Genomic DNA, 70,086 nt, shown 5'->3' on the forward strand with positions numbered 1-70,086 from the left:
CTTCTAAATGTTGCTGAACCCCTTTACACATGCTATCTTGATTGTATACAAAGGAATTAACTGGCTTCCAGTTCATGAATGACTGTCAGGGGTCGGCAACCTTTTTGCCTCTGTGGGCCTGATCGCGTATTAATGAGCGGACGGTGGGCCAGATAAATGCCATAAAGAACTTGAAATATGGGAATTATCCATTTAAATACAAGTAGTTATTTTTGGTCTCAATTAATGAATAACGCATGCTAGAAAATCATTTGTGCTTAAGGTTGCCCACCACCTGTAGATGGTTAATATACTCAGCAGTTCCTTCAGGAAAGTACCTTCCTCTCATCAGACCAATAACAATGGTGCAACTATCTATAAGTGTTTAGTAATTCATAAAGCGAAAGAGAAGAATTAAGTGATTCAGCCCATCAAGTTTGTTCTGCCTTTCCATCACAGCTGATTTACCTTCCCTCTCAGCCTCATTCTCCTGCCTTCTCCCCATAAACTTTGCCACCCCCCACTAATCAAGAACCCATCAACCTCCAATTTAAATATATCCAATAGCCTGGCCTCCACTTCCATTTGTGGCAATGAATTCCACAGATTCTTCACCCACCAGCTACAGAAATTCTTCCTCATCTCTTCAAAAGGGATGTCCTTCAATTCTGACTCTGTGCCCTCTGGTCCTAGACTGCCCTACTGTAGGAAACCTCCTCTCCACATTCACTCTATCTAGGCCTTTTGATCGTTTGATTGTTGATAGGTTTCGATGAAATCGCCCCTCATTCTTCTAAACTCCAGTGAGTACAGGCCAAGAGCTATCAAGCGGTTCTCATTCCTGCGATCATTCTTGTGAATCTCCTCTGGACCCTTTCCAATGCCAGCAGACCCTTTCTTAAATAAGGGCCCAGAACTGGTCATGATACTCCAAGTGCTCTCTGCCCAGTGCCTTATTATGTCTTAGCATTATGTCTTTGAATTACGCTCTGAATACACATTCAACAGACCATTTACAAAAGGAATGGTGAAGGCTTCTTCTTCCTCTATACAGTATATATCCTGTGGTAAGGCAATAATTCTAGCCAAAGTATCCCTGAAATTACCCAGCAACATCTGTGAAATTTGGAATTGAAATTTCCAATCACCTACTTTGTATTGTGCTGTAGGTTTTCTATGTTTCTATGTTTTAACGGATCAGAAATACCTTGTCTGCGTTTAAGGGATACTCGATAGCCTCTTCCTGGCCATTACAACATGCTATTACAAAGGGAGAATATAACTACAGCTGTGAAGATCCCTGCTGCACCCAGTGACCCTGTGATCCCTGTCTCAGAGGCCGATGTTAGACTGCCTTTAAAGAGGGTGAACCCTCATAAGGCGGAAGGTCCCGATGGAGTACCTGGTAAGGCTCTGACAATTTGTGCCAACCAACTGGCGGGAGTATTCAAGGACATTTTCAACCTCTCACTGCCACAGGCAGAAGTTCCCACTTGCTTCAAAAAGCCAACAATTATACCAGTGTCTAGGAAGAATAACGTGAGCTGCCTTAATGGCTGTCGCCCTGTGGAATTCACACTACAGTGATGAAATGCTTTGAGAGGTTGGTTATAACTAGACCGAACTCCTGCCTTAGCAAGGACCTGAACCCATTGCAATTTGCCTATCACCACAATAGGTCAATGGCAGATACAACCTCAATGGCTCTTCACACGGCTTTAGACCACCTGGACAATACAAACACCTATGTCAGGATGCTGTTCATCGACTATAGCCCAGCATTTAATACCATCATTCCCACGATCCTGATTGAGAAGTTACAAAACTTGGGCCTCTGCACCTCCCTCTGCAATTGGATCCTTGACTTCCTAACTGGAAGACAATCTGTGCGGATCGGTGATAACATCTCCTCCTCACTGACGATCAACACTGGTGCACCTCAGGGGTGTGTGCTTAGCCCACTGCTCTACTCTCTATATCACATGACTGTGTGGCTAGGCATAGCTCAAATAACATCTATAAATTTGCTCAAGATACAACCATTGTTGGTAGAATCTCAAGTGGAGATGAGAGGGTTTACAGGAGCAAGATATGTTAACTAGTGGAGTGGTGTCACAGCAACAACCTTGTACTCAATGTCAGTAAGGCAAAAGAGCTGATTGTGGACTTCAGGAAGGGTAAGATGAAGGAAAATATCCCAATCCTCATAGAGGGATCAGAATTGGAGAAAGTGAGCTGTTTCAAGTTCCTTGGTGTTAAGATCTCTGAGGACCTAACCTGGACCCAACATATCGATGCAGTTATAAGGGAGGCAAGACAGCGATTCTACATGAAACACTGTCGTAGGAAAGCAGCATCCATCATCAGAGATCCCCACCACCATGCTCTCTTCTCACTGCTACCATCAGGTAGAAGGTACAAGAGCTTCAGGACTCGCACCACCAGGTTCAGGACAGTTACTACCCCTCAACCATCAGGCTCTTGAACCAAAGGGGATAACTTCACTCAACTTCACTTGTCCAATCTTTGTAATGTTCCCACAACGAATGGACTCACTTTCAAGGACTCTTCATCTAATATTCTCGTTATTTATTGCTATTTATTTATAATTGCATTTGCATAGTTGGTTGTTTTCTGCAATCTGGTTGAACACCCTAGTTGGGTGGTTTTTTATTGATCCTGTTATGGTTACTATTCTATAGATTTGTTGAGTATGCCCACAAGAAAGGGAATCTCAGGTTTGTATATGGAATGTGTATGTACTTTGGTAATAAACTTCACTTTGAACTTTGTATCTGATCCAGAGGAACTGTGCCGGATTTATGGCTGGATAATGAAACTGCTGGGCCAAGATTAGTTAAAACGGTGAAAAAGCATAGCATTTCTACATTTATTGGGTTTAACTGACCAGGAGAAGATAATCGGTTAAGTATGACTTCAGTCCAAGCCTGGGATCACGCTGTTTGCACCTGAGATCATTCTGAAGATCACGCTCCAGTACCATGCGTTGCCACACTGCACCCCACACAAGACAATCTCTATGCACCCTAACCTCCATCTGCCTACCCCTTGCCACCTACACATCTACCACCCCCCCCCCCCCCCCAAATCACCTGTGCATCTCTGAAAAAATGATTATCACTATGCTTTGGTCACCAGACTTCCATTGCTCCAACACACATAAAATCCCTTCTTGTTCATCCAAGACTCTCTTGTTTCTGTTTCCAACTAGTGAGAGTGAGATACTAGATTGCCTATTAGGGAATGAGGCAGGGCAGGTGACAGAAGTTTGTGTAGAGGAACACTTTGTATCTAGTGATCACAATGCCATCAGTTTCAAGGTAATGATGGAAAAGGAGAGGTCCGGTCCTTGGTTGGAGATTCAGAATTGGAGAAAGGGCAATTTTGATAGTACCAGAAACAATCTGGTAAGTGTAGATTGGGACAGGTAAGTGGGAGGCCTTGAAGAGTGACATTTTGAGAGTACAGAGTTTGTACGTTCCTGACAGAATTAAAGGAAAGGACGACAGCTTTAGGGAACCTTGGCTTACAACAGATACGAAGGCCCTGATTAAGAAAGTGAAGGAGCTGCAGAGCTGGGACAGGCAGGAAGCCTTCGTAAGTCAATGTGCTGAGTACAGGAGTTGGGATGTTATGTCAAAATTGTATAAGGCATTGGTGAGGCCTAATTTGGAGTATTGTGTGCATTTTTGGTCACCTACTGGCAGGAAGGATATCAATAAGGTGGAAGAGAGCAGAGAAAATTTACAAGGATGTTGCCGGGACTGAAGGACCATTTCTAATCATTGTAAATTGGACAGCTTGATAATATACTTTGTACACTGTACAACAAAAAACTCTCTCCCCAGCTCATCCATGCTGCTTATTTTTGTCCAATTGCACAGCATATCCCACCTCTACCTTACAGTGGAACAGAGTTGTGTTGAATCAACTCCACATGGCCTCACTGATGATATGAAGAATCTAACACATGTTGCAACATAGAAACATAGAAACATAGAAAATAGGTGCAGGAGTAGGCCATTTGACCCTTCAAGCCTGCACCTCCATTCAGTATGATCATGGCTGATCATCCAACTCAGAACCCTGTATCAGCCTTCCCTCCATACCCCCTGATCCCTTTAGCCACAAGGACCATATCTAACTCCCTCTTAAATATAGCCAATGAACTGGCCTCAATTGTTTTCTGTGGCAGAGAATTCCACAGATTCACCACTCTCTGTGTGAAGAAGTTTTTCCTAATCTCGCTCCTAAAAGGCTTCCCCTTTATCCTTAGACTGCGACCCCTCGTTCTGGACTTCCCCAACATTGGGAACAATCTTCCTGCATCTAGCCTGTCCAATCCCTTTAGGATTTTATACGTTTCAATAAGATCCCCCCCTCAATCTTCTAAATTCCAACGAGTATAAGCCTAGTCGATCCAGTCATTCATCACATGAAAGTCCTGCCATCCCAGGAATCAATCTGGTGAACCTTCTTTGTACTCTCTCTATGGCAAGGATGTCTTTCCTCAGATTAGGGGACCAAAACTGCACACAATACTCCAGGTGTGGTCTCACCAAGGCCTCGTACAACTGCAGTAGTGCCTCCCTGCTCCTGTACTCAAATCCTCTTGCTATGAATGCCAGCATACCATTTGCCTTTTTCACCACCTGCTGTACCTGCATGCCCACTTTCAATGACTGGTGTATAATGACACCCAGGTCTTGTTGCACCTCCCCATTTCCTAATCAACCACCATTCAAATAATAATCTGATTTCCTGTTTTTGCCACCAAAGTGGATACCCTCACATTTATCCACATTAAATTGCATCTGCCATGAATTTGCCCACTCACCTAACCTATCCAACTCACCCTGCATTCTTTTAGCATCCTCCTCACAGCTAACACTGCCGCCCAGCTTCGTGTCATCCGCAAACTTGGAGATGCTGCATTTAATTCCCTCATCTAAGTCATTAATATATATTGTAAACAACTGGGGTCCCAGCACTGAGCCTTGCGGTACCCCACTAGTCACTGCCTCTGTTCTGAAACGGTCTTTACTTCCTTAAGCACTCTGGGATGCAGACCATCTGGCCCTGGGGATTTATCTGCATTTAATCCCTTCAATTTACCTAACACCACTTCCCTACTAATACGTATTTCCCTCGGTTCTTCCATCTCACTGGACCCTCTGTCCCCTACTATTTCCGGAAGATTATTTATGTCCTCCTTAGTGAAGACAGAACCAAAGTAGTTATTCAATTGGTCTGCCATGTCCTTGCTCCCCATAATGTATTCACCTGTTTCTGTCTGTAGAGGACCTACATTTGTCTTAACCAATCTTTTTCTTTTCACATATCTATAAAAGCTTTTACAGTCAGTTTTTATGTTCCCTGACAGTTTTCTCTCATAATCTTTTTTCCCTTTCCTAATTAAGCCCTTTGTCCTCCTCTGCTGGACTCTGAATTTCTCCCAGTCCTCAGGTGAGCCACTTTTTCTGGCTAATTTGTATGCTTCTTCTTTGGAATTGATACTATCCCTAATTTCCCTTGTCAGCCACGGGTGCACTACCTTCCCTGATTTATTCTTTTGCCAAACTGGGATGAACAATTATTGTAGTTCATCCATGCGATCTTTAAATGCTTGCCATTGCATATCCACTGTCAACCCTTTAAGTGTCATTTGCCAGTCTATCTTAGCTAATTCACGTCTCATACCTTCAAAGTTACCCTTCTTTAAGTTCAGAACTTTGTTTCTGAATTAACTATGTCACTCTCCATCTTAATGAAGAATTCCACCATATTATGGTCACTCTCACTCAAGAGGCCTCTCACAACAGGATTGCTAATTAACCCTTCCTCATTGCTCAATACCCAGTCTAGAATAGCCTGCTCTTTAGTTGGTTCCTTGACGTGTTGGTTCAAAAAACCATCCCACATACATTCCAAGAAATCCTCTTCCTCAGCACCCTTATCAATTTGGTTCACCCAGCCTATATGTAGATTGAAGTCACCCATTATAACTGCTGTTCCTTTATTGCATATATTCCTTTATTCCTTTATATGATATAATTCATAATTTACAATGGGCTACAATTTCACAAATGGTATCTATATCAAAATTCATAGCTGGAAGCAACATAATAAACAAGGTATTACCATATTAATTCCAGGAACTCCTTGGCAGAGTGAAATTGATTAATGCCAGGTGTGAGCTCCCACTCAAAATAGACCATGTAGTTATGTCCAGCTACAGACACAAAGTGCTGGAGGAACTCAACAGGTCAGGCAGCATCTGTGGAAATGAATCAATAGTCAACGTTTCAAGCCTGGACCATTCTTCAGGACTGAGAAGAAAGGGGGAAGATGCCAGAATAAAAAGGTGGGGGAAGGTGGCTGGCTGAAAGGTGATAGGTGAAGCCAGCTGGGTGGGAGAGGTCAAGGGCTGGAGAAGAAGGAATCTGATTGGAGAGGAGAGAAGACCATTGGAGAAAGGGAAGGAGGAGGAGATCCAGGGTGAAATAATAGGCAAGTTAGATGAGGTAAAAGGTCAGAGAGGGGAATGGGAGGGCACATTTATTTATCAGAAGGAGAAATCGATGTTCATGCCAGCAGGCTGGAGGCTACCCAGATGGAGTATGATGTGTTGCTCCTCCACCGGGAGGGTGGCCTCATCTTGGCACAAGAGGAGGCCATGGACGTTGGATTTCCAGCATCTGCAGACTACCTCGTGTTTATGATTCACATATTTGTCTCCATTTGTTTAATCAACTATTCTCAACACAAGTGAAAATGCATTGTGAAGAACACACTTGGTCAATGAAGGCATGAGTAGGTCTTCTCTCTGGATATGGAAGAAGATGGTGCCTGCAAACATCATGACCAAAGGCGACTCCCTTCAGACTGTTTGCAAAACTACTTTGACACATCTTCTTTCAAATATGATTCTGCTACTAAGCTGCGTGCAGTTGGAACCTGTGATTTACATTTTTTGATAGTGTGTTTTCTGGTCGATTGAGCAATCTGGCGGTTTGCTATCTCCGAGGGAGTTTGGCGAGATTTCGAACAAAGTGAATGGGCTGGAGGCCAAAAAGCCTAGAGATGAGGTGTCAGCCCATGATCAACTCCATTTCTTGCCAATTAGAGCGTTGAGCAAGATTGAAATCGACAAGGACAAAAATGGAAGGCAGGTGGGTGTTCAGTGGCAGCTGCCTGCGTTTGACAGGTCCCTCTCTCTCCCTCTCACTCTCAGCTCCCGGAGTCCTAGGTCTGGGGCAAGGTTTAATTGAGATGGTTTGTGGTTTGGACTCTGCAGTTCATGTTCTATGTGTTTCTGATTACCCCCTTTTTATGGCTATTTGTCCTATTTTAATGTGGGTGGGGTGGTTCTGTGACCTGTAGTCAACAAACAACACAGCATGAAATTAAACTGAACATCCCTAGACTGTTTAAATGACTCTGAGGCTTAATGGTTTTTATTCTGTGTTTCTCGCTCGATTTTTGCCGTTTGCACACGTTAGGGAAATTAATTTACTAAGGAAATTTGACTGAAGTTGATCACAAGTAAATTAGACATGGACTATGATGTAAAGAGAGATTTACTCACAATATCATGGGGAGTGGAACCACTAACAGTGGGTTTGAACTCCAAATAATACAGAGAGCACAGCTCCTGTTATGCGCATACATATCGATTGCCAAAGCAAAGGCTGTTTGATTAACCTTGTGAATTAGAAAAGCTCGGGTCACATGCAGTTCTCTTGTGATAAACTATACCCATAACAACAGTCCTGTGAGCAACTATATATCAACAAACAATTTGTCTCATATCCCAGAGTCTAATTCTTACAAGATGGGCAACTGCAACTATTTATTCTAAAAGAATCATCTCTGCTGAAAGCTCGGCCATATCTGTAAGAAAGTAAACTGCAAATGGGTTTCCAGACTCAAAAAACCAATATTAACCCTTTGTCCATCAAAATCTTTAACATATCTTCCTCCACAGCACGATTTGTTCTTTTGCACGTTGGGTGTTTGATGTTTTTCTTTGAACGGGTTCCATGGTGTTTCTTTGTTTTGTGGTTGCTTGTGGGAAGACAAATATCAGGGTTGTATACTGCATATATACTTTGATAATAAATCTATTTTGAACTTTGAACACAGGGTTGGTCCCTGCCTAATCAGGCTTATCATGGTACATTGTTTATATTGTATTTCAAAATGGATGAGTACTCCTAGTTTGGAAATTGAATGTAAGGTCTACAGCCGGTTGCCAAGGAATAAGCAGTGATGGTGAGATGCCACCAGTAAAAATTGCTGCCAAATGTAATGTAAGATTTCTGTGATCATCAACCAAAAGGAAAAAACTGCAACTGATGAGTGTTAATGTAAAACTTGTAGGAAAGCCTGTCACCTAGAACACTCGAAAACTTCTACAAGAGCATTGTGACAGGCTGCAACACCGCCTGGTATCGGGGTGGGCTATTACACAGGGCTGAAAGAAGCTACAGAAAGTTGTAAACTAGTCAGTTCCATGTTGGGAGTAGCCTCCATAGTATCCAGAACATCTTCAAGGAGCGTTGCCTCAGAAACGTGGTGACTGTCATTAGGGACTTCCAGCACCCAGGACATGCCCTCTTCTCATTGCTACCATCAGGGAGGAGGTACAGAAGCCTGAAGGCACACACTCAGCGATTCAGGAGCAGATTCTTCCCCTCTGCCATCCGATTCCTAAATGGACATTGAACCCATGAACACCAGCTCACTTTTAAAAAATATATATTATTTCTGTTTTGCACTATTTTTAATCTAAATATTTAATACACAATACATGCTTAGTGTAATTGATTTACTTATTTCTTTTCTTTCTATATTATCATGTATTGCATTGAACTGCTGCCGCTAATTGAACAAATTTCACGACATATGCCGGTGATAATGAAACTGATTCTGATTCTGACCAACACACACAAAGTGCTGGAGGAACCCAGCAGGCCAGGCAACACCTATGGAGAAAAGTACAGTCAACGTTTCAGGCCGAGACCCTTCGGCAGGACTGGAGACAGAAAGAGATGATTCTTTAGATAAGCTCAGGTTTTGGATTTTTTTCAATGCGAGCATGAGTGGCTTGCAGTACTGCTGCTTCACTGTCCCAGTGATCTACAATCAGTCCTGACCTCCGCTGTGGTCCGTTGTCTGCATCATCTCCCGTGCTCTCTCCCACGTCCCAACGACGGCTCATTGGGAGGTTAAGTGGCCCCGTAAATCACACCTACAATGTTGAAATCTGTGGGGAACGGACGGGAAAGTGGGGAGGATAGGTTAGAGGAGGAAATCAGTGGAGGAAAGGGTTTGCTCTATCGGCCAATAGAAAGTCAGAGGGATGAATGCTCTCTGTCTGTGCCATTATAAAATATGGGAGTAAAAAATTTATCTTTTTTGATTCCTTTCTGGCAATTCGACTAAAATGTTGCAGGCTGTCATAGCTATTATCATGACCAATTGCAAAGAAAAAGCATTTCAGGATGTGCATTGTATACATTTCTCTGACATTAAACTTAACCTTTGAACCTTTGAATTTCAATGCAAGCTGACTGAAAAATGATTACACTATTGATAGATTAATCACACGTGAAGCAATTTTTCCTAAATGTAATTGATTTACTCCATTTCAGTGCTTTTTTTGTATGCAGGATCAAGTCCTGAATAATCTTGAGTGTATGTATCTGGAGGATATAAAATTATGAGGCATAGATAGGGTAGATATTCAGAATCTTTTTCCCATCGACAGGGCATCAAAAACAAGAAGGCATAGGTTTAAGGTGAGAGGAAGGCATGTTAAAGGGGATCTTAGGAGAAAGTTTTTGATATATATAGTAATGATTGATATCAGGAACACACTGTCACAGGAAGCAGTGTATCTGATTGCAATAATCCTGTTTCAGAGGGACCTGGACAGGGCAGGGCACAGAGAGACTTGGACCTACAGTACAGCAAATGAAGATTAGTGCAGATGGAAAAAGTGGTCATCTTACAAATGGTTTACTGAATTGAATTGACTTTATTACTAACTTCCTTCAAATACATGAGGAGTGAAAATAAGGATATTCAATATAGCATAGAAATACAATTGTGTCAGCATGAGTTAATCAGTCTGATGGCCTGGTGGAAGAAGCTGTCCCGGACCCTGTTGGTCCTGGCGTTTATACTGCAGTACCGTTTCCCGGATGGTAGCAGCTGGAGCAGTTTGTCATTGGGGTGACTTGGGTCCCCAATGATCCTTTGGGCCCTTTTTACACACCTGTCTTTGTAAATGTCCTGAATAGTGGGAAGTTCACATCTACAGATGAGCTGGGCTGTCAGCACCACTCTCTACAGAGTCCTGTGATTGAGGGAAGTACAGTTCCCATACCAGGCAGTGATGCAGCCAGTCAGGATGCTCTCAATTATGCCCCTGTAGAAAGTTCTTAGGATTTGGGGGCCCATACCAACCTTCCTCAACCGTCTGAGATGAAAGAGCTGCTGTGGTGCCTTTTTCAAAACACAGCCGTTATGTACAGACCACGTGAGATCCTCGGTGACGTTTATGCTGAGGAACATAAAGCTGTTCACCCTCTGAACCCCAGATCCATTGATGTCAATAGGGAGTTAGCCTGTCTCCATTCCTCCTTTAGTTCACAACCAGCTCGTTTGTTTTTGCGACATTGAGGGAGAGATTGTTTTCTTGACACCACTGTGTCAGGGTGATAACTACCTCTCTGTAGGCTGCCTTGTTATTGTTTGAGATTAGGCCAATCAGTGTCGTGTTGTCAGCAAATTTAATTAGCAGATTGGAGCTGTGGGTGGTGAGACAGTCATGGGTATACAGAGAGATGACTCTATGACAATGAAGTTGATTTCTTTATTATCTAGATGGGTTTGGAGCTCATTAGCTTCCTAGCTTCCTTTCTGCACTCTCTACTAAGAAAACAGGGTGCATCTTTTTTTCAGAAACCAAATAAGTGCATAAACCCTCAATCTGATTTACAATAACCTCTCTGGGCAGTGAAGTAAGGAGGTTGAACATTGAAGAGATTACTAGCAATACTGGGCCAATTGAGGGTTAATGGGTGACCTTTGACTTTATCACCATTATCATTATTAAATATTATACAATCTGGAAAATTATTTGGCAAAAATCAAATCATAATATTTATAAAAAATATCCTTCCACCAATCAGCTCTCAGGATTCAGATGATAATAATGGGCATTGTTGACTTATTGCACAGCTTTGATGTTGCCATGGCTGCAGAAGCAAGGAAGGTCAATGCTGCCCTTAAAAGTTCAAACAAGAGGAATGATCCTTCTGTAGATGCTTTAGGATATTATGTGAGCCATTTCAGGGGTATAAAATATAGTTCAAGTTTATTGGTTTTGAAATTAAAGAGTTAAGTTATACTGTAGTTCTTCTTTGGCTTGGCTGAATCTGAGAATTCTTCAAACACTGCTGAATAGCAAAGGAATGCAGGAAAGCTCCTCACTGATGTACTTGCTCATTCGAACAGGTCTGACCAGTTAGCACAGAACACGAAATACTGAACACTACAGTACAGAAACAGGCCATTTGCCCACAATATCTGTGCCAACCATGATGCTCATTTAAACAGCACATTCATTTGTATATTAGATTAGATTCAACTTTACTGCCATTGTGCCAAGTACAGATACAAAGCCAATGAAATGCATTTAGCATCTGATCAGAAATGCAAAGAATAGTGTTATTTACAAAATAATTGCGAATAAAAAAGTGCTACAGCACATAAATATAAAAGTACTGAGACAGTACAATACGGATGCAATACTGCTTAGCGCTGTGATGTGAGGTTCAGCAGTGTCACAGCCTCAGGGAAGAAGCTCTTCCTGTGTCTGCTGGTGCGGGAGCAGAGGCCCCTGTAGCACCTACTGGATGGGAGGAGAGTAAAAAGTCCATGGTTTGGGTGAGATGCATCCCTGATAATGCTTTTCGCCCTGCCCAGGCAGCGTTTATGGTAGATGTTCTCAATGGTGGGCATATATGACCTATATCCCTCCAATTAACATACATCTATTCACTAGTTTTAAATGCCATTCTAATGTCACGTCTTACCCTTCAAGGAATACCTGATCATGTGTCTGTTTAAATGCCTTTTAAACTTTGCTAATGTTTAATCAGCCATTTTGGCGGAGGGACAGTATTTCCCATTCATCAGCACTCCCTACTCAGTAAAGCAACTTCAGTGTAAAGATTGGAAATATTTCCATCTCTTCAGTTGTAGAATACAATTTCTTTTCCAATAGTTTTAGATAATTTCCTTTCAAATCCCTCTTTTTATTTTACACAGGACAACTGAGTAAACCACAGAAACTGAAGAATGGCAGGAACATCAACAAATACGCAAGCTCTGCATGAGTCTTTCAAAAAGTTTGCAATGCATGGGGATACTAAGTCAACTGGGAATGAAATGAATGGGAAAAACTGGTGCAAACTGTGCAAAGACTGCAACATAATCAATCGATGGTAAAACAGTCACCTCAACCGATGTGGATATTCTATTTTCCAAAGTAAAGTAGGTAGCAGCCACTTCCAGAGTCAGAATCAGAATCAGGTTTTTTCTCACCGGCACGTGACGTGAAATTTGTTCACTTAGCAGCAGCATTTCAATGCAATACATAATGCAGTAGAGAGAGAATAATAATAATAATAAATAAAATAAAAATAATAATAAATAAACAAGTAAATCAATTACATATATTGAATAGATTTTTTTTAAAAGTGCAAGAACTGAAATACTGTATATTAAAAAAAAGTAAGGTACTGTTCACGGGTTCAATGTCCACTTAGGAATCGGATGGCAGAGGGGAAGAAGCTGTTCCTGAATCGCTGAGTGTGTGTCTTCAGGCTTCTGTACCTCCTACCTGATGGTAACAGAGAGAAAAGGGCATGCCCTGGGTAAAGCTCAATAAAACTGCTCGTACTCATTTTATTGCATAAATTTGCTGAAATTTTCCTCACAATAGAAAGTACATCAAGCCAATTTGACAATGCAAATCTTGGACCGAGCGATGTGATGACTAGTCTGCTATTGTTTTCCTTATACTCGCTCAGTGCACTGCTGTAATGAAATGATCTGTATGGATGGTATGCCAAACAAGATTTTCACTGTACCTCGGTACATGTGACAATAATAAATACTAATTAAATGTTATTACATAATTCTCTATCATCCAGTTTATCCTCGAGGATAGCACTTACAATTCCATTCCCATCAGATTGGACTAAATGTTGTAGTCACAGTAGTCTGCAACTCCCAGGAGCCCTGAGACAATCATAAAGTCCTGAGCAATTGAAGGCCACCAACAGAACGGAATACGTGAGGACAGTAAATAATAAAATTATTTCACTTCTCAAAGTTTAACCCATCCATCATTTTAATCCACCCACTCCAGCAAAGCAATCAACCGAGCATCGAGGTCAATGATGACAACATAGGGTTGAGAGAGCAAACTGTCAGTCACCTTGTCTTGGATGGTGCCAACCTTCATGCTTCATTTATCATCTGATTGTGCCTTGTGGACTATAGAAACGCTTTAGCGATTTGGACGTTTGGTCTCATAGAGTATTCAGTGTTTGAACTATAGGGACAGTGAGCGAAGATGCAGACTATGAAATATCAGAAAAACTCCCTGTAATGTGCGCTGTAGTGTGTTTACTTGTCTGCATATATACCTGTACTATGCAACATCATTTATTTTAGTGCTGTGTCTGGGGAGAAATGATAGACTGCAGGGATAAATCCAGCCAGGTTTCAAAGGGATATGCAGGTACCAAAGGACCTGGGTGTTGATGGCTGCCTATCCTTGAGAGTGGTAAACCTCTGTGATTCAGAATTCATAAAGCAATACAAAGCAATGTTGAACAGTACAAAACACCAGTTAGGTCACAACTATAATCATGCATCCAATTCTGATAACCACACAGATGGAGATTTTGGAGAAAATACAGCGGAGATTTACTGGAATGGTTTTAGGGAGGAGGGACTTTTGGCCTCAAGATTTGACTGAAGAAATTGGTGGTTCTACACTCAGTGGAGAGGACTTTTGTTAAAGGTGTACAAGGTTTCATCTGGTTTAGGTAAGGTAAATATGGGGAAGCTATTTCCATTAGCAGATGGTTCAATATTTAAGGCATTGGCAAAAAATTACCAGGGCAGCTTGAGAAAAATTTTGATGTGCCAGGATATCTCTGCAGGAGAGTATCCTCAGCCCAACCATCTTCAACAGCTTCCTTGAAGGCATTCTTTGCATCATAAAGTCTAGAGGTCTATTTTTGAACGGCTTGTCAAGCCTCATATCACAGCCAGCCTCCCCTCATCACTGGATCCTCTACAGTTTGCTTATCGTCCAAATCGCTCTACGGAGGATGCAATATCCACCACACTGCACACAGTTCTCTCTCACTTGGACAACAAAGACACTTATGCCAGAATCCCATACATTGATTTCAGTTCAGCGTTCAATACCATCATCCCGCAGAGACTAGTGGAGAAACTGTCGCTGCCTGGCCTTAACATTGCCATGTGTCGCTGGATTCTGGATTTCTTAACAGAGAGACCACAGTCAGTCCGTGTTGGCAGGAACATCTCTGACTCCATCACACTGAGCACTGGATCCCCACAAGGCTGTGTGCTTAGCCCATTGCTGTTTACACTGCTAACACATGACTCTGCAGCCAGATTCAAGGGGAACCTGATCATTAAATTTGCTGATGATACCACAGTGGTGGGGCTCATCAGCAAAAATGATGAAATGATGTACAGGGAGGAGGTCAAACACCTAGAGAGCTGGTGGAGTGATAACAACTTGATGCTTAATGTCACCAAAACCAAGGAGATGATCGCTGATTTCAGACAGTCTCAGCCTGAGCACACACCCCTCAGCATCAGTGGCCCCACAGTGGAGAGAGTGGAAAACATCAAGTTCCTTGGGGTGAAGATCTCGGACAATCTCACCTGGTCCAGGAACACCACTGGGATTGTGAAACAGGCCCAGCAGAGATTGCACTTTCTGAGGAAGCTTAAACAAGCATCACTCCCCACTAACATCTTAACTACATTCTACAGAGGCGTGGTTGAGAGTGTGCTGACCTTTAGCATCACAACCTGGTACTCCAGCTGCAGTGCTGTTGACAAAAAAGCCTTGCAGAGGGTGGTTAAGGGAGCAGAGAAGGTTATTGGGGTCTCCCTACCTTCAGTCCAAGACCTCTTTCAGAGTCGATGTCTCCAGAAGACACGGTACATCATTAAAGACACCTCACACCCTCTCCATGAACTGTTTGCTCTTCTGCCATCAGACAAACGTTACAGGAGCATCAAACCTAAAACCACAAGGCTACTAAACAGCTTCCTCCCACAGGCAGTCAGACTGCTAAATAGCTGCTCTACCCGACTCTGCTTTGGACCCTTTTAACTTGCACTGGACACTTATAACTGATTTTAACTGACATGTGGCTGTTGTGTTTTACGATTTATTGTTATGTTTATTATTTAGTGTTGCGTTTGTTATGTTATGATTGCACTGCTCCTGGGAAACGCTGTCTCATTCTGCCCTGCAGAGCTGATGTACGGTTAGAATGACAATAAAGTTTTGAATCTTTACTTGACCAGACAATCTTCGGTTCCATTCACAACTCCTCAGCATACAAAACAATCCCTGTCTGTACGCAGCAAGATCTAGACAAACGTCAGGCACAGGTAGCAGGAGACACTTATGCTTCTGAAGCACCTGGCAATGAATATCTTCCATATACAGAGCCGAATCATCTACCTTTGATATCGAAAGGCATTATCTTCAGCAACCCATTTCCCATCAATATCCTGGAGGTCATCATCGATTCGAGGCTCAATTTGACCAGCCACATAAATACTACAGCTGTGAGAACAGGCTAAAAAGTGAATAAACACAAGAGATTTTGCAGTTGCTAGAAAGCCAGAGCAACACGCACCATAAAATGCTGGAGGAACTCAGCAGTTCAGGCACATCAGTGGAGAGGAATACACAGTCAGTGTTTTGAGCTGAGACACTTCAAGAAGTCCGTTCATCAGAAGCCAAGTATCCCGCAACAAACAAAACACATTCCGATACCCCAAGGTCCTTCCATCACCTACCAGAATTTAGCAAGGTTCATGCAAATCCAACAACACTCAAGAATTTCAACAACATTCAGGACTATGCAGCTCACTGGATTAGTTCTGTATCCAGCACCTTAAATATTTATTCCCTCTGCCACAGGACCATGTGCTGGCCGGTGGTGTAGTGGCATCAGCACCAGGTTTTGAGGTGAGTGGTCCCCGGTTTGAATCCGGCCGGCTCCTTGCACGCTTTCCATCCGTGCTGGGTTGAGCGTCAAGCTAGCAACTCGGCCACGTAAACAACAGACAAAATGGTCAAAGAACACTGAGGTTGTCTACAAGAAGGGTCAGAGCCGTCTCTATTTCCTGAGGAGACTGAGGTCCTTTAACATCTGTGGGACGATGCTGAGGATGTTCTACGAGTCTGTGGTGGCCAGTGCGATCATGTTTGCTGTTGTGTGCTGGGGCAGCAGGCTGAGGGTGGCAGACACCAACAGGATCAACAAACTCATTCGTAAGGCCAGTGACGTTGTAGGGATGGAACTGGACTCTCTCACGGTGGTGTCTGAAAAGAGGATGCTGTCTAACCTGCATGCCATCTTGGTCAATGTCTCCCATCCACTACATAATGTACTGGGTGGGCACAGGAGTACATTCAGCCAGAGACTCATTCCACCGAGGTGCAACACAGAGCGTCATAGTAAGTCACTCCTGTCTGTGGCTATCAAACTTTCCAACTCCTCCCTTGGAGGGTCAGACACCCTGAGCCAGTAGGCTGGTCCTGGACTTATTTCCTGGCATAATTTACATATTATTATTTAATTATTTATGGTTTTATATTGCTATATTTATACTCTATTCTTGGTCGGTGCAATTGTAACGGAACCCAATTTCCCTTGGGATCAATAAAGTATGTCTATCTATCAATCTATCTATCTATCTAAATGCCAAAAAAAGGGCAAGGTTGCCACAAGACGCGTAGGGGAATAACAACAGTCTCATAGAGGACACAGTCTGTCCATCTACAGAAAGTACAGCCGTTACTGCTCTAATCTACTCTGACTGCACCTCCCAGACAGGCTACCTCGGTCTCCATGGCCACATGGGAACATCTCAAACTCCAGGTTCCTTGGCAAATTGCACACCATCTGCTTTGGAAACGTATTCCTTTTTGCAGCTGGATCTTGTTTCTCTCTATCCAGCAGCACAGCTGGAATCTCATCACCTGAAGAACGGCAACATTTCAACAAGGTGACTTCTGAATGGCCAACAGGGATTTCCAATAAATATTGGCCTTGCTGGTTTGTCCAGTTGTTATTGCTGAACAATAATTATATTGTAGATGTTAGAAAAATGAGTCTAGAACTACTGGTTACATTCAATATATCAGGTTGCATCAAATGAAAGAGAAACAGATTTTACATTATAGATTCTTGAGCAATGATCATATTTCCATTTTTTTTCTCCATAAACGCTGTTTGACTTGCTCAGTATTTACAACATCTCCTGCTTTGTATTTACAATTTTTAATGCCAGTCCAATCCGGAAACAATAAGAGAAAGTTAATCTACAATTATGTTTTAATTCCAGGGCCAAATCAGCTCGGGTGATCAACTTTGAAGAGTTTAAAGCGGCTCTGAGAGAACTCGCTCCAAAGAGGTTCAAAGGACAAAGTCAAGAAGATGCACTTCAGTCAATTTATGGTTTAATAGCTGGAAAAGACCCAGCTAACCTCGGAGTAACAGTAAGTGTGTTGACCCAACCTAATTACAAACTCAGATCTGAAGCTGAATCATGCAGTTTCAAATGTCTCCATAAGATTCCATTAACTTCCCTCCAGTTTCTGGCTTTTATATTGAGATATTGAACACTTAAAATTCCTGAACTCATTCTCTTCTTCTGACTGGAACCAATAGAATGAAGCAGACTTTGGTTCATTTCATCAGATCCTTCAGAAGATATACAGCCATGTCATCGACTTCCTGAGCATATTATCTACTGTATGTATACTCAGAATACAGAAATAATATAGATCACATCACACACACTTGTACATCTGTATGTGCTCACAGAAACATATATCTGTCACAGACACATTTGCATATGGTGTCAATTCAAAACAACCATGTGTGTGTTTGCAGCAAATACTGGCCAGACGAATTAATTTCTAATGGATGAAATGTTCAACTGGAGAGCACTCTCCAACAGACAGCTTGAAATGAGACTTGGAACTTATTTTTTATGAAATGCTTAAATCAATCCCTCTGTAAAGAGAGTTCTGGGGCCATTATTTTCCATTCAGGTCAAACCATCAAACTATGCATGGCAGGCTTTACATGGTGGGCAGATGAAGTCCCTCCAAGCAGATTGGTAATTTAGCCAGCTTACACCCAGGACACTCTACAATCAAGCATGTTACAAAGTGGTTCAGAGCTTGGTTACAGGCTTTTCAGCCCATCAGGTGAGCTTCAATCATAAACTACCCATTTATTCCAATCCTAATAAATCCTGTTATCCCTGCATTGATTGGATTCATTCACTCTTTCCCGATCACTAGGGGCAATTAGTGATGGCCGCTTAATCTTCTTTGGTGTGTGGGAGGAAAGCAGAGCACCTGGACTGTAAACAAATTCCCCAAGACTAGGATTGGACCGGGGTCTCTGGCTCTACCCACTGCATCAGTGTACTGCTCTTTGAGCTGTAGGGAAGTTCCTACAGTGTTGAGCTTCTGTACGACTGATGTGCTCACCCACCCTCAATGGAGGCAGAGCATTGAACAGTAGTTACTCAAAATATGTTGTGTACTCCTTCTTGAAAAGTCTGCCCAGTACAATATGCGATGAAATGCTCCAAGATTTTTTGAGTGTATTTGTTGCCATCCTTTGACTTCACTTTGAGGGAATTCTTAAAGCTCAAATCACTTGGGAGTACTTGCCAGCAATTGCAATTAGTCAAAAAAACACAAGAGATCCTACAGATGCTGGAAATCCGGAGTAATACACAAAAATGTGGGAGGACTCAGCATATCAGGCAGCATCTATTGAAAGAGATGAAGTATTGACATTTCAGGCTGAGATCTTCATCAGGACTCATGAACTGATGAGGGGGTCTCGGTCCGAAATGTCAGTTTATTATTCCCTTCTGTGGATGCTGTCTGACCTGCTGAGTTCCTCCAACACTTTGGGTGCAATTGGTCAAAGATTCAATGGTAATCTCGGGTGTTTCAGCCAACAGAACATAAGATGTTGTGGATGAACATCAAAACAGGCATTCAATGAATAAATTTTAAATGAAATCACCTTGAATTCTTGAGAACACAGTCCAAGCTGACAGCGGGCTCTGCAACAACACATCGGATGGGATTTAAAACCAGCACACCCCACTCCCCCCCCCCCCGCAACATCCAGATTCTGAATCTAATTTGAGTACAAGGATATTTCAGTTCAGTGATTTTTTTCTCTGTTGCATTTTCTATCCATGGAAAGGTTAGGAATTATCTGTAAAATCTCATTGTAAGAAGTCGACAGCTGTAACACACAAGATGCCAGATTAGTCAGGCCAAGAATGTTGGCCATTTTCCATGGAAACCGGCCATCTACACCACTTTTACAATGCTGGTGGCTCTTCCCAAACCAAATGATTTTATTGGCTGTGTGTACGTGTTGAAGGAATCAGCAGCGTTCAAGGGTGTGGGCCTGGGAGTGGAAATGTGGAGATCCACCTAAATGATACCCTGCTCGGGAACAACAATATTTCCCATGCCAGAGAAACTCAGCTGCCACATGACCATAGTGTATCATATCCCACAAACAAGTGCTAGTTACTCCGGTAACTGCATGATTCCACCAGGCTACAATTCTGTGGTTTCACAAAGCAAGACGTGTGGTAGGTGGTTGCTTGAAGATCGAGTCTCATTGGAACGCTTGCTCACGAGTACCTGTAATATATCCTCCAGAAAATAGGTTACAGCTTTCCTTTCCACCTCCATGTGTCCGTCCATATTCCTGTGCTGCTGAATTCATCCCACCCCTGAATCCCCTGGACTGTGCTCTTGCCATTGTGTGCGTGACCATGAAATGTTTCATACAGGACAAACCATCTTCGGCACCAAGATGGACAAAAGCATATTTCTGGAAGCAGCCAAAAAAAACGTGCACTGTAACGAAGCTTTGGAAAGATTCTCTTGGGTGCCGAACAGCAGATTTGCAGACTTGTAAGTCAGAGAGAGAAAAAAATACAAGTGGAAAGTCAGATCTTAGAAGAACGAAAAGGCTAATGATTGGCATGAGCTCAGGGATTCTCTGCGTCTTTCAGCCATTTCCACCCACCACTCACTCAGTCTCTTAGCCAGCTCACTATTTGGAGAATCAAATACAGGTATATTGGACAGAATGAATCCCCTGCTACTTCCAGCATTATCCTTGAAGAGGATCAACATTAACAACTATACATGTTAGAAACACAGAAACATAGAAAACCTACAGCACAATACAGGCCCTTTGGCCCACAGAGTTATGCCAAACATGTCCCTACCTTAGAAATTACTAGGCTTACCCATAGCCCTCTATTTTTCTAAGCTCCATGTACCTATCCAAAACTCTCTTAAAAGACCCTATAGTATCCGCCTCTACCACTGTTGCCGGCAGCCCATTCCATGCACTCACCACTGTCTGAGTAAAAAACTTACCCCTGACATCTCCTCTGTACCTACTCCTCAGCACCTTAAAACTGTGCCCCCTTGTGGCAACCATTTCAGCCCTGGGAAAAAGCCTCTGACTATCCACACGATCAATGCCTCTCATCATCTTATACACCTCTATCAGGTCACCTCTCATCCTCCGTCGCTCCAAGGAGAAAAGGCCGAGTTCACTCAACCTGCTTTCATAAGGCATGCTCCCCAATCCAGGCAACATCCTTGTAAATCTCCTCTGCACCCTTTCTATGGCTTCCACATCCTTCCTGTAGTGAGGTGATCAGAACTGAGCACAGTACTCCAAGTGGGGTCTGACAGTCCTCCACACTATCCACAACATCCCCAACCTTTGTGTCATCAGCAAATTTACTAACCCATCCCTCCACTTCCTCATCCATGTCATTTATAAAAATCACAAAGAGAAGGGGTACCAGAACAGATCCCTGAGGCACACCACTGGTCACCAACCTCCATGCAGGATTTGACCCATCTACAACCACTCTTCGCCTTCTGTGGGCAAGCCAGTTCTGGATACACAAAGCAATGTCCCCTTAGATCCTATGCCTCCTTACTTTCTCAGTAATCCTTGCATGGAGTACCATATCAAATGCCTTGCTGAAATCCATATACACTATATCTACTGCTCTTCCTTCATCAATGTGTTTAGTCACTTCCTCAAAAAATTCAATCAGGTTCGTAAGGCACGGCCTGCCCTTTTCAAAGCCGTGCTGACTATTCCTAATCATATTATACCTCTCCAAATGTTTATAAATGCTGCCTCTCGGGATCTTCTCCATCAACTTACCAACCACTGAAGTAAAACTCACTGGTCTATAATTTCCTGGGCTATCTCTACTCCCTCTCTTGAATAAGAGAATTTGATAGAGGAATGTAAGTGTGTGACCCAACAATCCCCCCTATCAGTGAACCATTGTCCGTCCCCGAATCTGCTGCAGTTGTACGTTTTGATTTGAATACATGCTCAGTATTCTTCAGGATGCCATATGTAATAGGTAATGGTCCAAAGCATGGCTTCAACAGAGAGACCCTTGCCAAAATGTAGGCCCATCGGTACATTTGCAAAGTCACAAATTGCAGTGTATTAACCTTTCATGGTCCTTCACCGACTTGGGACGCCAGTAGTTTATCCACAAATAGTACATCAGGCAAACTGAAGGTTGACTGATTTTACTAGTTTCTTCCTCACCTCTTGACAGTAATTGAGCCCATGGTCCTTAAGCAACCTCCACCCAGGCAGGGTAAAGTCATAAAAAAGTTGGGAATGTGTTCCTCTGCTGGACAGGGAGAATTCTTCCTTCCTATTTAGCACTCTGGAAAAATAACCTTCTGCCTCATGATCTTTGTTCTGCTTTTATACATTGGATGAGGGCGAATCAGAATGAGAATCAGGTTTATTCTCACCGGCATGTGCTGTGTAATTTGTTAACTTAGCAGCAGCAGTTCAATGCAATACATAATATAGAAGAAGAAGAAAAAATAATAATAATAAATAAATAAGCAAATCAATTACAGTACTAATTTACTAATTTTTAATATTTTTAATATTTAGTATTTGTAATCCAGGGAGCGGGAAGTGCAGAATCAAATATCACAGTGATGTTTGTATGTTCTAGTATCAATTGTTTGGCGACAATAAAGTATAAAGTATATATATATTGAATAGATTAAAAATCATGCAAACAACAGAAATAATATATATTCAAAAAGTAAGGTAGTGTTTCTGCATTCAATGTCCATTTAGGAATCAGATGGCAGAGGGGACGAAGCTGTCACTGAATCGCTGAGTGTGTGCCTTCAGGTTTCTGTATCTCCTACCTGATGGTAACAGTGAGAAAAGGGCATGCCCTGGGTGCTGGGATCCTTAATAATGGATGCTGCCTTTCTGAGACATCGCTCCTTGAAGATGTCCTGGGTACTTTGTAGGCTAGTACCCAAGATGGAGCTGACTAAATTTACAACTCTCCAGTTTCTTTCAGTCCTGTCCAGTAGTCGCTCCTCACCCCCACCCCCATACCAGACAGTGATGCAGCCTGTCAGAATGCTCTCCACGGCACAACTATAGAAGTTTTTGAATGTATTTGTTGACATACCAAATCTCTTCAAACTCCTAATGAAGAATAGTCGCTGCCTGGCCTTCTTTATAACTGCATTGATATGTTGGGACCAGGTTAGATGCTCAGAGACCTTGACACCCAGGAAGTTGAAGCTGCTCACTCTCACCACTTCTGATCTCGCTGTGAGAATTGGTATGTGTTCCTTCGTCTTACCCTTCCTGGTCAATAATCAGCTCTTTCATCTTACTGATATTGAGTACAAGGTTGTTGCTGCAACACCACTCCACTGGTTGGCATATCTCGCTCCTGTACACCCTCTCCTCTCCATCTGAGATTCTACCAACAATGGTTGTATCATCAGCAAATTTATGGATGGTATTTGAACTATGCCTAGCCACACAGTCATGTGTATATAGAGAGTAGAGCAGTGGACTAAGCACACACCCCTGAGGTGCACCAGTGTTGATCGTCAGCGAGGAGGAGATGTTATCACCAATCTGTACAGATTGTGGTCTTCCGGTTAGGAAGTCAAGGACCAATTCCAGAGGGAGGTACAGAGGCCCAGGTTATGTAACTTCTCATTCAGGATTGTGGGAAAGATGGTGTTTAATGCTGAGCTATAGTCGATGAACAGCATCCTGACATAGGTGTTTGTATTGTCCAGGTGGTCTAAGACTGTGTGAAGAGCCATTGAGATCAAATCTGCCGTTGACCTATTGTGGCAACAGGCAAATTGCAATGGGTCCAGGTCCTTGCTGAGGCAGGAGTTCAATCTAGTCATGAGCAACCTCTCAAAGCATTTCATCACTGTCGATGTGAGTGCTACCAGGCAATAGTCATTTAGGCAGCTCACATTATTCTTCTTAGGCACTGGTAGAATTGTTGTCTTTTTGAAGCAAGTGGGAACTTCCACCCGTAGAAGTGAGAGTTTGAAAATGTCCTGGATCATTTTAACTTATTCATTCAAAACCCTAAGCTCGCTCATTGCCGCATAATATTGTTTCTTTCTTTCAAACACTGACTAGGCTTGGCACGGGAATAAAAACTTACTGATATCACTCCTAGTTACCTCCGGCCAATTTCATTAAGTACAGTACCTCACTGTTTGACTCCTACTGTTTCATTTGCAGCATATTCCAAACATACTTTTTCCATATCACACATTATACTTCCTGAAAGACTAGTGGATGGAATATTCCATTCAGTCTCTCAATCTCTCCTCACAATATTGATCCGGACACTGGACACTGGACACTGAAGGCTCATCCCAGTACTGTCAATAGCAGGTGGGGTTTGAATCCCTCCTTACTCATTGGCAGTATTCAATGACCAGAACATTTGGCTGATTGGCCAAAACTTCCCCTTGACCATAAGTTGCTTTAACCTTCTGAGGCTCCTGCATCATATATTCCCATTTTAATAACCCTAGTGAAGCACAAGGTCCTAATACTTCCATTATCTTCAAACCTTTCCTCAAATGTAATCATGATCTCCTGTGGAACTTGTATGAATGCAGCAGTTTGTAGTCCCTCTTTATCTGTTTCGGACATAAAAATGTAATCTCACCCATTTGACCAGTGACCTCAATGCAAATTTATGGTGAAAACGACAGATATTTAAAAAAAAATCTAACCTTTTCAATGTCGTTTCTCCTTCTAGGTTGCAACTAAAGGAGGTGGCATTGAAAGCCTGACAGACACCTCTAAGTACACGGGTTCCCACAAGGAACGCTTTGACGAAGGCGGAAAAGGTGAAGGGATCAGTGGCAGGGAGTACAAAGCAGAAAATACAGGTTACGTTGCAAATTACCAGGGTGCTGGAACGTATGACCAGAAAGTGAAGAAGTAGAAGTCGTTTAGATGCTTCCACTAAAGGACAGAAGGGCACCTGCACTCTCTGCACCCTCTTCAGTTGCTTAAGTTCTCTAGCGTTTACATTAAAGGATTAAATTACATTTCTACTTTTACTTTTAAGTGCCTTCTTTACTGGTAGAAAGTGTGACTCACTGCTCCTGGTTCATCATTCCTGTCCTAAGGCGGCGAGCTGTGCTCAGTTGCTCTGATTCTGTTCCAAGGGCTGAAATATTTTAAGGATGCACTTTCACCCACAATGGCAACAATCGTAAATGCTCGCAAACATGGAGGTTGAGGGCAATAGAGAATGTCACCATGCAATTAAAAGATTGGGGTTGGAATACCAGTGCGAGTTAAGGAGGGGAGGAGGAGTCTGCCACATGAAACAGGATTGAGGAAGAGTACCAGGCCAGACAGAAGGAAGAATGCCTTTGTGTACATAAGGGAGATCATTGACAGCTGGGGGAGTGGGGAACAGGCTGAGAGGAATATGGAAGAATATAAAGGCAGCTCAGTGATGCAGGGGAGGGGGTGATAGTGTGGAGCAACAGGTATTGCTCCTGCCTTACTGCTTGGGTTTCAGACTGACCTCCATTTTACCTGTGCAGTGTTTGCCCATTCTCCTGGTGGCCTGGTTGTGCTCCTACTGTTGACGGCATAGGAATGGCGTAACTGAGGGAAAAAAGCCTAACCAGGAGCAGATAATATGTAGCAACAGAGGGGACAGAGCTTTGTGTGAATTCTACATGAGAGTCAAGAAGTTTTGGAGAACTGATCTGTCCCTATGGCAACAGTAATTTAAAACACGGTAGCATAAGGGCGGTGCATAGCACAACAGTTTACAGTGCAGATGACCCAGGTTCAATTCCCGCTGATGCCTGTGAGGAGGTTGTACATTCTTCTCATGACCATGTGTGTTTTCTTTGGGTCCCCCCACAGTCCAAAGATGTAGCAGCTGGTGGAAGCCCGGTTTCCTTGGGACACTCTCCAGTCTCACCAATTCCATGAGATTGAGACAGCTCTCCCATCCCAAACTCCAGTTTGTGTGGACGCTGTGCAATTTGCTACCCTGTTACAAACAACAGAGAGCACGCTGACTGTATACGATTAAATGAATTATATTTATGAATCATAACTAAAGGGTCAGTAAAGAAAAGGGCCCATTATACCAGGGGTGATTGATAAGTTTGTGGCCTGAGGTAGAAGGAGATGAGTTATTAACTTCAAGCTTTCTGCATTTTCACTCAAAGAGTTGAGATGCACGTGCATGTACTGAGAGTGTCTTGGACCTCCAGGTGGTCCACAGCAGGGATGATTCATAAGTTTGTGGCCTACGGTAGAAGGAGATATACAGCTCTCTTTACATGCACATGCAGTTCAACTCTTTCAGTGATAATGCAGGAAGTTTGAAGTCAATAACGCATCTCCTTCTACCTTAGGCCACGAACTTGTCAATCACCCCTGCTGTGGACACTTTCTGGAGGTCCAAGATCCGTATGATCCATGACTGTTGGACTAAGTGTGTAAATGTAGGAGGGGACTATGTTGAAAAATAAATGAGCTAGGTTTTCTAAAATTGACTCTTCTACCTTAGGTCATGAACTTATCAATCACCCCTTGTACTTGAACAGTCAAATGTGCACAAGTTGGAGCTCAGCTCTTCCCCAAAAGTAAGATTCACCGATCCTCAGCTCCTGACTGCATCGAATCATGATCCCCCACCGGATCGAACCCTACGACCGGCTCTCTCCAGCGTCTTCTCTTCCTCTCCCACCAAACAAAGGACCCAGCTCACAACGGCGTCAGGCACACAACACAAAAAACCGCGCCCCTGATCGGACGGCTCACATTCCAAAGCACCCGTTATCTCCAACCATAAACCAAACACTGCTTCCACAGAAAGACCATTACGTTAGCAGTGAAACTTTTCCTGGGGTGCTAAGGTAGGCTAATTGATCATTGTAAATGGTTTAATTAGGCTGAGATTCAATCACGGGATTGCAGGGTGGTGGGCTCTGAAAGGCCGGCAGGGCAACTCCACACTGGGTGTCAATTAAGTAAAATAAATAAATCCTGCAAGTATATGCCATTAATGCAAGGATGATGCAATGCCAATTTTAAATTTGATCACTTTTTATTAACAGAGGATATTAAGCAAATAGTATGCTGGTGAAATAACAGGATTAACCAGAAGCTCAGGAAAGTCTGCCGATGCTAGAAAGCCAAAGCAAGGCACACAAAATGCTGGCGGAACAGTGGCCGTCTCAGCCTGAGACCCTCCTTCACGATGGAAGAAGAAGGGGAAAGATGCCAGAATAAACAGGTGGAGAGGGGTAGGGAGCTAGCTGGAAGGTGATAGGTGAAGCCAGGTGGGTGGGAAAGGTCAAGGACTGGAGAGGAAGGAATCTGATAGGGGAGTGGCGGCTTTGGGTGAGTACATGGTCAAAGAGTTGGAGAGCAGAAGAGGGGAGCAGTCAGAAAGGGTTTCACTGAACTCATGTTGAAGAAACAATCTAAAGTTCTTCAGGGTAGAAGTCCCTTGTAGAGACTTCACAGTGGAGCAGCAGATCATACACACAGGAGATTCTGCAGATGCTGTAAATCCAAAGCAATGCACACAAAATGCTGGAGGAACTCAGCAGGTCTGGCAGCATCTACGGAAATCAATAAACGGTCGATGTTTTGGACCGAGACCAGGATTTTGCACTGATGACAAGAGGTCAAATTCCATCACAGTGGTTGTGACTTTTAAATATGGTTAGCCAAATAATCTGGAATTTCAAAAGAATAAATTAGTCGAAGTAATAGTAACCATTAAACTACTAGATCATCATTAAAAATCCATCCAGTTAATTACCACCCAATCAGAACACCAAAGTAATGGAAAGTGTTATTGTGACACTGTTACAGCTTGAGGCATCGGAGTTCAGAGTTCAATTCTAGCCCCATCTGTAAGGAGTTTGTATGTCTTCCCCAATGACCATGTGGCTTTCCTCCGGGTGCTCTGGTTTCCTCCCACATTCCAAAGACTTACTGGTTAGTCGGTTAATTGTCCTATGATTAGGCTAGGGTTAAATCGGTGGGTTTCTGGGTGGTGCGGTTTGTTGGACCAGAAGGGCCAGTTTTGTGCTGTATCTTTAAATGTTTAAAAAATTATTTATTATTTATTAAGATACAGTGTGGAATAGGCTCTTCGAGCCCCACCGCCCAGCTATCCCCTGACTTAATGCTCGCCTAATCACAGGACAACCTACTATAACAATTAACCTACAAACCGACAGATCTTTGGACTGTGGGAGGAAACAAAAAAAATAAACCAACCAAAAAAGATGAGTTATCACTTGGGTGTTGCTGGAACTTACCGAGCTCCAGCGAAACAAACAACATGCTGGAGAATGTGGTGGGACTGTGGAGTGAAGTGGACAGTTGATGTTTTGGGTTGAGATCCTTCATCTGAACTGGGTCTGGACAGGCAGTACATGTGAGGGCCTCAACTTGAAACGTTGACATCCATTTCTCTCCAAAGATGCTGCCTGACCCATTGAGTTCCTCCAGCGTTTTGTTTGTTCCACCAGATTCTAGCATCTGCAGACTCATGTACTCCAGACCACATTATGGTCTTGGTCGAAACTTAGACAAAGGAGCTGGATTCCAGAGCCTGATCAGTGACTCTGTCCATGGCATCAGCATAAGAGAGCTCCAATAAAATAAATCAAGAGCGTGACTCGGGAACTGACCCTGACACCAGCCACACTGAAAGTGCACTGAGCAATAGACTGGACATGACATGATCTGCTGTGGTGGAAAAAGTACAAGTACTTCCCTTCGTTTGTGAAAAATGCTGATCAATAACTCTTTTTACAACAGCAGGAGCCCATAGTATTTACACAATTCTTTGTGGTGGAATTTTAAAATAAATACAATAATGCAGAAAATTAAAAAACAGTTATGTTCAACCTGATTATGACAGATGACAATGTTCAGAGTACATTGATTCTCAAGTATGCGTACATTATACAACCTTGATCCTCATCTTACAGGTAGCCTCAAAGCAAAGAAACCCAACAAAACTCATTGGAACAAAAGAAGATAGCCAAACACCCAGTGTGAAGTGAGAAAAAACATACCAACAATAAAAGTAAGCAAATAGCATTCAGAACTGAAGTTCACACTGTGGAAGTTGCAGACCACAGCCACAGTTCAGTGCAGAGATGAATAAACCTCACCAGGCAGCAATCTGAAATTAACGTATGCCCCCTTTATTTTCATGGAGATGGACATCAACAAGAGCAAAGAATGTACTTTCTAAGAAAAGATCTGTTCCTAAGCCAGCTACTTTGAGATTAAACATAATAATTATTTATAGTAACTCTGATTTACTTTGTTAAAACTGGGAGTTCTTTTTACTAGAAATTAAAGATTAAAGATTAGCTTTATTTGTAACATGTACATCAAAACATTGAAATGTACAGTGAAATTCGACATTTGCGTCCACAACCAACATACGATGAGGATGTGCTAGGGGCAGCCTGCAAATGTCGCCATACCTCCGGCACCACATAGCATAGAAACATAGAAAATAGGTGCAGGAGTAGGCCATTCGGCCCTTTGAGCCTGCACCGCCATTCAGTACGATCATGGCTGATCATCCAACTCAGAACCCTGTACCTGCCTTCTCTCCATACCCACTGATCCCTTTAGCCACAAGGGCAATATCTAACTCCCTCTTAAATATACCCAATGAACTGGCCTCAACTGTTTCCTGTGGCAGAGAATTCCACAGATTCACCACTCTCTGTGTGAAGAAGTTTTTCCTAATCTCAGTCCTAAAAGGCTTCCCCTTTATCCTCAAACTGTGACCCCTCATTCTGGACTTCCCTAACATCGGGAACAATCTTCCTACATCTAGCCTGTCCAATCCCTTTCGAATTTTATACATTTCAATAAGACCCCCCTTCAATCTTCTAAATTCCAGAGAGTATAATCCTAGTCGATCCAGTCTTTCATCATATGAAAGTCCTGCCATCCCAGGAATCAATTTGGTGAACCATCTTTGTACTCCCTCTATAGCAAAAATGTCTTTCCTCAGATTAGGGGACCAAAACTGCACACAGTGCTCCAGGCGTGGTCTCACCGAGGCCTTGTACAACTGCAGTAGTACCTCCCTGCTCCTGTACTCGAATCCTCTTGCTATGAATGCCAGCATACCATTCGCTTTTTTCACCACCTGCTGTACCTGCATACCCACTTTCAATGACTGGTGTATAATGACACCCAGGTCTCGTTGCACCTTCCCTTTTCCCAATCGGCCACCATTCAGATAATAATCTGTTTTCCTGTTCTTGCCACCAAAGTGGATAACCTCACATTTATCCACATTAAATTGCATCTGCCACGAATTTGCCCACTCACCTAACCTATCCAAGTCACCCTGCATCCTTTTAGCATCCTCCTCACAGCTAACACTGCCGCCCAGCTTTGTGTCATCTGCAAACTTGGAGATGCTGCATTTAATTCCCTGGTCTAAGTCATTAATATATATTGTAAACAACTGGGGGCCCAGCACTGAGCCTTGCGGTACCTCACTAGTCACTGCCTGCCATTCTGAAAAGATCCCATTTATTCCCACTCTTTGCTTCCTGTCTGCCAAACAATTCCCTATCCACATCAATACTGTTATGTACCCCATAACTGGGTTGCCAAACCAGCAGAAATGGATCACTCAGTTGGAGTCTGGATTACTAGAACTAAGAAAGTTTTATTAAAGGAACAAGCAACATAGTACTCTAATCAAAAGGATAATAAATGCAACAGTTCAGCAATGATAAACAAACATGTACACAGAATTAAGATAACAGGATCAATCAAGCTCTATCGTTGTCTAGGGGTAAATGACTTGTTTCAAAGTGACGCAAAGTTCAGTTTAATTTATTTCAGTTCAGTTCACAGACAGTGGGGGGAAGGAGAGAGACAGCAAAAACGAATGAATATTCAAATGGCTTCCACACACAGACCTTCGCAGTCAGCTTTCGTGCGAGCCCTTTGTGATGTGATCTGAGGTCACCGACCGGGACCCCTCCCTTTCCAGATACGATCGTTTCTCTGCGGTGAACCTGGCACCCAGGCAAGGGTAGATACACACCAGGTTCCCGCCGATCGTGCCTTTCCACCCTGAGTGTCTATGGCTTGATCCCGCGTCAGCCATCCAAAAACTTCCCACCGGCTTGTGGGAGACGCACCGCTTCCAGGGTCTCATTACCTCGGGGTGTCGTGTGTGTCCTGCCTTAGCGAACCTGTCCCTTTTTATCCCCCTGCTGGGGTATCGCCTGTCCATCACTTCAAACAGTTCAGGGTTCAAAGGGGGAGCCGATCTTGACAGCTCTCCTTCCGTTACTCTCTCCCGTCCCTTCATTAACATCTCCAAATGCTGCTCCATTGTTTTCCTTATCTCTCTCTCCTGAAGACAGGTGGCAGACCAACTGCTGATCCCACTGGTGCCAGCACAGGATAGCTACATCTTAATCTATGTGTATTCTTGTCACAATACCATATCCCCAATACCGTGTACTTTAAGTTTGCACACTAATCTCCTGTGTGGGACCTTGTCAAAAGCCTTTTGAAAATCCAAATATACCACATCCACTGGTTCTCCCCTATCCACTCTACTAGTTACATCCTCAAAATCTTCTATGAGCTTCGTCAGACATGACTTTCCTTTCACAAATCCATGCTGATTTTGTCCGATGATTTCACCACTTTCCAAATGTGCTGTTATCACATCTTTGATAACTGACTCTAGCATCTTCCCCACCACCGATGTCAGGCTTACTGGTCTATAATTTCCCGGTTTCTCTCTCCCTCCTTTTTTAAAAAGCGGGGTTACATTAGCCACCCTCCAATCCTCGGGAACTAATCGAGAAACTGAAGAGTTTTGAAAAATTATCACTAATGCATACACTATTTCTTGGGCTACTTCCTTAAGCACTCTGGGATGCAGACCATCTGGCCCTGGGGATTTATCTGCCTTTAATCCCATCAATTTACCTAACACCACTTCCCTACTAACATGTATTTCCTTCAGTTCCTCCATCTCACTAGATCCTTGGTCCCCTACTATTTCCGGAAGATTATTTATGTCCTCCTTAGTGAAGACAGAACCAAAGTAGTTATTCAATTGGTCTGCCATGTCCTTGTTCCCCATGATCAATTCACCTGTTTCTGTCTGTAAGGGACCTACATTTGTCTTAACCAATCTTTTTCTTTTCACATATCTATAAAAGCTTTTACAGTCAGTTTTTATGTTCCCTGGCAGCTTTCTCTCATAATCTTTTTTCCCTTTCCTAATTAAGCCCTTTGTCCTCCTCTGCTGGACACTGAATTTCTCCCAGTCCTCAGGTGTGCCACTTTTTCTGGCTAATTTGTATGTTTCTTCTTTGGAATTGATACTATCCCTAATTTCCCTTGTCAGCCACGGGTGCACTACCTTCCCTGGTTTATTCTTTTCCCAAACTGGGATGAACAATTGTTGTAGCTCATGCATGCGATCTTTAAATGCTTGCCATTGCATATCCACCGTCAACCCCTTAAGTATCGTTTGCCAGTCTATCTTAGCTAATTCACGTCTCATACCTTCAAAGTTACCCTTCTTTAAGTTCAGAACCTTTGTTACTGAATTAACTATGTCACTCTCCATCTTGATGAAGAACTCCACTATATCATGCCCACATGCCAACTCTCTAACCCCACCCTAACCACACATCTATGGAAAGTGTTGCCGTACCTCCGGCACCACATAGCATGCCCATGACTCTCTAACCCTACCCTAACCGTACATCTATGGAAGGTGGGAGGAAACTGAAGCACCTCCTATGTATGCCATTTCAGGTTATATGCAGCATTTAATCACAATCCTAATAAAAGTGCAACACTCTTTTTAAGTTGTTAGTGTGCGAGATATGATCATTAGTGACTTGATACTGCACATCTGCTGTCCCACTCACTTCAGGATGAACCGGCAGCCGGCTTGCAGCCATTAAAGGACATGTTCATACTAGTGTGGGCAGGGCAGGGGGAAAGAAAGGAGTGTCTGTCCTCACCACCCCACCACCCCCTCCCTACCTTCCTCCTCCTCCTCCATATCCCTCGACCATCCTCCTCCCCTCCTCCCCGTCCCCCTCTTCACCTTACCCCTGTCTTCCTTTTCCTTCCACTTCCCCCTCCTCCCCTTCCCCCCTCCACCTTCCCCCTCTCCCCTTCCCTTCCACCTTCCCCCTCTCTCCCCTTCCCCCTCCACCTTCCCCCTCTCTCCCCTTCCCTTCCACTTTCCCCCTCACTCCCCTTCCCCCTCAAACTTCCCCCTCTCTTCCCCTTTCCTTGGTTCTCCCATCCCCCTCCCCTCCCCCTTATTCTCCTTCCCCCCCACCCTCCTTCCTTCTTTCCCCCTCTCCTCCTCGCTTCCCTCCCCTTCTCCCTCCCATAATCATAAGACAAAGGAGCAGAATTAGGCCATTCAGCTCATCAAGTCTGTTCCACCATTCCATCATGGCTGATCCCGGATCCCACTCAAATCCATACACCTGCTTTCTCACCATATCCTTTGATGGCCTGACTGATCAGGAAACAATCAACTTCCGCTTTAAGTATACCCACGGACCTCGCCTCCACCGCAGTCTGTGGCAGAGCATTCCACGGACTCACTACTCTCTGGGTAAAGAATTCCTTCTTACCTCTGTTCTAAAGGGTCACCACTCAGTTTTGAGGCTGTGCCCCCCAACTCTGAATACTCTCACTATAGGAAACATCCACCCTATCTAGTCCTTTCAACATTCGATAGGTTTCAATGAGACCCCCTGGATTCTTCCAAATTCCACTGAGTACAGGTCTAAAGCTGCCAAATGCTGCTCATATGTTAACCCCTTCATTCCTGGAATCATCCTCATGAACTTCCTCTGGACTCTCTCCAATGAAAACACATCCTTTCTGAAATATGGGGCCCTAAACAGTTGACAATACCCCAAGTGTAGCCTGACTAGTGTTTTATAAAGGCTCAGCATTATCTCCCTGCTTTTATATTCTATTTCCCTTAAAGTAAATGCCAACATTGCAACTGCCTCTTTATCACAGACTCAACCTGTAAATTAACCTTCTGGGCATTTTGTGCACGAGGATGTCTAAGTCCCTCTGCACTCTTGATGTTTGAACCTTCTCCCCATTTAGATAATAGTCTGCATTATTGTTCCTTTTACCGAGCTGCATTAACAATACATTTCCCAACACTGTATGTACTAGTACATGAATGGCGTAAGTCACTGTGCCACATTTAGTTTTCATGTCTTGCAGTTACAAAACGTGACAGTGGCGACAAGATATTTTTAAAACAAACCCAGGATGGCTGCCTATCTGTTGAAATGCAGCGAGAAGCTTGAAGTTATAAAAAAAACAGTACAGCATGTCTCTCTTTGGAAGAAAGTTAAAAGAGGCAGAAAAACTGGACAAATTCACTGGTTCATAAACAGTGAGTACTGAGTGATAATAAGCATAAATTTAATCTAAGAGCAGAAATGGCTGATTACGTCAGAAAGACAGAGGAGGTCAACTGCACAGAGATAACTGGCTGCTGTATATGGAACAAACTGAACAGTATTTTGAAGCAAATGAAGTAGCCAATAAGACACAAGTGCTAGTTTTGCTGAATGCTTTGGGTTTAAAGGCTTAGTTCGTTTAGAAGTTTGACTGCTCCAACCAAACCAGCCAAAATGAGCTTTGCTGGTATCATGAAAGTAATGCAGGAATATTTAGAACCAAATCCATTGCGATTGCGGAATACTTTAGGTTTCACAAGTGGAATCAAAAGGAAAGGGAGTCAATTTTTTCAGTGGATGTGGCTGAATGGAAGAGATTATCTGGGCATTGTCAGTTCAGTGACGGGCTTGATGATGCACTGAGAGATCATTTAGTTTGTGGTATCTTACAAAAAAAGCATTCAAAAACGGCTTCGAATTGAAGCACAAATTACGTTTAAAAGAGCAATTGAAATCACTGTATCAATGAAAACAGGAAACAGACGAAATTGAGTTGCAGTCAGGAATGAGTGTAAAAACAAACAAAACAAAATTGCAAAGTCTAAGCAGAAACTTGTCTGGCCAAACACCTGATCAATGCAGGTTTAAAGGCGAAACTTGCAGAAATGCAACAAAGTAATTCACATACAAAGAGCATGTTGGGCAGACAAAAATAAATGGACTGAACAGGGAAGAGGAAAAGTGAAAAGGTCAAGCTGCAGTTTCAAAAAGAGCACTGATCTGCATGCTGTTGATGAAAAAATCTGATGATGAGAGTGACACAGGACTAGATGCAATGTGAAAAATAACAATAGATACTGGCTCGGCTGTTTCAGTCATTGCACAAATGAGCTTGAACAGCCTTTCTAAGATACTGAAGTGAAATCTGCAGATATCCACCTAAGACCCTAAACTGGAGAAAGAGAGTGCCAGTGGGAACAACAGTTGCAACAGCGAAATACAACAACCAACAAGCCACACTAGGCTTGTATATGGTAAAAACAAAAGGGCAGGCATAGTGAAGAAGTGAGTGACTGCAACAACTACAACTTGATTGGAGATCCATCCACCATTTGCAAGCAACATCACCTGCAACAGAGTCAACTGAAAGCAAATTAAGAAAGGTACTGGATGATGCCACAGCAGTACTCAAGAGTGGCATTGGAAAGCTTGAACATATCAAGGGTAAAATAGTGTTAAATTAAAATGCCGCACCAAAGTTTTACAAAGACTGTCCGGTTGCTTATACCATCCATGATAAAGTAGCCACTGAGCTAGATTGCATGGAGGCTGAAGGAACTATTTCCAAGGTTGAGTGGAGCCCATGGGCAGTGTCAGTGGTCTCAGTAGCCGAGAGGAATGGGTCTTTCAGGGTCTGTGGCGACTTTAACGTTACCATCAACCTAGTAGTGGAAGTGGATCAATATCCTCTGCCCAGGAGAGAGGATATCTGTGCAAACCTTTCTGGACGGGAACTCTTCAGCAAAGCGGACTTAGCTGAGGCTTACCTACAGATGAGTCTGAAGTGTTCCTCACCATAAACTCTCACAATGGGGTTTACCACTATAATAGGCTTATTATTGCAGTTGGACTCTGGCAGAAAGCTATGGACCGGGTGCTGCAAAACTGCCTAGGCACTCAGTGTTACCTGGATAACATCATTGTTACCAGTAACGATGCAGAGAACATCTTCAAAATCTTGGCAGAGTTAAAATGATTAGAAGATTATATGGGCTCAGAGCATGATGCAACAATAGTGAATTCTTTAAACCAAGCATCACTTACTGTGGTCACACCATTGATGCACAAGTATTATACAAGTGTGCTGAGAAAATTCAAGCAATGGTGGATGCCCCAAGGCCAAAGGACATGTCACATTTGCGGTCATTTTTCGGATTTGTTAATTACTATAAAAGCCTCCTGTCAAAGCTGGCTACTGTGTTCCACCCCTTTCAAATCATTGCCACAGATCAGGAAAAAACGGCGATACACAAAGCAGCATGAGATGGCTTTCAAAAAGGTACAGAACATCAGACACTACTCACAGATAATGTTCCACATCGTCCAGTGAAACTTGCCTGTGATGCCTTACCTCATAGTAGAGTAGATGCAGTCATGCCACGTGTTATGAGTGTCGGAAGTGAATGCCCCATAGCCTTTACATCATGTTCCCTTACCACTGCAGGAAAAAAATTATGCGCAGATTGAAAGAGAGGCCTTGAGTCCTGTTTGGGATGTAAAATGTTTCATAGAAACATAGAAACATAGAAAATAGGTGCAGGAGTAGGCCATTCGGCCCTTCGAGCCTGCACCGCCATTTATTATGATCATGGCTGATCATCCAACTCAAAACACCGCCCAGCCTTCCCTCCATACCCCCTGACCCCTGTAGCCACAAGGGCCATATCTAACTCCCTCTTAAATATAGCCAATGAACTGGCCTCAACTGTTTCCTGTGGCAGAGAATTCCACAGATTCACCACCCTCTGCGTGAAGAAGTTTTTCCTAATCTCGGTCCTAAACGGCTTCCCCTCTATCCTCAAACTGTGACCCCTTGTTCTGGACTTCCCCAACATCGAGAACAATCTTCCTGCATCTAGCCTGTCCAATCCCTTTAGGATCTTATACATTTCAATCAGATCCCCCCTCAATCTTCTAAATTCCAATGAGTACAAGCCCAGTTCATCCAGTCTTTCTTCATATGAAAGTCCTGCCATCCCAGGAATCAATCTGGTGAACCTTCTCTGTACTCCCTCTATGGCAAGGACGTCTTTCCTCAGATTAGGGGACCAAAACTGCACACAATACTCCAGGTGTGGTCTCACAAAGGCCTTGTACAACTGCAGTAGTACCTCCCTGCTCCTGTACTCAAATCCTCTCGCTATAAATGCCAGCATCCAATTCGCCTTTTTCACCGCCTGCTGTACCTGCATGCCCACTTTCAATGACTGGTGTATAATGACACCCAGGTCTCGTTGCACCTCCCCTTTTCCTAATCGGCCACCATTCAGATAATAATCTGTTTTCCTATTTTTGCCACCAAAGTGGATAACTTCACATTTATCCACATTAAATTGCATCTGCCATGAATTTGCCCACTCACCCAACCTATCCAAGTCACCCTGCATCCTCTTAGCATCCTCCTCACAGCTAACACTGCCACCCAGCTTCGTGTCATCCGCAAACTTGGAGATGCTGCATTTAATTCCCTCATCTAAGTCATTAATATATATTGTAAACAACTGGGGTCCCAGCACTGAGCCTTGCGGTACCCCACTAGTCACCGCCTGCCATTCTGAAAAGGTCCCGTTTATTCCCACTCTTTGCTTCCTGTCTGCTAACCAACTCTCCACCCACACCAATACCTTACCCCCAATACCGTGTGCTTTAAGTTTGCACACTAATCTCCTGTGCGGGACCTTGTCAAAAGCCTAATGAAAATCCAAATATACCACATCCACTGGTTCTCCCCTATCCACTCTACTAGTTACATCCTCAAAAAATTCTATGAGATTTGTCAGACATGATTTTCCTTTCACAAATCCATGCTGACTTTGTCCGATCATTTCACCGCTTTCCAAATGTGCTGTTATCACATCCTTGATAACTGACTCCAGCAGTTTCCCCACCACTGACGTTAGGCTAACCGGTCTATAATTCCCCGGTTTCTCTCTCCCTCCTTTTTTAAAAAGTGGAGTTACATTAGCCACCCTCCAATCCTCAGGAACTAGTCCAGAATCTAACGAGTTTTGAAAAATTATCACTAATGCATCCACTACTTCTTGGGCTACTTCCTTAAGCACCCTGGGATGCAGACCATCTGGCCCTGGGGATTTATCTGCCTTCAATCCCTTCAATTTACCTAACACCACTTCCCTACTAACATGTATTTCGCTCAGTTCCTCCATCTCACTGGACCCTCTGTCCCCTACTATTTCTGGAAGATTATTTATGTCCTCCTTAGTAAAGACAGAACCAAAGTAATTATTCAATTGGTCTGCCATGTCCTTGCTCCCCATAATCAATTCACCTGTTTCTGTCTGCAGGGGACCTACATTTGTCTTTACCAGTCTTTTCCTTTTTACATATCTATAAAAGCTTTTACAGTCCGTTTTTATGTTGCCTGCCAGTTTTCTCTCATAATCTTTTTTCCCCTTCCTAATTAAGCCCTTTGTCCTCCTCTGCTGAACTCTGAATTTCTCCCAGTCCTCACGTGAGCCACTTTCTCTGGCTAATTTGTATGCTGCTTCTTTGGAATTGATACTATCCCTAATTTCTCTTGTCAGCCACGGGTGCACTACCTTCCTTGATTTATTCTTTTGCCAAACTGGGATGAACATTTGTTGCAGTTCATCCATGCAACCTTTAAATGCTTGCCATTGCATATCCACCGTCAATCCTTTAAGTGTCATTTGCCAGTCTATCTTAGCTAATTCACGTCTCATACCTTCAAAGTTACCCCTCTTTAAGTTCAGAACCTTTGTTTCTGAATTAACTATGTCACTCTCCATCTTAATGAAGAATTCCACCATATTATGGTCACTCTTACCCAAGGGGCCTCTCACGACAAGATTGCTAATTAACCCTTCCTCATTGCTCAAAACCCAGTCCAGAATAGCCTGCTCTCTAGTCGGTTCCTCGACATGTTGGTTCAAAAAACCATCCCGCATACATTCCAAGAAATCCTCTTCCTCAGCACCTTTACCAATTTGGTTCACCCAATCTACATGTAGATTGAAGTCACCCATTATAACTGCTGTTCCTTTATTGCACACATTTCTAATTTCCTGTTTAATACCATCTCCAACCTCACTACTACTGTTAGGTGGCCTGTACACAACTCCCACCAGCGTCTTCTGCCCCTTAGTGTTACGCAGCTCTACCCATATCGATTCCACATCTTCCCGGCTTATGTCCTTCCTTTCTATTGTGTTAATCTCTTCTTTAACCAGCAATGCCACCCCACCTACCCTTCCTTCATGTCTATCCCTCCTGAATATTGAATATCCCTGAACGTTGAGCTCCCATCCCTGGTCACCCTGGAGCCATGTCTCTGTGATCCCAACTATATCATAATCATTAATAACAATCTGCACTTTCAATTCATCCACCTTATTACGAATGCTCCTTGCATTGACACACAAAGCCTTCAGGCGCTCTTTTACAACTCTCTTAGCCCTTATACAATTATGCTGAAAAGTGGCCCTTTTTAATGCTTGCCCTGGATTTGTCAGCCTGCCACTTTTACTTTTCTCCATAGTACTTTTTGTTTCTACCCTCACTTTACACCCCCTGCCTCTCTGCACTGGTTCCCATCCCCCTGTTGTGAATTAACCTCCTCACGCCTAGCCTCTTTAATTTGATTCCCACCCCCCAACCATTCTAGTTTAAAGTCACCTCAGTAGCCCCCGCTAATCTCCCGGCCAGGATATTAGTCCCCCTAGGATTCAAGTGTAACCCGTCCTTATTGTACAGGTCACGCCTGCGCCAAAAGAGGTCCCAATGATCCAAAAACTTGAATCCCTGCCCCCTGCTCCAATCCCTCAGCCATGCATTTATCCTCCACCTCATCACATTCCTACTCTCACTGTCGAGTGGCACAGGCAGTAATCCCGAGATTACTACCTTTGCGGTCCTTTTTCTCAACTCCCTTCCTAGCTCCCTATATTCTCCTTTCAGGACCTCATCCCTTTTCATACCTATGTCATTGGTACCTATATGTACCACGACCTCTGGCTCCTCACCCTCCCACTTCAGGATATCTTGGACACGATCAGAAATATCCCGGACCCTGGCACCAGAGAGGCAAACTACCATCCAGGTCTCTGGACTGCGTCCACAGAATCGCCTATCTGACCCCCTTAATATTGAGTCCCCTATCACAACTGCCCTCCTCTTCCTTGCCCTACCCTTCTGAGCTACAGGGCCGGACTCTGTGCCGGAGGCACGGCCACCTTGTGAGGGAAAGAGTTTACCTTTATCACCAATACTTGTGAGGGAAAGAGTTTACCTTTATTACCAACCATCAACCACCAGTGTCCATTTTCAATCCATAGACAGCAGCAGCATGGTCGCAGAGATGGGCCCTGTCTCTTGCAGGACACAATTACAAGATTGAATTCAGGATAGCCACTAATCATGGAAATTCTGAAGGATTATTCCGTTTACAAAGACACACCCCTTGACATATTCTCCCTGAAGCAAATTGAAAGTCTCCATTTTGAGGCGGAGATGATACAAAGGGAAACCAGAAAAGACTCCATGCTGTCTCAGGTCTACATGGCCACCCAAGATGGCAGAAATGTACAGCAGAAATCCAAGTTCCACATTTTTACCAGCACCAGGGTTGCCTTGTGTGGAGATTGAGAGTTGTTGCACCATCCAAGCTGAGAGCAAAAGTGTTGAAGGAACTACATGCCAGATTGATTGGCAAGAACAAACTAAAATAAGGCAAGAGCAAGTGGAGTGGCCATTGTTGGAGTGGATAGGGTTAGAGTGGGGATTTTTAGGCTATAGTTCTTCGAGGCTTCAACAACCAGAGGCTTGAGTGAGAGAAGGTGAAAAAGCTGTATGTAGATTTTTATCCCCCACAGTCTATTTATTGATTTTCTTTCTTTATATTTGCTCAGTTGGAACAGCAAGGATACCAGGTGGGATAGTTGAAAGCTCATCTTGTGGGGTGTAGGAAGGCAGAGAGACCTCCAGTGTCTCTGACAACTTTACCTGCAGGAAGTGCATCCAGTTGCAGCTTCTAACACTCTGTGTTGAGGAGTTGGAGCTGGAACTGGATGAACTCTGGATCATTCAGGAGGCTGAAGGGGTGATAGCACATATAGAGAGGTAGTTATACACAAGGTGCAGAACACAGGAAAGTGGGTGACAGTCAAGAAGGAGAAAGGGATGAAACAACCACTGCAGGCTACCCCTGCGGCCATCTGCCTCGACCACAGGTATATCACTTTGGATACTATCAGTGGAGATAACCTAACAGAGCAAAGTCCCAACCCTCAGGTCTCTGGCATTGAGTCTGGCTCTGTGACTCGGGGTGGGGGGTGAGAGCATGACCAGTGGGATAGGGGAATCATTACTTAGGGGAATAAAAAGGAACTTCTGTGAATGAGAACATGGTGCCAAGATTCCGGACGTCTTGGATCAAACCCTCAGCATTCTTAAGTGGGAGGGTGAACGGCTGGAGGTCAGGTAGAGAAGGGGTTGTGGAGACAGATGTTGTTAAGACCTCAGACACAGTCAGGAATGAAAAGCTTGAGAATAGTACGATTAATGTCCTGGGCTGTGTATATTTCAATGCAATGTGTATTGCAGGAAAGGCAGATAAGCTTAGGACATGGATCAACAGATGGAATTCTGATATTGTAGCCAGTACTGAGACCTGGTTGCAGGAGGGGTGGGACTGGCAGCTCAATATTCTGGGATTCTGATTTAGGCGTGATAGAGAGGAGGCATTAAAGGAGGAGTGCTGGCGTTACTAGTCAGGGAAACGTCACAGCAGAGCTCCATCAGGGCAGATTGGAGAACTCGACTAGTGAGGCATTATTGGTGAAACTGAGAAATAAGAAAGGTATGACCACGTTAATGTGTCTATATTACAGACCACTTCACCGTCCCAGGGATTTCGAGGAACAAATTTGTAGACAGGTCACAGACGGCTGCAAGAAACATAAGATTGTTATAGTAGTTGATTTTAACTTTCCACATATTGACTGGGAATCCCAGACTGTAAAAGAACATGGTAAAAGTAGATGGGATAGAGTTTGTCGACTGTCTTCAGGAAACTTTCCTTAATCAGTACATAGGAGTCCCAATGAGAGAGTGTGTAATACTTGATCTGCAATTAAGGAATGAGACAGGGCAGGTGACAGAAGTTTGTGTAGGGGAACACTTTACATTCAGTGATCTTAATGCCATAGTTTCAAAGTAAAAGTGGAAAAGATAGGTCTGGTCCACAAGTTGAGATTCTAAATTGGAGAAAAGCCACTTTTGATAGCATCAGAAAGGATCTGGCAAGTGTGGATTGGGACAGGCTGCTTTCTGATAAAGGTGTACTTGGTAAGTGGGAGGCCTTCAAAAGTGAAATTTTGAGAGTACAAAGCTTGTATATGCCTGTCAGAAAAACAAAAGGTGCATAGCAGGTGTAGGCAGGCAGGAACAAATGAGGTGCTTATGGATTATAAGAAATGAAAGGGAACACTTAAGAAAGAAATCAGGAGTACTAAAAGAAGGCATGAGGTTGTCCAAGTCGACGAGGTAAAGGAGAATCCTAAGGAGAACATACAATACCTGTATGTTAAGAACAAATGAACAAAATTGCTCCACTGGAAGATCAGAATGAGTGGCAGCAAAGGAGATGGGGTGATCAAAAATGGCTTTTTTTGCATCTGTATTGACTCAGAAGACAGACACAGTCTTTAGAAGTGAGGCAAAGCAGCATCAACTTCATGGACCCTAACAGATTACTGAGGAGGAGGTTTGCTGTCTTGAGACTCCCCTGTGGGAGGCAAGTGTAGAAATTGCAAGGGTCCTAGCAGAGATATTTAAATCATTCTTAGCGACAGGTGGGGTACCAGAGGATTGGAGGATAGCCAATGTTGTGTAGTCTCAGGGTTGTATAATTTATACATGCTTTGATAATTAACATACTTTGAATCTTTAATATTGTTCTGCTGTTTAAGAAAAGCTCTAAAAATAAAGCAGGGAATCATAGGCCAGTGAGTCTGACATCAGTAGTGGGACAGTTATTGGAAGGTTTTCTAAGGGACGAGGTATATGAATATTTGGATAGACCTGGACCGATTAGGGATAGTCAGCGTGGCTTTGTGTGTGGTAGGTCATGTCTAGCCAATCTTACAGAAGTTTTCAAGGAAGTTATCAGGTAAGTTGATGAAGGCCAGGCAGTGGATGTTGTCTACATGGACCTTAGCAAGGCACTTGACAAGGTCCCATATGGGAGGTTCGTCAAAAAGTTTCAGTCGCTTGGCCTTCAAGATGAGGTCGTAGATTGGATTAGACATTGGCTTTTTAGGAGAAGCCAGAGATTGGTAGTAGATGGTTGCCTCTTTGACTGGAGGCCTGAGACTAGTGGAGTGCTGCAGAGACCGGGTGTTGGGTCCATTGTGGCTTGTCATCTATATCAATGATCTGGATGTAATTTGGTTAACTGGATCAGTAAATCTGCAGATAACACCAAGATTGGGGGTGTAGTGGACAGCAAGGAAGACCTTCAGAGCTTGCCAGAAAATCTGAAAAAATAGGCTGAAGAATGGCAGGAGGACTTTAATGCACACAGTGCGACGTGTTGCACAACCAGAGTTGGTCTTACACAGTGAAAAGTAGGGCACTGGGGAATGTTGTGGAACAAAGGGATCTGGGAATACAGGTCCCTAATTCATTGAAAGCAACATCAAAGGTTGATAGGGTCATAAAGAAAGCTTTTGGCATATTGGCCTTCATCGATCAAAGTATTGAGTACAGGAGATAGGATGTTGAATTTGTACAAGACATTGGTGAGGTCTAATTTGGAACATTGTGTGCTGTCTTGGTCATCTACCTGCAGGAAATACGTAAATAAGGTTGAAAGAGCACAGAGAAAATTTACAAGGATGTTGCTGGGACTGGTGGACCTGAATTATAAGGGAAGATTAATGAAGTTAGGACTTTATTCCTTTGAATGTAGTTGATTGAGGGGAGATTAGATACACAAAATTATGAGGGATATGGGTAGGTTAAATGTAAGCAGGCTTTTTCCACTGAGGTTAGGTGGGACTACAACTATAGGTCATGGGTTAAGGGTGAAAGGTGAAAAGCTTAAGGGGAACATGAAGGGGAACTTTTGTAGAATGAGCTGCCAGCACAAGTGGTACATACACAATTGATTTCACTATCTAAGAGAAGTTTGGATAGGTATATGGATAGTAGAGGTATGGATGGCTCTGGTCCCAGTGCAGGTCCCAGGCAGTTTAAATGGTTCAGCACTGACTAGATGGGCCAAAGGGCCTGTTTCTGTGCTGTACATTTCTATGACTTTAGGTGTGGTCAAAATGGAAGTGTTGCTGGCAGATTGCCTGGCTTGTCATGCATCATTCAGGATGCCAACACGTCCAGAAAATGCCAAGAGCAGCACCCCTCCGACCCTGGGAATGGCCTGCACTCCCCTGGCAGAGGATTCATGTGGATTTTACTGGACCTTTCATGGGCACAAATTTCTTGCAGCTGCAAAGTGGCCAGAAGTGCTCCTGACAGCCTCCGCTACAGGCTTGCACACTGTTGATGCACTGAGATGCCTCATCTCAAGGACTAGTGTTCCAGAACATTTCAGTGACAATGGACCACAGTTTGTTGTGGAACAGTTTCAGTCATTCCTGAAAATAAATGGAATAAGACATATTACATCTGCACCGTACCACCCAGTTACAATTGGCTTGGCAGAAAGCTTTGTTCAGAACTTAAAGAACACACTGCAAGCAATGTCAGCAGAACACACTACACCAACACCGAATCAGAAGCTTTCCAACTTCCTCCTTGCACATTGTGATGCCACCCTCTGCACAGCCAACAACTCACCAGCTATTCTGCTCCTGGGTTGTCCCATGCACTCACACTTGGATCTCCTCAAGCATAATGTCAGGAGTATACAGGACAAGTAGCTCAGTCAGACTGAAGACCCCTCAGACAAGGAGGTTCAATGTTTCTGTCCTGGACAAGCGATTCTGGCGAGGGACTGTAGAGCTGGTCAGAGGTGGGTGCTCAGAAATATTAAGGATGGAACTGGACTACTCTCCTACACAGTGGAGGTTGTGTCTGATACCATCTGGAGAGGAAACATCAGTCAGTTGAGGAGAGCAGAGTCAATTGTTAGAGAAGAAAGTTCGCTACTGCTATCAGAACCACTTCCAGCAGTCCCAGAATCAACTCCTACAACCACCACTGAGGAAGCCCCAGAACCTGAGGTTGTTTCACAGCCACAAGCCTCACCTGCCAAGCAGAGTGATTCCCTTCGTCAGGAAAGATTTTATCCCACAAGATGGAACGGCAGAGGAGACTCAATGGACCAAGGTGCCCAATTCTGCTCCTATAGTGTGTCTTCTGTCTCATTGTTTTTATGTGTATGACAAGGAAAAGATAAAAGACCATAAGACCTTAAGATATAGGAGCAGAAGTAGGCCATTTGGCCCATCGAATCTGCTCCGCCATTCAATTATGGGCTGATCCAGTTCTTCCAATCATCCCAAGTCCCCTGCTTTCACCCCAAACCTGTGATTTCCTGCTTAATCAAAAACCTATCTATCTCTGCCTTAAATACACCCAATGACTTGGCCTCCACAGCCACTTGTGACAACAAATTCCACAGATTTACCACCCTCTGACTAAAGTAATCTCTCTGCATCTCAGTTCTAAAAGGATGTCTTTCAATCCTGAAGTTGTGCCCTCTTATCCAAGGTTCCCCTACCATGGGAAATCACTTTGCCGTATCTAATCTGTTCAGGCTTTTTAACATTCAGAATGTTTCTATGAGATACCCCCATTCTCCTGAACTCCAGAGAAAACAGCCCAAGAGCTGCCAGACATTCCGCATACGGTAAACCTTCCATTCCTGGAGTCTTTCTCGTGAATCTTCTCTGAACCCTTTCCAACGTCAGTATATCCTTTCTAAAATAATGAGCCCAAAACTGCACACAATACTCCAAGTGTGGTCTCACGAGTACCTTATAGAGCCTCAACATCACATCCCTGCTCTTAAACCTCTGGAAATGAATTATGTGATTGCTCTGGCAGTGCAGTTCAACTCTTGATCATTTACATTACTAACGTTCATGAATTTTTTGAGAGAAGCTGTGGTGAACTTTCCTCGGTGTGCTTGTAAAGAAAGTGCTTTCCTTATTCCAGTTCACTCTTTTCTCTGAGATCCTTTTCTACCACGGCACTGCTTAATGAATAAAGTTACATTCAATTAGTTATGTGTTCAATGAGGAAAAACAAGACTTTTATCAGTTTTGTATGATATCTGACCAAAATATTTCATTAAATATAAACTAAAGTTTCTACTAAGCTGAAAAATATTCAGACATTATTTTACATTTTTCTAGAAAGACTTTGTACCTTTACAGCTTTGGTTAAGATTTCCTGATACATCTAACTTCAGAAAGAAACATCAGCTTTTCCTTTAAACTAGTCTTAACAATCAGAAGTAGAGCAAACAAAAATGTTGTTTCTATTCATCTTGTGTTAAAATCCAGTTAAAACAATATAAATTGTTAATTGTTTCACTAATTACTTTCAATTCTTTGCAAAAATAACTTTATAGTATTTTACTAACTTTATAACTTTATAACCTGTGCAGGGGATACCTCAAAAATATCATCTACTTTATAGAAAATTCTTAGAAGTTTACAACTTCATGTAAATTTTTGTTCGGCAAACTAGTTTGTTTAGTATACATTGTTACATGTATCAATTTTAGTTACCAATTATATTTAAATAATTCAGTTTTAATCAAGCCAATATGATACAAATTAGCAATAGAAAACATTAAGAATATTTTTAAAAAACAGAAAAACAAATACTTCTTGCCCTTTAGGTAATTAGAATTAGTATTCACAATTAAATAAAAGCTAGAAAACTCACACAAAAACGATATAAAAGAGAACCCAGCACAGCTTGATAGTGCAGATATCCAAAAGATTTCATAATGAATGGTTGTTGAAGACAAGGGAAATCATGCTCCTTGTTGAATTAGGATCATTCCCTTTTCATATTATTTAACTGCTATTAACATATTTCGTACTTAATATTGTCTGGATATACTCTTCCAATTTAGTAGTTGAAGAATAGGCTTGGTAGAGAGGTTATTCACAAAGTCTCAGTTTTACAGCAAAGGTTATGGGGATAAGGCAGGAACTGGATTGTGGATGATCAGCCATGATCACAGTGAATGGCGGTGCTAGCTCGAAGGGCCGAATGGCCTACTCCTGCACCTATTGTTTATTGTCTATAATTTGTTATCACAGTTGATTTTAAAATGTTCGCATTATTTCTTATGCAAGTGCAATACTAAATTCAAAAGTGTCAGTTGTTTCATGAGTGACCATTTGTATGTCTTGTGTCTGATTTGGAGTGTTTGTAATCACTGGAAAAATTAAACTTGTACCTTAATAACATGCCAGCTTTGAAAAATTTCTAGTTTGCATCATCTGATCAATTTAACAGAGCAAGATTTACGGCTAAATCCAGTTACCAGGAGTGAGGAAGATGATAGACAGTATGTAATTCAGCTGTTACCAAACTTGATGAAACTGTGTAAGCACCAGTTACTCAACATCAAACTGTCTGATACAAGATGTGAACCTGTAACATATTATGCATGTTCTTCAGTAATTACTGTTTGAAATTGTGCTTGCATTGATTGGTGTGAAACTAGCAGACCCCAGTTTAATTACATTAAAACTGCAATAATCTGACAACTGAAGAGTCCTGATGATTTGACATCTAGCTCAACAGGTAACGTTTGCTGGGTTCCCTTTGCTTTTAAGTGTCTAGTTCCTGTCTTTCTGCTCAATTCAGTTTGGTCCTGATTCTCACATTCTGCTTAAATGTGTGGTTTCATTTCCTACAGTCCCTGGTTTACCAGGAAATTTATAATATTGAGCAGCATGTTCATAAAACTGAATTTTAAAAAAATTGCTGCTATACTTAGTTAAGTTTACTTTAACATGTACAGAAACAGTGAAGTACAGGCACAAAGAAAAATTTACAACCGAGGCCCAACACACAGATCATACACTCAGTGGCTGATTTATTAGGTACACATTGCACCTGCTTGTTAATGCAATTATCTAAACAGCCAATCATGCTAGTAAATCAATTCAGAAAAGCATACAGTGATGGTGAAAAGGTTCTATTGGCTTTGACCATGGAACGATAGTTGTTTCTGATCAGTTGGTTTGAATATCTCAGATACTGCTGTATCTGGGATTTTCATGCACAATAGTCTCAGGCAGGGGTTCCCAACCTTTTTTATGCCGTGGACCAATACCACAAAGCAAGGAGTCTGTACCCCAGGCCGGGGCCCATTGCCCTAGAGTTTACAAAGAATGGTATGAAAAATAAAAAATATCCAGTGAGAGAGGTCGTAGGAGCCAAACTGGTTCAAGTTGGCAGAAAGTCAACAGAAACTCAAATAACTCTGCGTTACAACAGTGGTACACAGAAGAGCATCTTTCAATGCACAACACATCGAACCTTGAAGGGGATGGGTTACAGCACACAAGACCACGAACACACATTCAGTGGCCACTTTAAAAGGTACAAGAGGTATCTAATGAAGTGGCCACTGAGTACAATTTGCACAACAGTGAAGAAAAGGACTGCACTTTTTAAAAACACATCATTTTTCACACAATCAAACACAAATCGGTGGTAGTGCAAGAGATTGTCAATTGTTCAATTGGTGAGGTAGGATGAGGGTATTTCAGAACACTTCAAGAAGCTGTTGGTTGTAGGATAGTAGCTGTTCCGGAACTTTGGAATGTGGGTCTTCAACCTTTGTATTTTCTGCAACTATATAAAACAGAGGTGAAGTCAGGAAAAAGTTCTAACAAGACACTTATCTAAAAATCCAACTAGATAATACAGTAAACATGAGAAAATCTGCAGATGCTGGAAATTCAAGCCCTTCTCCAGCCTTGTATCCCTCTTGCCAATCATCTTCCCAGCTCTTAGCTTCATCCCTCCCCCTCCTGTCTTTTCCTATCATTTTGGGTATCCCCCTCCCCCTCCCACTTTCAAATCTCTTTCTATCTCTTTTTTCCGTTAGTCCTGATGACAGGTCTCGACCCGAAACATCAACCGTACTTCTTCCTATAGATGCTGCGTTCCACCGGCATTTTGTGTGTGTTGCTTAGATAATACAGTAATTTTTTATTAATGTCCTCAGTGTTTTTATTTCATATTTTAACAGAGAATTTACATTCCAATTAACTGATAGTTCTTTGATGATAACTGAATCAAACATTTTTAAAAGCATTGAGGCTGAAGGGGTAATTGTTTATTAAAAATAAAGACACAGAGTTGTTGGAATTACTCATTATGATCATGCAGAATCTGTACAGGGGTGTGAAGCTAGCAATCCTCTGCAAATGCAGTGTCACCTGTGTAGTTCCAGAATTAGCTAATTTTTTTTTACTTTCAGGGTACTATCCTTTGCATTTTCTTGTTGTAAGAATGCTTATTATGTTTGAGATTATAATAGGGGACTCCGCCTTCTGCCTGTGGACATGTAAGACACAGTGTCTTTCTGTCTGCCTTTAATTTCTTCCTTTCCAGACTTAAACTTTGAAATTTTAACTTTATTCAGTCGCATCTTTCAAAGTGTTAATTATAACTATGGCTACCTCGAGAAGCACTAAAAAAATTCCCCATACTGGTAATGATAAATCTAAAAAAAACTGATGAAGCTTCTGAAGAGCCAGCCTGGGTTAATAGATTAGAGAGTCAAATGAGTTCTATTGTCACTGAATTAACTCAACTAAAAGAGAATCTTCTTCCTTTGGAGGGAAAAATTGATTCTTTGAGCTCGGATCTTAAAGAAGTAACCCATAATGTGGCTGACATTTCTTCTCCTTTGGAAAAAGCACAACGTTGGATTGTTGATTTGGAATCTCGTTCTCGTTATTATAATATTCGAATTATTAGATTGAAAGAGAAATCAAAATCTGCTGACATACTAGACTATTTTGCTAAAATGTTTCAATCTCTATTTCCTGAGGCATTTTCACAATTGCCCGACATCGAGGTAGCCCACAGAGTTGGAGCTCCGAAGGAAGGTAAAGACAAACATGTTATTGTGCATTTCCCCCATATTCGAGACAAAGACCGTATTATTAAACTGGCAAGAAAACAAAGACTGTTTAAATTTCAAGGCTCTGAGATTCATTTCTTTCAAGATTTTCCAAGCGAAGTTGTTCGACAATGTTACTTTCCAAATTGAAGGCCGTTTCTGTTAACTGTTTTTTCTAATTTAATTGTAATGGGTTCTATGTTGACTGTAATGAGTCATATATCTGGGAGAGGGAGACGGATTCCTTTTTTTTTTATTTGTACCTTTAACTTAGGCAGGTGGAGTTCAGAATTGCTTCTATGCATTTTTTGGGGCTTGCATCAATTAAGATCGACTTATTTCTGGGCTTTGTAGGTTGGGTGGGTATTTTCTTTTTTTTATTTCTATTTTTTATTCCCATTATGAAATTCCAGAGCATATACAAATTATTATCATTGTGTTTATCACCACCATTTAAAATCTCTTTATTCTGACAAGTGTTTAACTGTTTTCTTTAGATATAAAGTTTCATGATGTTAGTTAAACAGTTAAATGTTTTAAGTTGGAATGTCCATGGTTGGAATCATCCTATTAAGCGTAAGAAAACATTTAAAATTATTAATCAATTCCAACCTGATATAATTTTTGTACAAGAGACACATCAGGTTATGTGATAACAATTGATTTTTTAAATTTTGGAAGGACTCTAAGATTCATGCAAACTCTCAAAGTAAGATTAGAGGTGTTTCCATTTTTATTGTTTCCAGTATTTCCTTTAATCAGGAGGATATTATATCTGATATTAATGATAGATTTTTGATTGTTAAAGGAACCATTTACAATAAGAAAATGGTTTTGGTTGATATATGTGGACCAAATACTGATGATCCTTCATTTTCTAAAAATATTTTTGCTCTATTACCTGATTTAAATGAATATATGTTATTAATGGGTGGAGATTTTAATATTTGCTTAAATCACCTGTTAGATAAATCATCATCTAGACATCAACTCCCGAATCGTCCTGCATCACTTATTAATTCCTTTTTAATTGATTGTAGTTTAATTGAAGTCTGGAGACATATGCATCCTACTGATTAACAATATTCCTTTTTTTCATATGTTCATAATAAATATACGAGAATCGACTATTTTATAGCCGACCCTCGACTTTTACTTAATGTTCAGAAATGTGAATATGATGCAATTGTTATTTCTGATAATGCTCCTTTAAATTTAATATTTGATTTGAAAAATGTTGTTTCTACAAGACCACCTTGGTGTTTTCCAGAACATTTGTTACAAAGTTCAGATTTTGTTGAGTTTATTGAAACTCAGATAAAAGAGTTTTTTCTCTTTAATAATACAGGAAACGTCTCAAAGTTAGTAATTTTGGATACGTTAAAAGCTTATTTACGTGGTCAGATTATTTCTTTTTAGCTAAGTTGAAGAAACAGACAAAAATAGAATTAGATAAAATTGCTAAACAAATTAAAGAATTAGATAAGCTCAACGCAATCTTTCCAAACGTTGAATTGTTTAAAAGAAGAGTGGAACTACAATCACAATATAATTTATTATTAACTTATCCTATTGAAGGATATTTGCTTAAATTAAAAAGTCAGTTTTATATTTTTGGGGATAAAAATAATAGGCTATCAACTTCCCAATTAAGGGCTGCTAAAGCTAAAAGACAAATTTTAAAGATTTGTAAAGATAATGGCGATACAGTAAGTAATTATGATATTAATGATACCTTTCAGGATTTTTATTCCGATCTCTATAAATCTCAGTTTCCAGCAGATCCTTCTAAAATGAAAGCTTTTTTATATAAGATTAAATTTCCTCAAATTACAGCTGAAGGTCAACAGACCCTTGATGCTCCAATTGTTCAGCATGAAATTCAGAAAGCTATATGGTCAATGCAGTCAGGTAAAGCTCCTGGACTCGATGGTTATTCGGTAGGATTTTACAAAAAATTTGAAAAATTACTTTCTCCATATCTTTTGGAAATATTTCATGAATCTTTTGAGAAAGGTAATTTACCTCCTTTTTATGAAGCTTCTGTTTCTTTAATCCTTAAGAAATATAAAGATTCTACTGAATGCTCATCTTATAGACGTATCTTGCTAGTAAATGTGGATGCTAAAATTCTTTCCAAGATAGTGGCTAACCGTTTGGAAAACATTTTATCTAAAATTATCTCTATGGATCAAACAGGATTTAATAGAGGCCGTTACTCTTTTTCTAATGTTCGGAGACTGAGGAATATTATATATTCACCATTATCCAAAACACCCCAATGTGTTATTTCTCTGGATGCAGAAAAGGCATTTGATAGAGTTGAATGGACTTATTTGTTTAATGTATTAGAGAGATTTGGCTTTGGTAATAATTTTAATAAGCGGATTCAAATGATCTATAAGAACCCTATCGCTACCGTCATTAGTAAGAATCTTAGGTCTCCCTTTTTTTTACTTTCACGAGGTACTTGACAAGGGTGTCCATTAAGTTCTTTATTATTTAATCTCGCATTGGAACCTTTGGCTATAACAATTCGCGAAGCTAAAAATATTCATGGTATTTCTATAAATGGGACCATACATAAGATTTCTCTTTATGCAGATGATCTTTTAGTTTATATCTCGAATCCTGAAGAATCTATTCCTAATCTTTTGGAATTATTGAATGACTTTGGAAAAGTTTCAGGATATAAACTTAATTTAAATAAAAGTGAAGTGTTCCCTTTAAATGTTCCTGTTTTTATATATAAGGATATTCCATTTAGACTTGTGAATTCTTTTAAATATTTGGGTATTATCATTACAAAAAAATATAAAGATCTTCATAAAGCTAATGTAGTTCCTTTATTGGACTCTATGAAACAATTATTTTCTAGATGGAATCCTCTTACACTTTAATAGGTCGTATTCATGCCGTGAAAATGATGATTTTACCTAGATTTTTATATATTTTTCAAAGTATACCTATCTTTCTAACCAAAAATTTTTTTGATCAAATTGATTCTACTATTTCGTTCTTTACTTGGATTAATAAAAAACCAAGAGTTAGTAAGTTTTATCTACAAAAATATAAAAAAGGTGGACTCGCGCTAGCTAATTTAAGATTGTATTCGACAATTATGTTTTTGGTTATATTGGCTCGATAAGAACCAAAAACCAGCTTGGATTGATTTAGAATTTAAAGCTATTAATCAATTTTATTTAACTTCACTATTAGGAGCTCCATTACCTTTACAACTCGCTAAAATCTCTAACTTAAATTTCTATCCTGTTATTAAACAGTCCTTATGGATTTGGTTTCAGTTTCACAACTTTTTTAATTCCAAACAATTTAAATTGTCTAGTCCTGTATTTTGAAATTTGCTATTTAAACCTTCAATTACCGATCCCATTTTTCTTTTATGGAGAAATAAGGGGATTTGTTCTTTTGCAGTTTTATTTAGTGATGGTCGATTGATATCTTTTGAAGAGTTATTTAGTAAATATTCTCTCTCTCTCACACACATTTCTTGCAATATTTACAGGTCAGACATTTTTTACAAAAATATGTTTCTACATTTCCATATATGCAAGAATCTGATTTGTTGGACACTATTTTGAATATGAATCCCTTAGTGAGAGGTTCCATTGGTAGAATTTATAATTTATTTTTACTACAAAAAGATAACCTCTCACTGAAGATTAAACAAGACTGGGAGAGAGAACTTAATATGACCTTTGTTAATGAAGACCGGTCGCGAGCTTTGAAAATGGTTAATTCTTCTTTGATATGTGCCAATCATTGTTTAGTTCAGTTTAAAATTGTTCACCACTATTATCTAACAAAGGAGAGGCTATCCAAAATATTTCCTAATATGGATAATTACTGTGATAGGTGCAAAAATGAAGTAGCTACTTTGTCACATATGTTCTGGTCATGTCCCTTGTTGAAATCTTTTTGGAAATCGTTATTTTCTACAATTTCTAAAGCTTTGAAAATTAATTTACAACCTAATACATTGACTGTTCTATTTGGAATAATTCCGCATCATATTTAGGGTATTTCATTTTCTAACCAACATGTAATTGCATTTGTTACATTGTTGGCAAGAAGAGCTATTTTATTGAAGTGGAAAGATACCTCTGCTCCTACACTAACTCAATGGTTTTCCCAAGTAATGTTATCTCTTAGTTTGGAAAAAATTAGAAGTAGAACTTTTGAACCCCGATTTGATTTTGAGAGAAGGTGGGGCTCTTTTGCTAAATATTATCATTTAATTTGAATCAATTTACATGCTTTCCTTCCAATTTTATGTTATATAAATGTGATTTGGTGGTTGTTGTTTTCTTTTTCATATATATATATATAAAATTGTAAGATGTATCGTTCCAGGAGTTGGTTCCTAATGGGCTTTTTTCTCTTTTTTTTTGTTTTATAGTTCGTAGGTTTTTTTTAGTTAGCTGGGGTTCTCTTTTTTCCTTTTTCTTTTATAAATTTTTTTTCCATTAGCATATGTTTTTTTCTTCAGCTTTATTAATTATATATATATTAATTTGTTGAATCTCTGTATTTTATAGCTGTAGAAGATTACATTAATAAAAAGATTTAAAATGAAACTATAATAAAGCTGATTTGGTTTCCTGTCTTGCTATTAATTTCAATCACCACATAAAGAACTTTACTTATGACACAGACAAACATGATTCCATGAATCCAGCAATGAAACACAAATGGGGTGCTGCATCAAATATTAAAAGTGGTAAGAGAATCTTTGATTCATATTTGACAATCAAACTGACTGCCTCTGGTCTTGCTGTGTGATCAATTCGTTTTTGGTGATTTACTTGGGTGAATTTGTTAAGAAATAAGGGCAGTTCCTCCTTGTCACTTCCCAGCATAAAAGCCAACTCACAAATGTGAAAGTCCAAAACATGTTGACTAATTTCCATGAGACAGTGGTACAGGAATTGCTAGAAATTCTGGGCAACCTACCTGCAGATCTGTGTTAATGTTAAACTACAACAGGGTATCAAATGGAACATCTTTGACTACAAATATAAAAGAGAAGCTCAAGGTGAATTTTATATTTTGTTAATAATTTGAATTTGTGGAAATTGTTGGTGATTATGTATATGTGTTAATTTAATAAATAGTTGTTTTAACAGTTATAATCTTTTATGGGGCATATTGCAATTTCTGAGTGTTCTGAATTGTCAGGGTCAGTTGTAAGTAAAGTGGTGGGATTTGTGGAATATGAAATTCTGAAAGGAAAATTATGTTTGACTGGAGTATATTAGCAGTAGAATAGATCAGGGAGAACCAGCTGATGCAGTGTTTAAGGATATTCAGAAGGGTTTCTGCAAGTCTTCTCTAATAGAAAACTTTCTATTTCCACAGAATATGTTGGTGCATCAGGCTTCAGCATGTGGAATTAAGTATCACATCTTGACAGGAACTGAAAATTGCTTACCTGGTGGAAGACAAAGAACAAAATTAAGCCAAACTTACTCAGGCTGGAAGTATGACTGATAAGATACTGCACAAATCAGTATTTTAGTCTCAGCTTATCACAATCCAAATCAAAGATTTGTTTGAAGGGTTCAGATGTCATATTTCCAAATTTGCTGATGGTACAAAATTAGGTTTGGCAGGAGGATGTAAAGAAGCTTCAAGTGACATCGACAAGCTGATTGAGTGAGCAAGAACAAATGGAAAAGCATCAAAAATGTGAAGTTACCCATAATGGTGAGAGATTGTGTAATGTTGCTGTTATGAGAAACCTGGAGACAATGTACAAAAGGCAATGAAATCCCATGTGCAGAAACAGCAAACAAGTAAGACAAGAGATGTTAACATTTATTGTGAGGGGATTTCAGTACAGGAGTAATTATAACTTGCTGTACTTATTTAGGACATTGTTAGAATATAATAGAAACATAGAAACATAGAAAATAGGTGCAGGAGTAGGCCATTTGGTCCTTCGAGCCTGCACTCCCATTCAGTATGATCATGGCTGATCATCCAACTCAGAACCCTGTACCTGCCTTCCCTCCATACCCCCTGATCCCTTTAGTCACAAGGGCCATATCTAACTACCTCTTAAATATAGCCAATGAACTGGGCTCAACTGTTTCCTGTGGCAGAGAATTCCACAGATTCATCACTCTTTGTGTGAAGAAGTTTTTCCTCATCTCGGTGCTAAAAGGCTTCCCCTTTATCCTCAAACTGTGACCCCTCGTTTTGGACTTCCCCAACATCGGGAACCATCTTCCTGCATCTAGCCTGTCCAATCCCTTTAGGATTTTATACGTTTCAATAAGATCCCCCCTCAATCTTCTAAATTCCAACGAGTATAAGCCTAGTCGATCCAGTCATTCATCACATGAAAGTCCTGCCATCCCAGGAATCAATCTGGTGAACCTTCTTTGTACTCTCTCTATGGCAAGGATGTCTTTCCTCAGATTAGGGGACCAAAACTGCACACAATACTCCAGGTGTGGTCTCACCAAGGCCTTGTACAACTGCAGTAGTACCTCCCTGCTCCTGTACTCGAATCCTCTTGCTATAAATGCCAGCATACCATTCGCCTTTTTCACCACCTGCTGTACCTGCATGCCCACTTTCAATGACTGGTGTATAATGACACCCAGGTCTCGTTGCACCTCCCCTTTTCCTAATCGGCCACCATTCAGATAATAATCTGTTTTCCTATTTTTGCCACCAAAGTGGATAACCTCACATTTAGCCACATTAAGTTACATCTGCCATGAATTTGCCCACTCACCTAACGTATCCAAGTCACCCTGCATCCTCTTAGCATCCTCCTCGCAGCTAACACTGCCGTCCAGCTTTGTGTCATCTGCAAACTTGGAGATGCTGTATTTAATTCCCTCATCCAAGTTATTAATATATATTGTAAACAACTGGGGTCCCAGCACTGTGCCTTGCGGTACCCCACTAATCACTGCCTGCCATTCTGAAAAGGTCCCATTTATTCTCACTCTTTGCTTCCTGTCTCTCAACCAATTCTCAATCCACATCAATACCTTACCCCCAATACCGTGTGCTTTAAGTTTGCCCACTAATCTCCTGTGTGGGACCTTGTCAAAAGCCTTTTGAAAATCCAAATATACCACATCCACTGGTTCTCCCCTATCCACTCTACTAGTTACATCCTCAAAAACTTCTATGAGCTTCGTCAGACATGATTTTCCTTTCACAAATCCATGCTGATTTTGTCCGATGATTTCACCGCTTTCCAAATGTGCTGTTATCACATCTTTGATAATTGACTCTAGCATTTTCCCCACCACCGATGTCAGGCTTACCGGTCTATAATTTCCCGGTTTCTCTCTCTCTCCTTTTTTAAAAAGTGGAGTTACATTAGCCACCCTCCAATCCTCAGGAACTAGTCCAGAATTTAAAGAGTTTTGAAAAATTATCACTAATGCATCCACTATTTCTTGGGCTACTTCCTTAAGCACTCTGGGATGCAGACCATCTGGCCCTGGGGATTTATCTGCCTTTAATCCCTTCAATTTACATAATACATGTATTTCCCTCAGTTCCTCCATCTCACTGGACCCTCTGTCCCCTACTATTTCCAGAAGATTATTTATGTTCTCCTTAGTGAAGACAGAACCAAAGTAGTTATTCAATTCGTCTGCCATGTCCTTGCTCTCCATTATCAATTCACTTGCTTCTGTCTGTAGGGGACCTACATTTGTCTTAACCAATCTTTTTCTTTTCATTGGTTTAAGATAATGTACATCTTTAGTCTCCTTACTGAAAAATAAATATACTTGCCCTTGAGGGATGAGTTGATTCACTAGACTGCTTGCAGGGATGATGTTTTTTCTGTATGTGGAGTAATTGTATCGACTGTATTTGGTGAAGTGGACCGGAAAACGCAGACAACATAATCAAAGGCCCCAGCCACCCAAGACATTCTCTCTTCGATCCCCTCCCATTGGACAGAAGATACAAAAGCCTGAAAACACACAGGCACCAGGCTCAAGGACAGCTTCTATCCCACCGTTGGATGGCCCCCTGCACAGTAAGATGGATGACTGACCTCACAATCCATTTCATTTTGGCCAAATCAAAAAAGTGGGAACAAATCATATTTGTTAGCTTCTGAGCGAGTCACTGTAAAAGAAAAAAATAGTACTCATAAAGTATAATGTGACTGTCATTATAATCTGTGGGGCAAGTTGTTTACTCAAGTTTAATTTTGCAGCATTTATTGTGATGCAGCAATTTTTAACCACAAACTGTCATTTGGCATTGGACAGCTTATTACGAGTTATTTATTTTCTGTCAACACTATTTCAGGGAGCTGCTGGACGAAGAATCCAACAGGTAATAAATGCGCCATTGTACAAAAACAAAAAATACACATCATTGTGATGATTTTATAGCAATATGTTATCCAATTCTCACTTGTTCACCAATTCATAATTCATTTTAAAAATAGCTGCCACATTACTTTCAACACTGAAGCATATAATACTTCAATTTTTTTTAAAAATGTGGGATACTTGAAAAATGAGGGGATATAATATGGCAAAATTCTGTGGGAAGTAAGAGGATTGGGAAACTTTTCAAAGTCAAAAGGCAATTAAACAAAAGCCATAAAGGAGAAAACAGATGAAGTGTGAAGGTAAGCTAGTCAACAATCTAAAAGAAAATGCCAGAATTTCCGAATGTCCAATGAATAAAACAAATACAACAGTGGTTATTGGCCCGCTGGAAACAATTGCTGGAGAGGTAGTAACAGGGGAGAAAGGAATGGCGCAGGCAGTTAAATATTTTGTGTCAGTCTTCACTGTCAGGCGGCAGAAGTGACTGTAGATGCCATCACTGGGGATAAGGTGCTTGGGATGCTGAAAGGTCTAAAGTTAGTTAAGTCCACATGGACTGCACCCCAGGGTTCTGAAAGATGTAGCTGAACAGATCGTGGATTTGTTCATAATGATCTTTCAAGAATTACGTGATTCTGAGATGGTTCTGGAGGACTGGAAAATTGCAAATGTCACCACACTCTCCAAGAAGGGTTGGAGGCAGAAGAAGGGAAATAATAGGCCAGTTAGCCTGAATTCAGTGATTTGAAAGGTGTTGGAGTCCATTATTATGAACGAGATCTCCAGGTACTTAAAGGCGAATGACAAAATAGACCAAAGGCTGCATGGCTTCCTTAACTGGAAATCTCGCCTGACAATTTGTTTTTGAAATTGTTTGAGGAAGTAACAAGGTTCGTCCATTGTCATCGATGAAGACCTCAACACCATTAGTACTTTTATGAGGTCGAGTTGCTAGCTTGACACTCAACCTGGCACGGATGGAAAGCGTACCCGGGAGCGGCCCGACTGGGTTCCAACTCGGGAACCTTCACTCCAGAGTCCGGCGCTGATGTCACTGCGCCACCAGCTGGAGCTTGGTGTCGAGACTCGCGCTTGATTTGGATTTAAGTGAGGGAGAGTTGCGCAGGGTCAGCCTCACTCTCTCTTCCCAATTCCCATCTGGATCCAGTGGCAAGACAAGAGTTGAGACGGCTGGAGATGGGACTAGGCGCAGTGGATGATCAGGACGACTTCTGTGTCTTGTCCTGCTCTACACGTTCCACGACGCTCGCAGAGACCACCTTCTTGACCGTTGGACCTTCCACTGGTCTCGTCCACTCAATCCGCCGGAGTCTGTCTTCACATGCTGGGATAGACATCTCCCTATCTCACCGAGGGTTTGAGACCCGTCAGCTACCCTCACCTGGTTTAGCCGGCTTGTCGAAGCCATTTCCCTGGCTGTGGCCACTGTTGCTTGCAAAGAACTACCGGGAGCCACAGGTGAGAGCAGAGTGCCAAGTGGGGACTAAAGGTGAACAAACCGCCCTGAAAAGGACGCGACATGTTCCCCCACCAGAGGTACTTAAAGGCGAATGACAAAATTCACCTCCCTGACACCCCATACACCCCAAGGAAATAACAAGCAGGATGGAGAAAGGAGTGAATGTTGTTTACTTGGATTTTCAAAAGGCCTTGGACAAGGTGCCACACAAAAGGCTGCATAACAAGTTCAGAGCTCATGATATGTCAAGACAGGTATGAGCATGGGTGGAGGGTCAGCTGACTGGCTGGTGGCAAAGAGTTGGAGAAAAGGAGAGAAGTTTGGTTACCTGCCGCTGACTATTGGTGATCCACAAGGCTCGGTACAGTGTTGGGACAGCTTCTTCTCATGTTATATCCCAATGATTTGGATGATGAAATTGATGGCTTTGTGTCCAAGCTTGGCAATGATGTGAAGACCGGTGGAGCTGTAGGTCATTTTGAGGAAGCATGGAGTCAACTGAAGGATTTAGACAGATTTAGAGAACGGGCAAAGAAGTGGAGATAGAATATAAAGTCCGGAAATGTATGGTCAAACACTCTAGTCAGAGGACTAAAGGTGCAGACTATTTTCCTCAACGTGGAGAAAACTGAAAATTCAGACTTGCAAGGGGAGCTTGAAATTCTTGTGCAAGAGTTCCCACAGGTTAACTTGCAGGTTGATTTGGTACTCACTCAACGTTAGTGATGAGGTGTTTTTGCTCACATCAAGCTTATCGAATTATTTAAACTTGCCATGCCAACGGCTTGAGGGACCTGAAGAGAAGTAGTCTCAGTAACCCTGTTCGAGTTGGAGGAGCATTCAATGGAATTATGGAAACAATCTCTCAGAAAAGGTGATTTGAACACAAACACATACTTGGATAATGCAAAAACTAATCTGGTAAGGACCAAGAAAAGTCACATGTTCCATTAATGTAGTATCAATGCTCATGCTTAAAACATATGAAGTGGCATGATTTATCAATGAAATCAGTGATTCGAGACAAGAAAGACCTCAAGACATGGGATCAGAAATGCACCATTCAGCCCATTGAGTCTGTTCTGCCATTACATCATGGCTGATTTATTATCCCTCTTAAGCTGCTGCACAGGTTGACTCTGTGGTTAAGAAAGCATACGGTGTATTGGCCTTCATCAATCGCGGAATTGAGTTTAGGAGCCGAGAGGTAATGTTGCAGCTATATAGGACCCTGGTCAGACCCCACTTGGATTATTGTGCTCAGATCTGGTTGCCTCACTATAGTGGGGATGTGGAAACCATAGAAAGGGTGCAGAGGAGATTTACAAGGATGTTGCCTGGATTGGGGAGCATGCCTTATGAGAATAGGTTGAGTGAACTCAGCCTTTTTTCCGTGGAGCGACGGAGGACGAGAGGTGACCTGATAGAGGTGTAGGAGACGATGAGAGGCAGTGATCGTGCGGATAGTCAGAGGCTTTCTCCCCAGGGTTGAAATGGCTAGCACCAGAGGGTACGGTTTTAAGGTGCTTGGAGAGGAGATGTCACGGGTAAGTTGTTGTTGTTATTTTTTTAAAAAACACAGTGAGTGGTGAGTGCGTGGAATGGGCTGCTGGCGAAGGTGGTGCAGGCGGGTACCATAGGGTCTTTTAAGAGACTCCTGGACAGGTACATGAAGCTCAGAAAAATAGAGGGCTATGGGTAACCCTCGGTAATTTCTAAGGTAAGGACATGTTTGGCACAGCTTCGTGGGCCGAAGGGCCTGTATTGTGCTGTAGGTTTTCTATGTTTCTAACCCTTATCTCGTCTTTTACCCATAACCTTTTATGCCTGGACTAATAAACAACCTATTAGCCTCTGCTTTACTTGGTCTCCGCAGCCTTCTGTGGCAATGAATTCCATAGGTACACTACCTTCTGGCGAAACAAATTCCTCCCCACCTCTGTTCTAAACTGCCCAATATTCTGAGAATGTGCCCTCTATTCCGACACTCACCCACTATAGGAAACATCCACTATCTACTGTGGGGCTTTTAATATTCGATGAGTTTCAATGAGAACTCCCCTCATCCTTCCAAACTCAAGTGAGTACAGGCACAGAAACACCACTCTCCCCATACATTAACCCTTTCATTCCTGGGATCATTCTCGTGAAACTCCTCTGGACTTTCTCCAACGTCAGCATATCATTTCTTAATTAAAAGGCCCAAAACTGCTCACTATACTCCAAGTACAGTCCGACCAAAGCCTCTAAAGTCTCAGCATTGTTCTTGTATACTCGTCCTGTCAAAATGAATGTTAATATTGCACTTGTCTTCCTTACCACACATTCAACCTGCAAGTTAACCTTTAGAAAATTCTGCACAAGATCTCCAAGCTCCCTTTGCACCTGAGTCTTAAATTTTCTCCCCAATTAGAAAGTAGTCTACTCCTTTAGTCCTTCTACTAAAGCTCATGATCATACACTTCCCTACATTACATTCCATCTGCCATTTCTTTGCCTGTTCTCTCAATCTGTCTAAATCCTCCTGCATTTCCCAATGATTCCCGAACACCACCTGCACCTCCACCCATCTTCACATCGTCTACAAACCTGGCCACAAAGTCAGCAATTTGTGGAACACCACGAGCAACCAGCTGCCAAACCAGTAAGCCTCCACTTTATTCCCACTGTTTGTCATCTGCCAGTCAGCTGATCTTCTATCTGTGCTAATACGGAGGCTTCGGCTTGGAGGAGGCATCGGCTCTGTGTAAAGCATCTGTTAAGGTTTCCTTTTTGTTTTTTTCCTCTGACTGTACCAGTTAAGTGGCTGTGTTGTGCTCTTCATGCCGGGTATTAGAGAACCGGGAGACCCAGAATCTGCCGGGGAACTACATCTACATCTCGTGCATCTGGTTGCAGCTCCTTGAAGACCATGTTAGGGATCTGGAGCAGCAACTAGATGACCTTCAGCTTGTACGGGAGACTGAGGTCATAATTGATCCAAGTTAAGTAGTCACCCTGAAGTTACAGGAGGCGAGTAGCTGGTTGACTGTCAGGAGAAATGGAAATAGACAGTTATACCACAGCACCCCTGCGACCAGACGCCTCAAAAGCAAGCATACCACCTTGGGTACTTTTGCGGGGGATGACCTCCTGGGAGGATGCAACAGCGACCGGGTTACAGGCACTGAGCATGGGTCCATGGTGCAGAAGGGTAAGAGAAAGAAGAAGGGAGCGGTAGTGATAGGGGACTCCATGGTGAGGGGAACAGACAGGAGATTCTGTGGACGTGAACGGGACACCCGGATGGTATGTTGCCTCCCAGGTGCCAGGGTCCAGATATCTCAGATCATGTCCACAACATTTTGGAGAAAGAGGGGGAGCAGTCAGATGTCTTGGTACATATTGGTATCAATGACATGGCAAGGAAAAGCAATGAGGTCCTGAAAAGAGAATTTAGAGAGTTGGGCAGAAAGCTGAAAAGCAGGAACCCCCAGGTAGTAATTTCTGAATTGTTGCCTGTGCCACGCACTAGTGAGGGTAGAAACAGGATGATCTGGCAGATAAATGTGTGACTGAGAAGCTGGTGCAGGGGGCAGGGCTTCAGGTTCTTGGATCCCTGGGATCTCTTCTGGGGGAGGTATGACCTGTTCAAAAGTGACGGGTTGCACCTGAACCCGAGGGGGACCAATATTCTCGTGGGCAGGTTTGTCAGAGCTGTTGGGGGGGGGGGTCGGGGGTTTAAACTAATTCAACAGGAGGGTGGGAACGGGAGTGCAGGGACTCAAGATAGGACAGATGGTAAAAAAGTAAAGATAGCGTGCAGTCAGAGTGTCAGGAAAGGTAGGCAGGTGATGGGACGCAGTTGCAGGCTGAGCATCAAATCATTAGGGATGCTGAATCAGAAAAGATAGCAAATACGGTACTCAAGGTGTTGTATCTAAATGAGTATAGTATAAGAAATAAGGTGAATGATCTTGTTGCAATATTACAGATTGCCAGGTATGATGTTGTGGCCATCTCTGAATCGTGGCTGAAGGATGGTTGTAGTTGCAAGCTGAATGTACAAGGTTACACGTTATATCGGAGGGATAGGAAGGTAGGGAGTGGGATGGTGTGGCTCAACTGGTAAAGAATGGCATCAAATCAGTAGAAAGATGTGACAGGATCAGAAGATGTAGAATCCTTGTGGGTTGAGTTAAGAAACTGCAAGGGTAAAAGGACGTTGATGGCAGTTACATACAGGCATCCCAACAGTGACTGGGAGGTGGACCACAGGTTACAACAAGAAATAATAGAAAAGGCAAGTCAAGAGGGCAACGTTATGGTGGTCATGGGAGATTTTAACATGCAGGTGAATTGGGAAAATCAGGTTGGTAATGGATCTCAAGAGAGTGAGTTTGTTGAATGCCTGCCTATGAGGTAGCTTTTTAGAGCAGTTTGTCGTTGAGCCTACTAGGGGATCAGCTATACTGGAATGGGTGTTATGTAATGAACCGGAGATGATTAGGGAGCTTAAAGTAAAAGAACACTTAGGAACCAGTGATCATAATATGAATGAGTTCAACTTGAAATTTGATAGGGAGGAAGTAAAGTCTGATGTAACAGTATTTCAGTGGAGTAAGGGAAATTACAGTGGTATGAGAGAGGAGTTGGTCAAAGTAAATTGGAAGGAGCTGCTGGCAGGGATGTCAGCAGAACAGCAATGGCCTGTGTTTCTGGGAAAAATGAGGAAGGTGCAGGACACATGTATTCCAAAAATGAAGAAATACTCAAATAGTAAAAAGGTACAACTATGCCTGACAAGGGAAGTCAAAGCCATTGTAAAAGCAAAAGAAAGGCATATAACAAAGCAAAAAAATAGTGGGAAGATAGAGGATAGGGAAGTTTTTAAAAACCTACAGACAGCAACTAAAATAAAATCATTAGAAGGGAAAAGATGAAATATGAAAGTAAGCTAGCGAGTAATATCAAAGTGGATAATAAAAGTTTTTTCAAGTATGTTAAAAATAAAAGTGAAGTGAGAGTTGATATAGGACCACTAGAAAACGAGGCAGGAGAAATAATAATGGGGGACCAGAAAATGGCTAATGAACTAAGTGAGTATTTTTTGTCAGTCTTCACTGTGGAAGACACTAGCAGTATGCCTGATGTTGTAGTGTGTGAAGGAAGAGGAGTGGGTGCTGTTACTGTTACAACAGAGGTGTTCAAAAATCTGAAAGACGTAAAGGTACACAAGTCACCCGGACCAGATGAACTGCACCCTAGGGTTCTGAAAGTGGTAGCATTAGAGATTATGCTGGCATTAGGAATGATCTTTCAAAAATCATTGGACTCTGGCATGGTGCCAGAGGACTGGAAAATTGTAAATGGCACTCCACTCTTTAAAAAAGAAAGAAGGCAGCAGAAAGGAAATTATAGACCAGTTAGCCTGACCTCAGTGGTTGGGAAGATGTTAGAGTCAATTGTTAAGGATGAGGTGATGGAGTACTTGGTGACATAGGACAAGATAGGACAAAGTCAGCATGGTTTCCTTCAGGGAAAATCCTGCCTGACGAACCTGTTGGAATTCAATAAGGAGATTACAAGTAGGATAGATAAAGGGTATGCAGTGGATGTTGTATATTTGGACTTTCAGAAGGCCTTTGACAAGGTGCCACACGAGGCTGCTTACCAAGTTAAGAGCCCATGGTATTACAGGAAAGTTACTAACATGGTTAGAGCAGTGACTGATCGGTAGTAGCAGTGAGTGAGACTAAAAGGATCATTTTCTGGTTGGCTGCCAGTGATTAATGGTGTTCTGCAGGGGTCAGTGTTGGGACCGCTTCTTTTTATGCTGTATATAAGTGATTTAGATGAAGGAATAGATGGCTTTGTTGCCACGTTTGCAGATGATATGAAGATTGGTGGAGGGGCAGGTAGTGTTGAGGAACAGGTAGGATGCAGAAGCACTTAGACAGATTAGGAGAATGGCCAAGAAAGTGGCAAATGAAATACAATGTTGAAAAATGCACAGTCATGCACTTTGGTGGTGGAAATAAATGTTCAAACTATTTTCTAAATGGGGAGAAAATCCAGGAATCTGAGATGCAGAGGAACTTGGGAATCCTTGTGCAGAACACCGTAAAGGTTAACTTGCAGGTTGAGTCAGTGGTGAGGAAGGCAAATACCATGTTAGCATTCATTTCAAGAGGTCCAGAATACAAGAGCAAGGATGTGATGCTGAGGCTTTATGAGGAAATGGTGGGGCCTCACCTTGAGTATTGTGAACAGTTTTGGGCCTCTTATCTTTGAAAAGATGTGCTGGCATTAGAGAGGGTCCAGAGGAGGTTCAGAAGTGTAAGGGGGTTTCGACTTTAATGTTACTGCGGAGGCTAATTAAAATGGCGTCTTTGTTATGTTAATGTGGGGAATGCGGCTTTGTTGTGTTAACGCTGAGAAGGTTTGCGCTAGCAGTTTGTTTTGGTTTAGAGGGTGATAAGTTGGTGCTATTAAGTAATTGGGATAATTGTTATGGGTTTGGTGTATTTGAAGATACTGTATGCGCGGGGTTTTGGGTCAGAAGGCGGGAAAGCGAGACAGAGGATGGACGATGTGCTGTGATGTCCGCTAATGGGGTTGGACCCCAAGGAGGGCGTTCGGCGAGGAGACGGAGACGGACTCGTGTGGAACGTCTGGTCGACCACCGTTGTTGGTCCCAGGCGGCCGGTCAAGGTGGTCCGAGGGGGTTGCAGGGTGAAGAAGAAGGTCCTTGAGCTCCAACGGTTTTGTGCAAGAAGAGATTGAACTTTGATAAGTGTGGCGCCTTTTATTTTCCTTTTATATTTTATTCTCTCTTAATTATATGGTTCCAGTAATATCTATAAACTGTAAGTCACTTAATTGCATCTGGTGTATTGTCTGTTATTTGGGCGGGGTGGGGTACATCACACAGTATCCACACAAACGAATTATCCAGTTTGGCAGGGCCGAGGCTGTTTCCCTAGACGACAACGAGCCGAGCGACGCTAAGGGTGGCCAGGGGTGGCTACACAAGGATGACTCCAGGAATGAAAGGGATATCATGTGGGGAATGTTTGATGGCTCTGGGTCTGGATTTGCTGGAATTCAGAAGGTTGAGGGGGGATCTCATTGAAACCTTTCAAATGCTGAAAGCCTAGACAGAATAGATGTGGAAAGGAGTCTACGACAAGAGGGCACAACCTCGGGATAGCGGGGTGCCCCTTCAAAACAGATGCAAAGATATTTCTTTAGCCAAAGGGTGGTAAATTTGTGGAATTTGTTGCCACAGGCAGCTGTGAAGGCCAGAATAGATTATGGGGAGAAGGCTGGTAAAAGGGGTTGAGGAGGAGAAAAAAAAATAAGCCATGATTGAATGGTCTTATGGTCTTTCCAATAATACAAAGGTGCAGCACCTTGTCAAAAGGCTTCTGAAAAGCCAAGCAAAAACATCAACAGCTTCTCCTTTCTCTATCCTGCTTGTTATTCCTCGCCCCCCCAAAGAAATCCAATAGATTTGTTAGACAAGATTTTCCTTTGAGGGGACCATGCTGAATACAGCATATTTTATCCTGTGCCTCCAAGTACACTGAAACCACATCCTTAGTAATCAACTCCAACTCCTTCCCCACTACTGAATTCAGGCTACCTGGACTATAATTTCCTTTCTTCTGCCTCTCTCCCATTTTGAAGAGTGGAGCAAAATTTTCAATTTTCTAGTCTTCCGGAACCTTTGCAGAATCTAGTGATTCTTGAAAGATCATTACTAATGCCTCCACAATATCTTCACAGTGAATTCGATCCCATTTTCATCATTTTCCCCTCGGGGTTCTTATACCTTCACTCTTGAATCACTTCTGGTTCATTACAATACATTCAATCCAAAAAAGCTGATCCCCAAGCGGCCTCAACCACGAGCTGCTCTAAAATGGAATCTCATGGGCATTCCAGAAATTTCCTCCTTGGGGTCCAGCACCAACCTACCTGCATATTGAAATCACTCATTACTATTGTAACATTGCTCTGCTGACATGCATTTTCTATCTCACATTGTAATTCATAGACCACATCCTCACTGCTCTTTCGGAGTAACTCCCATCAGGATCTTTTTGCCCTTTCAGTTCCTAAGCTCTACCAGAATGATTCAGTACTTTTCGACTCCATGTTACCATTTTCTAATGATTTGATTTCAGTGTGTACCAAGAGCCACACGTCTTCTGCCTACCTACCTGTCCTCTCGAAACAATGTGTATCCTTGAAAGTCAAGCTCCCAGCTTTAACCTCCTTTCAGCCATGACTCAGTGATGCCCATAACCGCACACGTGCCAATCTGTGATTGTGCTGCAAGTTCATCTACCTTATTCTGTATACTGCATGCAAACAAATGTAACACCTTGTCCTGTGTTCACCCTTTTTGGTCTACCTCTTGCATCACAACTCAACCTGGTGACTGCAGTTTTGCCCCATCATCAGCCCCTCCTTCTACCCTCACTGACAGCCATCCAGAGATTACTGCCCTAAAGGTCCTGTCTTTAGCTTTCTACCAAGCTCCCAAAAATCTCTGTTAAGGACCTCCTCACCTTGTCTACCCGTGCCATTGGTGCAAATATTTATCAAGACTAATGTAATCTCTGTAAACTATAGATTATAATGATGATCTCATTATGCTTTGCGTACTATATTTCATTTACAATGAATAGCTCAGAATCTAACAAGTATCATTTGTTGGCCACATTTGTTGTTATGTAACTGTCTCTCATCAATATGGTTTAAATGCTTGTTGACAGTCTGCACGATATTCAGCAAGGACCTATAAGGCACCATGCCAACATTATCTGGTCAGGAGGGCTGCCAGACCAAGGTCTGCCTAAGAATCAACTCAGAAATCTTCGACTGTTGTTTGTCTCCTTACTGGAAAATACCTGTCGTTTACACTGAGCACTTGGTCTTTAAACACCTTCCAAATGTCATATGTGGACAATTATCCAATCTTGTTCCTCTCTCAACCAAGTACTTACAATGGCCAAATCATCATAGTATTTTGGACTGATCCATGTTCTAAGTTCTTCGCCCCACCCCTAATGTTCCTCGTGTTAAAATACATGCATTGCAATCTATCGATCCCATCCCGTCTATTGCCTTGCTCTTGTCTTGTTCCGAACTGGTTATAACATTAACAGTATCTTGCTCTCAATCTTTCTATTTAGAAGACTATTACTCTGGTTTCCATCCCCATGTTAAACTAGCTTAAATTGTCCCAAGTACACTAGCCAACCCCCCAGCCAGGATATTAGTTCCCCTCCAATTAAGAAACAGGCCACCCCCCCCCCCCCGCCTCAGAATAGGTTCCATATTTCAAAAACCTGAAACTCTTTCCCCTGCACCAGTTCCTCAGCCACTCATTCATCTGGTTTATCTTCCCATTTCTGCCCTGACTACCACGTGTGACAAAAGTAATGACGAAACTGGCAATGCTGAGACAATCGCTTTAATTCAGCCACGTACGCTGAAATGGACTCCCCCTTCTTCAGATTCTGCTGATGAAACCCAAAGCGTTCTTCAATCAACAACGTCTTCGCTTCTAAGTATTCCTGCATCACTTCTACAATATCTGCAAAGCTCATTGCTGCACGTTTCATTGGAGCAGCCAAACATCGAAGCGAACTGTATACCTTCAAACCCGAAGAACTCAGCAAAATTGGCTCTCGCTTCTCGTTGGCCATTTCATTTGCTTCACAATCCTGTTCCAATAGCTCAGCATACATGAGTCAATGACCCGTGGGGTCATCAAACTCGGCAATAGTTCCGATGTAGACAGCCATTTCGGATTGTGTACTGATTACTATCAGCCGGTACTCACTCTTTCTGAAACCTGCATTCTCCCGTTTTGTGAGTTTAACAAAACTCGACCGTCTCTTCCCTTCCGAAGACCGTCTCCACCTGCTGCGCTGCGCCGCGCCAAGCTGATTTTTTCACTTCCAACTTCTCGCTCCGCTTTTACAGGTCGGCAGCCGTCTCGGCTTCATTTTAATACACCTCGTCGCCAATGTTATGTTTTGCAAATTCAAAACATTAAATTAATTTAAAAAAACGCGGAGACACCGAAATCCGGAGCGAACTTCGT

At 42.1% G+C, this 70,086-nt stretch overlaps 1 pseudogene; it reads left to right on the forward strand.

Moving 5' to 3' along the window:
* Positions 1–12,359: 12,359 nt before the first annotated feature.
* LOC140210257 (tubulin polymerization-promoting protein family member 3-like) lies at positions 12,360–24,833 on the forward strand (annotated as a pseudogene).
* Positions 24,834–70,086: the final 45,253 nt, after the last annotated feature.

The sequence above is a fragment of the Mobula birostris genome, chromosome 15 (assembly GCF_030028105.1).
Source record: "Mobula birostris isolate sMobBir1 chromosome 15, sMobBir1.hap1, whole genome shotgun sequence".
In the NCBI taxonomy this organism is placed as follows: Eukaryota; Metazoa; Chordata; class Chondrichthyes; order Myliobatiformes; family Myliobatidae; genus Mobula; species Mobula birostris.